Here is a 72,089-nt window from a genome sequence, read left to right as displayed (position 1 = left end):
TCCCATCCATTATATAATCTTGATTGTACAATCTTACCACATCTATGTTATATGAGGGACTTCTAAAATATCCATTCATAGTATAATCACTTAGTTTAAGGGAACCTTAACTCAAAAAAAAAAATGAGTTTCACTTACCTGGGGCATCTATCAGCCCCCCTGCAGCCATTCTGTGCCCTCGCAGTCACTCATGGCTCCTCCAGTCCCCGCTGCCAGCTAGTTTCGTTTTGCCGACTCGGAGTCGGTGGGCCGCCATGCGTACCTTTGCACGCATTCCCGCTGGTGCAGGAAGCTATCGCGGACATTAACACTGACATTTTTACGCGTTACAGGGGCAATGCGTACAAATGTACGTGTTAATGTCCGCGATATCTTCCTGCACCAGTGGGAATGCGTGCAAAGGTACGCATAGCGGCCCGCTGTCTCAGAGTCAGCGAAAATGAAACTAACTGGTGGCAGGGGACTAGAGGAGCCATGAGTGATTGCGAGGGCACAGGTTGGCTGCAGGGGGCTGGTAGATACCCCAGCAGGTAAGTGAAACTCACTTTTTTTTTCTTTTAGAGTTAAGATTCCCTTTAAACCTTCTACTATGATTTGGCTAAAGAAACAAAATTGTGGGCATCTTATACTGGGAGTACACAATGGGCCTGATTCACAAAGCGGTGATAACTCAGTTATCACGCCTAAAAGACTTTAGGCATGATAAGCTTTCCACCGCTGAGTTAGCACCGATTTGTGCTCTTTATGGCGCGCAAAGTCCCGCGCGCAAAGTTTTGCGCGCACAATCGCGCAACTCCACGCGCAGCGCCCATAGGGTTTAATGGGCGCATCGCGCACGCTGCACCGTACGCCGCACGATTGCGCGCGGAAAACTTTGCGCGCGGAAAATTCGTGCGAGTTTCTTCTTATCATGTCTAAACTGAGTTTAGGCGTGATAAAGGGCTTTTCACTAGCGTGCAAACACTTTGCACCGCTTTGTGAATCAGGCCCAATGAGTTTTTTTCAGCAGATTTACTGGCCAATTGTTCTTCCAATTGGTTTCCTAATCGTTTTTCTGATCAATTTCCATTCTCTTCTATGAGAAAATCTATCAGAAAAATGATCATAATCAAATCGGACTTTTTGAAAATTATCTATTGAGCCATCAATCACGGCAAGCGATGTACCTTACTGGCGATTGGCTGGTTGTTATATACAAAGTCAAAGCTTGGATTGGTCAGCTATCCCTGTCTCCAAGACTACTTGTACAGCACCGCCCTTGCTGCTTTCATACGGTCACTCCCCCCCACCATATGCGGTAACCGCAGATTCTCCAGTCCGGCTCGGAAGTTTCAGCACCTGCCCTATAAGACGACACCCGGCGTATAAGACGACCCCTGACTTTTGACAAGATTTTCTTGGGTTAAAAAGTAGTCTTATACGCCAGAATATACAGTATTTAAAATGTTATGATTTTCGCAATAGTGGTCCTTTCAAAAGCATTTATGCATGATTATGGAGTATACCTAACCAATATATATGCGTCAAAGGGTACTTATGACACCCACATGAAACAGGGTTCCCGGATCAGTCTTACCTACTACTATACAGGGTACTTGGCCAACACAGAAAGCAACAGAGGGGTACATGTTACAACAATGATTTTAAATTGGGATAAAACTCTGACATAACATCCTGGGTAGGAACACACTAGGCAGAAGTGATAGCGTCCTGGAAAATGCTAGCGTTTAACGCACATAATGCAAGTCAATGGGCCGCATAAAAAATTTCATGTGTTTGCGTTCTGCAATGTGCGTTTTTAAAAACGCTGAACTTGCTTCATATTTTCCCAAACCCATAATATGCACCTAATCTACGTCAATGGTGACGCAGAAGTATAGCGTTTCTGTGCATTTTGTATGCCTGTTTTATGTGTTTCTTTTTAAAAAAAAAAACATTTTTATGATGTATTTCCACTTCCTTTTGACTTCCTAGTGATTTGCATAAAGCGCATATAAAAAAACGCACACAAAATGCATACAAAACGCACAAAAACGTATATACGAATTTTATGTGTGAAACGCATTAAAATGCAAGCAAAACGCAAGAGAAACGCATGTGTGAAATGCATAAGCAAAATGTAAATGCACTAAAAATGCACTCAAAACGCACTTAAAACGCACAAATGCATATGCAGCAAAATGCAACCTTTCACGCAACGCCTAATGTGTTACCAGCCTCTATAAAAATGTGTTTTCCTACTTCTTTTTACCCATACAGTTACCATATTTGCTTTTGTGAACAAGTAATGTCTGTTTACAAATTACAAATTCACAGAGTATAGTTTATCTGCTCTGAAAGCTGCCATTGCATTTTCTTGCACAGCTGCTGTATTTATATATTCAAATCTATCTAGTGATCACTTCTCAGCTCTTTCTACTTCTCAGCTCAGTACAGCTCAGTTTTGGCAGTATGTGACTGCTTACTAAATGTATCTTACAAAGGAATGTAAACAAAAGATGTTATCAACTCTTCGGATGCAGCCAGAAGCAGCCCACTGAAGCAAGGAGCTTTCCACTGAAGAACAAAGTGCTGTGTTTAACTGTTTGAATGCTGTTCTGCTACAAACATTTTTTTTTTTTTTTTTTTGTGGTAGTAGATTGTATGCTGTAAATAATCCCTTAGAACAAATAGGAAATACTGAGTTTCATACCACTTTAAAGCTAATGGGAATAAAAAAAAAATCAACCAGATACTTACCTAAGGAGAGGAAAGGCTTTTGGTCCTGTAGAGCCTTCCTGCTCCTCTCACGGTCTCCTCGTTTAAGTGCCGGCTCCCCATTTAAATCCCCCACCGTGGGAGGCTTTGGAAGTCTTTGGGAGCACTCAAAAACTGGCTCCATACTGCACATGCATGAGTGTGGGAGACAGCGCGTGAGCGCAGGGCCAGTACGGAGCTGCCGTCTTCAGAGGAGCCTCAGGCAGGGCCAGCCCGAGGCAGAGGCGAGAGAGTCTCCATCCTCAGTGCCCAGTGGAGGAGGAACGCACAACTCACTCTGCTATCATTCCCCTATTGTGTTTGTAGCAGACAGAAATAAGAAAAGGGGATAAGCCAGATAACTAGAGATTAAGGTGTTGGGGGCCCTGGAAGCCTCTTAGTCTAATAGCAATCAGTGTGTGACTGCTGGGGTGGGAGGGATAGGGGGCGCACTTTGGTGTCTCAACCTTGGGTGCTGGAGGACCTTGTCTTGGCTCTGTCGGCGAGAGAAAGTAGTATTTGACCATTTGGTTGAGTATTGCTACGGGGAAGCCAGCGTTGGAATGGGGACCGAGAGAGGAGCGTGAAGGCTTTATAGGACCCAGAGCCTTCCCTCTCCATAGGCAGGGGCGTAGCAATAGGTGGTGCAGAGGCCCTCCCTCAACTGTAGTTTTAGCTCTCTATTGGTCCTGTGCTCATAATATTCACTTCTATAGATACTTTGAATAGTGGTAATCAGTAATAAACTGTTCCCCATCCTCTTCTTGCACCTCTAACACTGTAGTTGCTATTGGCAGGTTTTGTGGCGCCGTATCAATTCTTATGTATAGAGTGCTTGGGGGGCCCCAATGTAAAACTTGCATCAGGGCCCACAGCTCCTTAGCTACGCCACTGTCCATAGGTAAGTATCTGGTTGATTTTTTTTTCGTTTCCCATTTACTTTACACCTTTGGCTTTTTGAATGCTTGTTTTGCTGACTACCTAGTAAATTCAGTATCTACTGAACTTTACCACTGTGTGCACAGGAAGCTATATAGAAGCTAATAGAAATGAGAGGAACCAATGTATCCTGAACTCTATTGTAAATGTATCAAAAAATAAATATATCACACTATTCATCATCCCTTTAAATTCTCTCTCTCCCCCCATGCTGCCGTGTCTTTGGCACCCCCCCCCCCTCCTCCCCTTTGCTGTTTAGAATGCGTGTAGGCTTTGCAGAAGGAGAAATTATATCCAGGAAGGATGTGAAAGTAACTTCTCTGAGCAATGCTGGAGTCTGTTTGACAGAGCACGTTTAATAATCCAAAGGGCACAGGGAAAAACTCCTTTGCTTTATAAACCGGGTCTAATTACCTGCCAGAGCAATTAGCTGACTATCAGGAAGAAATTAGATCGCTCAATGTAGCATAAATAATGCGAATAATTTCGTAAGGAGGCCAGAACGTGCGGTTGCAGCGGGCTCCAGGCGCACACAATGATGTCTCGGCGTGAATAGACGAGAGCGGAGCGGCTGTTAGGAAGCCTCTGGCTGGGGTTCAGCAGCACAAGCAGCGCAGCGATCAGCAGCAGCACCTCCATATGTGGAGAGAGCGAGCCCCACACACCCGGCTCTTCCACAGAACAGTAATTAACACAGAGACACTTCAATGGCGAAACCTGCTTTCCAGATGATTTTTACAATGCAGCTTTCTGTCGCATTTGGCAGTTTTGATAGCTGGATGCTTTTTCTGGCGGCATCTTGGCTTTCATTTGTTGAGCATATTTTGTGATGATGCAAACGGCCTAGTCCAGTTCCATGGAAGAAAAAAATTGTTTTTGGGGAGTGTAGATAGCAGCCAAAGCCTCTCGTGGGGGCTTTGTGCCGTGTCTATCAAAAAAGGGGAAATTTGGGTCCTGGGTGGACCCGCAAGTAGCATGTCAGCAATGCTGCTGGTATTCTAGCATTGGGAGCTGACTAAATAAGATAACAAAATATTGGTAATTTCAATTATATTCTTATTATCGTCTTACCTAACCTTCCTCTCACACTAACCCTTCTTCTACTCCTAACACTAACCTAGTGCTATCAAGGCCTAACACTATCCCCCCTTTCCTACTCCTAACACTAACCTATCGCTATGCAGCCTAACACTAACCCCCTTTTCTTCTTCTAATGCTAACCTGTTGTTATCTCAGTCTAACACTAACCCCTCTTTCCTACTCTTAATGCTAACTTATTGCTATGAAGCCTAACACTTGGCCCCCTTTCCTACACTTAATGCTAACCTATCGCTATCTAAGCCTAACAGTACCCCCCTTTCCTACTCCTAATGCTAACCTATAGTTATCTAAGCCTAACACTAACCTCCTATTCCTACTTCTAATGCTAACCTAATGCTCTCTAAGCTTACCACCATCCCCCCTTTCCTACTCCTAATGCTAACCTATTGCTATCTAAGCCTAACACTAACCTCTTTTTCCTACTGCTAATGCTAACCTATCGCTTTCTATGCTTAATTAACACTATCGCCCCTTTCATGCTAACCTATTGCTATCTATTCTAAACCTAACAGTACCCCCCTTTCCTACTCCTAATGCTAACCTATCGTTATCTAAGCCTAACACTAACCTCCTTTTCCTACTCCTAATGCTAACCTGACGCTCTCTAAGCTTAACACTATCCACCCTTTTCTACTCCTAATGCTAACCTATTGCTATCTAAAGGTGGCCACACACCATACAATTTTTTAAATATCTGTTCAGTTTAAGAATTGCAATACATTTTTCTGACTGATTGTAACATTTCCAAAATATGACCAATGTACCACACACATATGTTCAATTTTTCCCCAATTATGATAAAAAATGATTGGAAACTCTGAGAAAATTGCTAGGGTGTGTATATCAATAAATTGACAATCTAACACACCGTACAATCTTTAGAAAAACTGAAGAAAAATTTCCAGCATTCCGGATCGATAAAAATGTATTCTACTAGTTTACAGTGCTACTTTTCGTCAGTATAATATCTGTAAAATGTATCAACATTTTACTATTTTTACACATGATCTGATTAGGTCTCCAATATACTGGTTAGCAGCGGGTGAGAGTAATTTATTGCAATCCTCCAAGCGCCCTCCACCTTTGTCTCAATTTTACTACACATAAACTATTTTCACACAGAACTCTCCTTCTACTATACCTAACCTTAACCCCACCCTCGATGCCTAACATTAACCCTCCATTGTTAACCTTACCCACCCCCTACCCACGCCTAATGCACGCCTAACATTAACCACGCCTAACATTAGCTGGCTTCTCATGGCTAACCTTAACCTTCCAGCCCAATGCCTAACCTTAACCGTTCCCCCCTACGGCTGACCTTAACCTTCCCCCCCATGCCTAACCATAACCACCCTCCGTGTACCCCTAAGCTGAACTGACCCCCCACAGGAAACATGAAAGCCAAAAAAATGAAACATTTTCTGGTGTAGCCATAGTCACCCAAATTTCACAGTATAGCCGCTATTATAATGGCGCCTATGCCGGTGCCCAAGTTTCTGCTGCAAGCAGGTGCCCAAATTTCTAGTAATCAAACCTTCATGTTTGATTACTATTCCGAGTAGGATCACCCGTCACAGGGATGTTGCCATGACCTCTGTACAGATATCACTGCCCAACTGACAGATCTGACCTCGAATGACTGGCAAAGAGAACCTGGTGTTTGGAAAAGAAGCCACAGAACTGTTTCCTGGACCTAAAATGGATTTTATATTGACAACATTAAAGGCTGTGATATAATTTAGCGTCATTTTCACATACATGACTTTACATTTCGGTAGGATAAGCCTTAAAGCTTCTTAATCCCGCTGGTTTTACTATTTCAGGCACCCGTGCTCAGATCGGGGGGCTCCACAGAGCAGTGAGTGTGGAGGAGATGATCTCAAAGCTGGGCTCTATTTTCCAATGCTGAATGTAGGAACTCTAATATCCTTTTTTTTCTCTGGAATGATCTGAATAGACCTCCCCAGGTATAAGCCATAAATTTCCTTCTAAGCAGATTGCAGATCTTGTATGCCTAACTACAGGATTTACCCATATCTAATCATTTTCACTGAACTGTATAAATGACAGTCCTTTTGCAGACTCGTCACACTGGAATAGTGGACTGGGCTCACAATTCCACAGTAGTATCTCCCTTTTAACAGACAGAAAGGCATTTCCGTTTAACTTAAAGAGAAACCGTGACCAAGAATTGAACTTCATCCCAGTCAGTAGCTGATACCCCCTTTTACATGAGAAATCTATTTTCTTTCACAAACAGATCATCAGAGGGCTCTGTATGGCTGATATTGTGGTGAAACCCCTACCACAGGCAACCATGGTCCTGGCAGTTTCCTGTCTGTGAACCTCATTACATTGTGGGAAATAACAGCTGTTTCCAACTGCCAAAAAAGCAAGCAGCATCTCCTGTCACTGACATCACCTGCCAGCAGTAAAAATTTCACCATGTGATAAATGTCAGAATGTAAATCAGGGAGAGGAAAGGTTTTACAATAGGCAAAAACTGACTAAATCATTTATACTTAATTATTGTAAAATTGAAGCACTTTTTTATTACATTATTTTTACTGGAGTTCCTCTTTAAGGAGAGCCCAAGGAAGTTCCTTGCGGGCAGATCGGACACACAGGCATGTTCTCTGCCTCATAACATGCCTCTGTGTCCCCACACTTCCTCTCTCTGACCACCCACCGCCGCGCTATAGCCCCCCAAAATTAAGGATATTTGTCGCTATCGCAAAGGGCAATAGGAGAGGAGGCATTCCCTCCACAAAACGCCCACTAGGGGCGTTCCTGCAGGCTTTCCAGAGCTGCCATTGGGCAGCGCTTTCTCCCTGGCCGCGCCCCCTGCTGCTCCCCCGCCTCCCTGCACGCTGCTGTTAGAGAGATCTCTCTCCTTCCAGTGTCGTGACCCAGAGGTCACAAAAATGAAAGTGGGGCAGTGCGGGCCTCAGGAGCTGGGGAGAGCGGTGGTTTTGGGTGGCTACCTAATTTGTCCAACCCCCTGGATCAGGTAGCATCATTTTTAATTTTACGAGCCCACGTTGGATACTTCAGTCCTTGTTAAAATCTAAAAATTATGCCCTGTGTGTGTGTGTGTGTGTGTGTGTGTGGAGAGGTGCACATAGGCTTACCGCATCTCCCGTGGCCCGGCGTCTGCCTCCGTTTGCCCGCTAGGCCTCCGGTTGTCTTCGTCCTGGTCGGATTGGTCAGTGACCTTTGCCCTGGACATAAATTGTTGCGCATGCACAGTATGTCTTCTTGGGGTGGCTTGTGTCTGCACTCGCCGTGGACCCAGTGTGCTGTACATGCACATGCCCGCGTGATGACGTACCTGGCATGGACAAGCCGCCCCAAGAGGACATACTGCGAATACGCAGCACAGTATGTCCAGGGCAAAGGTCTCCAACCAGGAAGAGGACAACAGGAGGCATAGCGGGCAGGCCACAAACGACAGGCCACAGGAGACAGATGACAAGCCACGGGAGGTGCGGTAAGCCTATGGGCACACTCCCCACTCACAGGGAGTCATTTTTAGATTTGAATAAGGCCTAAGGTATTCTTTAATGGGTTCTTTCTCAACCCTGTATTTAGGCCCCTTTCCCACCAAAAATCGTGATTGGCATTGCAAACAATCTGATTGCAATGTTTTCTTTTTGACCCTCAGTAATTGATCTTGATGGAAAGTCTTGAGGTGCCCACTAACGGCCCAAATTTCAGTGAAAGAATTGCCATAGCAGTCAGAAATAAAAAGTTGTAATACAATCGATAAGTGGCTTCCCAGAGTGCATATAAATAGAATCTCCCTTTTGCCAATATGATTTATGGAAGGGCTGCAGAGCTCACAATAAGCACAAAATCTCTCTCACGATAGCCCACTGGGTAATGGTGATTGATCAGTCAGTGTCTTTTTATGCTTTGAACCAGCCAGTGAAAAGCAAACAAAGCCTCTAAATGGCCAAAACCAATGCCATCAAAGACACTAATTGGCCAGCGGTGTTAGCCAGTCACAGTGTGGTCTTGGGTACAACAGACCAGTTAATAGCTTGCGTTATGTACCACACAGGAATTTATTGATCCCATTAGTGATACATTTTTATGAAAATCTGAACTCCTTTTAAAGCAGCAGCATACTATCCCAGGAAAAAAACCCACATATATAAGTAGATAAATACTGTACTTGTTCTTCTCACATAGCAAATGTATTGTACTGTCCACATTTTGATTTCAGTGAATCTAATATCCTACTAATATTATAAGTGGGAATGTTTGGATGTTTGGATGTTTGTTACTTGATCACGCTTAATTGGCTGAACGGATTTGCATGATATTTGGCACACACAAAGTACATTACCTGGAATAACATATAGGATACTTTGTATTTCCATAACTAAAAAGTGGGTGGAGACAAATACAAATTTCACTGGGAAAATGTAAACGGAAGCCATTCTTACATTGTTAATGGCAGGGTTCTCAAACTTTGCACAGTGGGTCACTGGGTGACTGGGATTAATATTCAGAAAAGTGGGTGGAGCATACACAATCCAATCAAAATCCACCCATTGATTTTCAAGGGGAATATTTAATTGCTGCCATTCTTGCACTGGTAATGGCACAAGCCTCACACCTTGTACAGTTGGTCATTGGGTGACTGGGGTTCAAATTCAGAAAAGGGGTGGAGCCACAGTCAATGCAATTTCAATGCAAATTATTGAGGCCAAAGCTCACAAACCAGGTCACTGAGTAATTGAGTAACTGTGTGTTAGGGTTAGAAAAAGTGGGCAGAGCCAACACCAGTCAAATACATACCCGGGTAATGCCGGGCCATCAGCTAGGAATAAATAAGGAGAAACTGTTTCAGGCATTTTCATTGCTGCCTCTGACTGAAGGCAATCCTGATGCCATAACCTCCTCCTAGAAACTGCACTGTCATATCTAGCTTGCTTTGCAAACACATGTGAACACAGCACAAATAGTATTTCAGCAGCTTTTGCAGAGGGATGAGGTGTATTTACCTTCTCAGCCTCAGCCTGTCACACTGAACTGCCCTCAGCCAATGTGCAGGAATGTGGGAGGTGAGATAACAAGCTTCCCTCTCCTCTCCAATGTACCAGAATAGAGCCAGGCTGACTGAGATAAGATTCATTACAGCAGAAACATTTAAGATTATATTGGAATGCTTGCAATGCAGACTGCATGTAGACTACATAATAAACACAGAGCAGTGGGTAAATGGAATTTGATTTTGTGGCTGACAATCATGCTTCAAAGGCTTGTTAGAAATGAATGATAAATGATTCATCTTTCAGATGTCATTCGAAAATCCTTAGCACAAGCAACGGCTTAAGGGAACGTTAAACAAACGATCCATGATGGTGCTCGGGCACTTTGAACAACTGACATGATGGATCACTGCAGCAGATAAGTGTTCATCGTCAGCAGTGTGTACAGGGCTACAAACAATTTTCAAAAGATGTGTCCGTGAAGTCTACAGCACTTTCCCCTACATCATGCATCATTTAATGATCCTGTTGGTTAACAGTCGTTTAACATTTTGGTTGCAGTTTAGCATCTTCTGTACTTGACCGTGGAACAGTTGTTTATTGGTAGGGATCGTCGGAAATGCCGATTCCCGATTCCACAGGTTTCTGATTTCTGTTTTTCGATTTCCAAGGAATTTTTTGCTTTCTCTGATTGCCCAAATACTTCTCAGATAACTTGGTAGTATTGGACCAATCAGAGAATATAAAATTTTACTGCAGTAACAGGAATACCACGGAAATTTTAGGCCAGTCACAAGACTCAGAAATACTTGGTAGTTGTAAAGGATCGCTGAGATGCCGCCGCGCGGTCTGGCGGCGGGGCGGCTGTCTCCGCGTTCAGACCGGCGGTTTTCGCACAGCAGCATGCGTCTGGTTTGTCTGAGCCTTATGGTGCACACAGATGGAGAGCTACGCGCGCGCGCGCGGGGAGGCAGGACCTTTATGCTAGGAGGAGAGGGATCAGCTGATCAGGTTGGTCAGCTGATCCCAGCGCAGACTGTCATTGGCTGAGTAGCGCTGGGTGGCGCTGAGGAGCGCTGCACTATATATAGATCTCACTGGTCAGTCTCAGGTTGTCTGCCGTTGCGAATACATACGTGTGAGCACTCAGACCATAGTCAGATCCCACAGTGTGTTAGAACCAGGTGGACCTGGGAATTCACACTTAGCCAGATTACGCTTGTGACCAGTTCCAGGGTGTTGTGACCAAGGACCTCACACCCAAGCTTAGGAATACTGTGTCATTGCTGTGTTATACTTTAGACCAGTTCCAGGGTGTTGTGACCAAGGACCTCACACCCAAGCTTAGGAATACTGTGTCATTGCTGTGTTATACTTTAGACCAGTTCCAGGGTGTTGTGACCAAGGACCTCACACCCAAGCTTAGGAATACTGTGTCAGAGCTGTGTTATACTTTAGACCAGTTCCTGGGTGTTGAGACCACGGACCTCACACTCTAGACTAGGCCTCTGCTTTATCTGTTATGACCAATTGCTCTCTAAACCTCTCTCCTGCTTTCTGATTTGGTACCTATGCATATCTGCCTACCTGATGCCAAACCCTGCCTGTACCTGGTTACCGAATCAGCCTTCTGTCTCTGTACCTTATCTGCTCGTGTGTTGCCGACCTGGCCTGGCCGAGCCTTCTGGCTGTCACTCATACCTTGAGTGTTCAGTCTGTCTGTACTACCTGTGACACTACCCAGCCAAGTGTCAGGTAGCTGCAGAGACCTCCTGTTCCTCAGAGAGGCCTCTCGGCAGTCCAGTCAGGGGCTCTCTCCCTTAGGAGTCCTTTGGCTGCAGTATAGTCTGATTCCCAGTATTGCAGGGAATCACTGGCTCGCAGGTTATCTCTATCCCCTTTCCTAGGAAATAGTTCACACCCTGCCAAGGGCCATCTGCTCCTCAGGTGGTCCATGCTCATTGTTATCTGCGTCTCCCGCCCCACGGGAGACAGCCTACTGTTGCACCAAAACACTTACACTTTATCAGGTGTCCAGAGGTTAGTCATACTTGTATTATTGGTGATTCTGCAGATCATCAATAATAGGGTATAGATCTGTATTGTTGGTGATACTGCAGATCACCAATAATCAGATTCTCTCTGTGTGCTGACACCAATCGTTACAGTAGTATCTGAGTCTTTTGATTGGTCTAAAATTACCAGGGAAAATTTCTGCATTCTCTGATTGGCCCAATGTGTATGTAGCTTTAAATAAGCAGTCGTCTTTCAATTGATAGAATAAATACTGGTGCGCTAGAGTTCCACCAGATGACCATACACTAATGCTGGGAGATCCCTTCTCCTCTAAACACTGAAGTTATGATCCAGCTCGCTTCCTAACATACAGGGAGATATAAACAGATAAACAGGGACTCCCTCAGTGTAAAATATAACAATCCAGCTTTATTGTATAAAATCTAAGTAGCAAGATAAAAATGCCACTCATTTCTGCGGGTCCTAACTCCCTTAGGACCCATTGGCTATCTTCGGTTTCCTCTACAGTGGTACTAGTGTACTTCATCAATTCGACTTGCACAGATCCTGCCCGCTCTCAACCCGACCGGTTTCGGCGTCCTGTCATCATCAGGATCATCGGGATCTTTATCTATTTGACATTCCTGGACGTGAAACTCACGTCCAGGAAGCCATGTGCGTTCCTGCGCGTCCACGCGGCCGATCGCGCGCGTGCACGCGCGCTCCCGGCTGGCGGTTTGTTAGCCAGTGAATCAGTGAATCGGGCAATGGTGCCCGATCACTGATTCCTCTCCCCCGCAGAAAAAGCGACAGCTTCTCTCGGAAGCTACGCTTTTTCTGCTTCCTATGTCGCTCTAAGCGTACGTGGTACGCTTAGAGTGACGTCACAGTAAACAACTCATGGCTGCCATCTTGTGGCCAAAAAGTAAACTACATCTAAATGTTAAATAAAAATAAAAATACACATATATTTCCAAAAAATAATACAATTTCAATCCCACCCTCCCAAAAATGCCCACATAAAATGTTTAATTAAAAAAAACAAAAAAACATTACAATAAAAAAATAAAATAAAACACAAATATTTACCTAAGGGTCTAAACTTTTTAAATATCTATGTAAAGATGAAATATTTCTTTTTTTTTTTTTATTATAAGCTTGTAAATAGTGATGAATGCAAAACGGAAAAAATGCACTTTTATTTCCAAATAAAATATTGTCGCCATACATTGTGATAGGGACATAATTTAAATGGTGTAATAACCGGGACAAATAGGCATATACAATACGTGGGTTTTAATTATGGAGGCATGTATTATTTTAAAACTATAATTGCCGAAAAGTGAGAAATAATGATTTGTTTCCGTTTTTTTCTTATTCTTCCTTTTAAAATGCATTTACAGTAAAGTGGCTCTTAGTAAAATGTACCCCCCAAAGAAAGCCTAATTGGTGGCGGAAAAAACAAGATATAGATCAGTTCATTGTGATAAGTAGTAATAAAGTTATAGGCTAATGAATGGGAGGTGAACATTGTTCGGATGCATGAAGCGAAAAACGACTGAATGCGAACTGGTTAAATTGATTTTTCACCTTCTGTAGAAAAAATTACTATGCACCAGAATCCCCATATTGTATTGGTACTTTCCAACAATGGCAGTTGCTTTCCTTGCCTTTACTTTGAGCATGTCTGTGTATGCACATCTCTTCCAGGAGCCCAGTCCATATAGCAAGTGCAGCATGATCACACTATGCCAAGTGCCCAGAGGTGCCCAGTCGTGGGGTAGGCTAAGAAATGCACAATGCTGGGTGGGGGTGGGGGTAGGGATGTACACTATGCTATATGAATCTATTATGGGGGAGTTTGGTGTTTAGTGATTGTTCCACTTAAAGTGGAACATCACTTCAAAGTGATGCAGGACCTGGAAGTCCTCATGCATGGTGTCACTTTCCAGGCCTACAGGAAAAGGTTCTGAGGGTCCAGCGCTGAAATGGCAAGCTCAAGGGGGATGGAGAAGCCTCTGTATTATCCAGAGGATAGCCTCTACTGAGCTGTGTGCCCAAGTGCAAGTTTCCAATTGTGGTCCTTCAAGCACTTTATACATAGCAATTAATATGGAGCACCAAAACCTGCCAAGGACAGCTACAGTATCAGAGAAGCATAAGCAGAGCAGGGAACAGTTTGTTAATGTTTACCACTATTCAAAGCAGGGGTGTTTCTAGCCACTTTGTCACTCCAGGCAAGAAAACCTGTGGCGCCCCCCTCCCCGCCACATAGCGCCAACCCTTATTCCACCCCCGCCCCGTGCCCCCACCTCAAGCAAGCACACACACAAAAAAATGCTATATACTGTAATTATAAAGTTCCACAATTTATGTGTTTGATGGCCCGAACCGTTCGCCGGGTGAATCTCCCTGGGCCCTGTACTACTTCCGGGTCGCTATGACCTGGAGTAGTACCCCTGCGTGGCCCGGCGGTGCGCGTCCTAGTATCGCTCTCCTGTTGCCGGGCACTCTCTGCTCATGAGCGTGATGTCACTCATGACGTCACGCACATGCACAGAAAGTGCCCAGCAACAGGAGCGCGATACTAGGACGCGCACCTCTGGACCACACAGGTGTACTACTCCGGGTCACAGCGACCCGGAAGTAGTACAGGGCCCAGATGTTCGCCAATCGCCAGCATCTCTGCTCAGCCCCCCCCCCCCCCACTCAAATCTCAGGGCCAGCCAGGGGAGAGTGTGGCATATAATATCAAGAGGGGGCCCGCCACTCACTATGAGGGTCTCCACTCTGCTGCTCACTGTGCAGCATGTGTGTCTCCCTTCCTCCGAAGGGAATCAGGGCCAGCCAGGATGTGTATAAAAAAATTATCAAGAGCAGCAGATCTGCAGATGGCACTCACTGTGAGGTGTGTCGTCTCTGCTGCTCTGCAGAATGCAGATAGTTTGTGCGCACACTGCGCAGTCAGGTGTCAGCTGGCGGTTATAACTGGTCCCTGCATCACACACCATGCCTTCAAGCACGTGTGACAGGCGGGGGGCGGAGTTAGGGGCGGCACCGGTGTGTAAACAAACTAGCGTGCGGCGGCAGCCGCACGCTCTACACAGAGAGAAAGAGGGGGCGGGGAGAGGGGGCGGACCACTACTTGGCACACCCAGGAAGTGGTGTAGTAGGCTGGAACTGAGGCAAGTAGTCATTATATTAAGAAAGTGACAACAACGGCAGCTAGGAACCTTGTGGCACCAGTTGCCTATCCTAGTGATGAATACATCCTTTTTGTTAGAACAGAACCACTTAAATACAACTGCCCCTTAGTTTTCTATAGATTCATTAATTAACTTTAAATGAGGATTTTTTTTTGCATGTTAGAGAGGAACTTAAGTACGATTCTGTGTATTCCTTATTGGTAAGCTACTTATATCACATTGAATAAAGTCCTTGTCATCTGTGAGCTCAGTTTCCAGCTTCCCAGTGGAGTGGTTTTGATTCGTAGTATTTATAATGCATGTGATCTTGAAACACAACCCGTCCGTTGTTCTGTTAAATTACACGTTCCTCTGTGACTCCATGTATTTGGAACTCACATTTCGGTCCATAATTCTTTGGCTGCCAAAGCCAAGACTTCAGCATCGTTCAAGAGTACTTAAGGTTAAAATGCAAGGCTCTGTCTAAATGATGGAAGGGGAGGGGGGGGGGGGCGGGTTTAAATGCTTAACTGTCCTGGTGTAATCCCTATAGGCAAGTGATTGCTACTGCTCCCCTCCAAGTTGGGTCCTGGCATTTTTTTTCCAAACTAGGTATCGAGACTCTGGCCCTCCCCACCTGCCCCAGGTAGCAGCTGGAGGTTTCCTGACGAGCTGTGGCAGTCTCCTGAAACATGGCCCACTGCGGATGTGTGTGTGTGTGTGTGGGGGGGGGGGGCAGTGTCATCAGTGCAATGAAGACGTCAGGACAGGTATGTATTTCACCCCATGACACCCCCCATCCGTCTGTATTAAGACAGAGCCTGTCTGTCATTGTGAGGCTCTATAATTTTCATCTCAAGTACTCCTTCAGTAGTTTTTCCGTGAAATTAAAATATTTATGAGTTAAAAATATCACTTTGTTTACTGTGATGTGAGCATTTAACTTTAAAATTAACTTTAAATCAGAAATTATTAGGCAGGATTAACTTTTTTTTCCTGACCTAACAATTAACACTGATATTAAACTTAAATTGCAGCTGCCTTAAGCCTTTTCAACGCCTCAATTTTGATTTACCAATCACTGACCAATTTTACCACCTCCATATAGTATGAGATTTTACCAACACAATCTGGTCATAGTATTCAAAATCTATTGATCTTCATACTACATGGAGGTGGTAAAATTGACCAATCATTTGCCAATCAAAATTGAAGGTGTGGTAAAGGCTTTAGATCTTTAAATTAGGTGTAACATTTGATTCTTTAAAGCAGGATTGTCAGCCATAAAATCAAATTCCAGTTACCCACTGCTCTGTGTTTATTATGTAGTCTACATCCGTACCTTGCATTGCAAGCATTCCAATATAATCATAAATGTTTATGCTGTAATGAATCTTATCTCAGTCAGCCTGGCTCTATTTTGGTACATTGCCTGGGAGAGGGAAGCTTGTTATCTCCCCTCCCACATTCCTGCTCCTCCCTGATTGGCTGAGGGAAGTTCAGCGTGACACGAGGTTGAGAAGGGAAATACACCTCAGCCCTCTGCAGAAGCTGCTGAAATATGATCTTTGCTAAGCTCACATGTGTTTACAAAGCAATATGTTGACGTTTCATAAATACAACCAATAAATAAAATAAATAAAGCAAGCTAGATATGACAGGCAGTGAGGAGGTTCATGACGCTCTACCCCCAACCATCATACCAGTCGGTGCAGGATCAGGCAAGCCAGGCCATAGTAGTAGAGAAGTACAAAAAAGGATCCGCAAGCCAGAACAGGATGAGGTAAAAAAAAGGCTGAAATGTTTATTTGGAAAATCCACAGACAAGGCAATAAAATCACAGGATGAACTAACGCGTATCGGGCCTACCATCTGCCCTTAGTCGTAGTTCAGTTCTACAGAGCTGCTCACACAGACTCAGCAAGAGGCAGCAGCAGGTTCCTGGAGTCTTCACCCCATCACCCCCAGCGGCACCCAGAGCTACCACTTGCAGCAGCCACAGAAGGACCGGGAGCCCGCAGCCAGCAGGAAGAAATGCAGCCAGGGCCAGTTGAATGCACATCACGTGCGCCCCCTGGAAGCCGGCGCCCTGAGCGACCGCTCCGGTAGCTCAGGTCAAAGGCTGGCCATGCCTGTCTCCATGCTGTCCAGCATGGAATCCCTCCATCTCTGATCTGCTATGCTCTCCTCTCCCCCATTAAAGAGACTCTGTAAGGAAAAAAGTTGCCCTGGGGGGTACTCACCTTGGTAGGGGGAAGCCTCTGAACCCTATGGAGGTATCCCCTGTCCTCCTGTGTCCCATGCGATCTCGCTGCAGCCCATGGAATGCACAGCTGACAATTTGTCAGGCTGTGCATTATTTACCTTTTCTGGCTCCAGCGGGGGCGCTGTTGCGGCTCTCTGCTCGGAAACAGGCGGAAATAGCCGATCTCTGTCGGGTCCGCTGTACTATGCAGGTGCAGGAGACTTGCACCTGCGCAGTAGAGCAAACCGACAGAGATCGGCTATTTCCGCCTATTTCTGAGCCGAGAGTCACTACTGTGCCTGTACTGGGGCCGGGAAGGTAAATATTTACATCCCGCTGTTCGGTGGGGCACAGCGAGACTGCCGTGGGACACAGGAGGACGGGGGAAGTCTCGATAGGATCCGGAGGCTTCCCCCACCCGAGGTAAGTACCCCCCAGGGGAACTTTTTTCATTACAGATTTTCTTTAAGATGTAATGGGGCCCTAGGCAAGGTAGTAGATTTGGGGCTCCCTTGTGGTCTTTTTGGTAAGCTGAAGTGGAGAGAGGTCAGAGAAGGTGGCTGGCGGGCCCCTTGACACTCACTATGCCCCAAGCACCTGCCTAGGCTGCCTGGTGGATAATCCTGCTCTGGGGGAGAGGGATGCTCAGGCTTGACACGTGGTAAGCTTCTGAGGGAACTTTTTCCAAACTCTCGTGAGCTAATATATACTGGTTGCCATCACCAGATATGCTGCATAACAGCAACCCCAGTTTTATGGAGCCTGTGACACATGCCTTACATGCAGCACCCCTGTGTAGAAGCGGATCAGTGAATAATGGCGCACTGCGCCTATGCATAAAAATGGCGCCGCATTTAAAAGATACGCTTATCGCTATTTATCGTGAGTACTGCATAATAATGGCGCACAGGGAAAAAAGAAGAAAAACGGCACACACTAACGTTATTTATCAATAGTGCCGTTCATATGCCAAACAGCAGACGTTATTGTGCACAGTAACGTTATTTATCAATAGCGCCCTACATAAGCCAAACTGCAGATGTTATTTAACTGCAAAACGGTAAATGGATTTAATATACCACTGTCAAGGTTAGGGTTAGGCACCACTGGGGGGGTCTTAGGGTTAGGCACCATCAGGGGGGTCTTAGGGTTAGGCACCACCAGGGGGGTCTTAGGGTTAGGCACCACCAGGGGGGTGGTTAGGATTAGGCACCACTAGGGGGTCTTAGGGTTAGGCACCACCAGGGGGGTGGTTAGGGTTAGGCACCACCAGGGGGGTCTTAGGGTTAGGCACCAACCGGGTGGGGGGGGGGGGGTGTTAGGGTTAGGCACCACCAGGGGGTCTTAGGGTTAGGCACCACCAGGGGGGTGGTTAGGGTTAGGCACCACCAGGGAGGTGGTTAGGGTTAGGCACCACCAGGAGTGGTTTAGGGGTTAGGGATAGGTACAGAGAGGGTTCTGTGTGTTAACACTAAATAACGATAAGGCTTTAACGCTAAATAACAATAAGGCTTTAACCAGGGGGGTGGTTAGGGTTAGGCACCACCAGGGGGGTCTTAGGGCTAGGCACCAACCGGGGGGGGGGGTGTTAGGGTTAGGCACCACCAGGGGGTCTTAGTGTTAGGCACCACCAGGGGGGTCTTAGGGTTAGGCACCACCAGGGGGGTGGTTAGAATTAGGCACCACCAGGGGGTCTTAGGGTTAGGCACCACCAGGGGGCTGGTTAGGGTTAGGCACCACCAGGGGGGTCTTAGGGATAGGCACCAACCGGGGGGGGTGTTAGGGTTAGGCACCACCAGGGGGTCTTAGGGTTAGGCACCACCAGGGCGGTGGTTAGGGTTAGGCACCACCAGGGAGGTGGTTAGTGTTAGGCACCACCAGGAGGGGTTTAGGGATAGGTACAGAGAGGGTTCTGTGTGTTAACACTAAATAACGATAAGGCTTTAACGCTAAATAACAATAAGGCTTTAACGTTAAATAACAATAAGGCTTTAACGTTAAATAGCGATAAGCGGCAAACGGATTAGCGGCAACACCGTGCGCCATTATTCTCAGGCGCCATTTTCAGATGGATCCATGTAGGAGACCACTTATACACCTAAGATGTGTTTTCTTTTTGCATTCACTATGACTCAGGCCTGTGTTCAGGGGCGTAACTAGGCCCCACCGGGCCCCCCTGCAGATTTTCTGAGCGGGCCCCTCCCCCCCCCCCCCGGGGCCTGCTCGCGGCCGTTTTGTGGGTGCTGGAGGGGTGGCAGCATGAGGGGAAAGCCTTGCCCACAGTCGGCGGGGAGAGGGGTAGTTCCCCCCTCTCCCTCACCTCGGGGCTCTCCCCTCTGTGCTCCCCTCCAGCTCTTTAGTGTGTGGGGCTGTGGGCAGCGGGCAGCGAGCGGCGGGCAGATACATACCTGCTTCCGTGCGTTCCATCGGAGACTTCTCCCTCTAGCGGCTGACGTCACTTCCGGAAGTGACGTCAGCCGCTAGAGGGAGAAGTCGTCGATGGAACGCACGGAAGCAGGTATGTATCTGCCCGCCGCTCGCTGCCCACCACAGCCCCACACACTAAAGAGCTGGAGGGGAGCACAGAGGGGAGAGCCCCGAGGTGAGGGAGAGGGGGGAACTACCCCTCTCCCCGCCGACTGTGGGCAAGGCTTTCCCCTCATGCTGCCACCCCTCCAGCACCCACAAAACGGCCCCAAGCGGGCCCCAGGGGGGGGCCGGGCCCCCCCGCGGGCGCAGGGGCTGCAGGGCCTATTCCTACGCCCCTGCCTGTGTTTCTCTGTGAATGTAGGTGGGATTGGAACTTACACTATATAGGTGGAATTGGCCATCTCTAGTCAGCTTCATGCTATCAGCAGGGAAGTAAAGGGGTGGAGAGGTCTTTGCTTGCATCATTTCTCAGGTGGGTTAAATAAAGTCTGCTGAGAATATAAAAAGATTTCTATAACATCCATAAGAACATAATAACAGCTTTATCTCCAATCATTTTCTTATCGCATAAGTCCCTAAGTTTTAAATGCCTGTAAAGATCACTATGTGCATTTCTCTAAAGGCCAACTTGTATTCAGATTTCAGTACATTAGTGTTTAAAGGGCACCTGAAGTGAGAGGGATATGGAGGCGGCCATATTAATTTCCTTTTACACAATTCTAGTTGCCTGGCACTCCTGCTGTCTCCATACTCAGGCAGGAAGTGACTACAGTGTGCCCCTTACTGATAAGAAATTCCAACTATAAAACACTTTCCTAGCAGAAAATGGCTTCTGAGAGCAAGAAAGAGGTAAAAAGGGGAATATCTTATCAGTGAGGGTCACACGAGTCAGGACTGAGTCAGCCACTTATATATCTGATATTTTAAGCTACATACACACGGGGGACAAATGTCCCCCGTTGCATGTTTACAAGCGAAAAGGGAGCGACAGCTCCCTGCCGGCGACAGCTGTCCACATGTCTCGCCAGAAAGGCAGAGACGTGCTGGAAGCTGTCTGTGAATGGAGCATCCCCCGGCCGGATGCTCCATTCACTTGCATTGTGTTTCCTGTCGCTAGTCCGCATACACACGCGGACTAGCGACAGTTGCTGCGAAGTTGCGGCGACAGCTGTAGCCGGCAATTGAACATGTCAATCGCCTGGCAACAGCTCCGACGGGCGACGGTTTGGGGCGCGCGCGTCATACACACGGGCGACCTGTCGCCGCAACACGCGCGTGCCACGTGGTGGTAACAGTAAATTCGGGCGCCTGAGGCTAGTGGACAAATCGGGCGCCGCCATTCACTCCTATAATAAATATCGTTTAATGGGCGCCCGATAGGAAAAAAGGGCGCCGGAGAAAAATAACGTTTTAAAAGCGGCGCCCGGAGACTTAATGTTTTATTACTGCTTCTCATGATTACACATTATTTAATGATTTATACATTTTTAAATATTATTTTTAAACGAAAAACAGTACAATATTTTTTTTTAAACATTATTTTTAAACGAAAAACAGTACATTTGTTTTACATTATTTTTAAACGAAAAAACCAACAGGGGGGTCTTAGGTTTAGGCACCAACAGGGGGGTCTTAGGTTTAGGCACCAACAGGGGGTCTTAGGTTTAGGCACCAAAAGGGGGGTCTTAGGTTTAGGCACCAACAGGGGGGTCTTAGGTTTAGGCACCAAAAGGGGGGTCTTAGGTTTAGGCACCAACAGGGGGGTCTTAGGTTTAGGCACCAACAGGGGGTCTTAGGTTTAGGCACCAACAGGGGGGTCTTAGGTTTAGGCACCAACAGGGGGGTCTTAGGTTTAGGCACCAACAGGGGGGTCTTAGGTTTAGGCACTAACAGGGGGGTCTTAGGTTTAGGCACCAACAGGGGGGTCTTAGGTTTAGGCACTAACAGGGGGGGTTAGGGGTAGGTACAGGGAGGGTTACTTAGGCACCAACAGGGGGGGTCTTAGGTTTAGGCATCAACAGGGGGGTCTAGGGGTTAGGGGTAGGTACAGGGAGGGTTACTTAGTAATTTTTTTTTTAAACGTTATTATACGTTTCACTATTTAAACGAAAGATTAACGTTTTTACAATTGCCGATTTAATGCACATTATTTAATGATTTATAACTTTATAAAAACATTAATTTTAAACGAAATACAGTACAATACATTTTTAAACGTTATCCATGCTTATCGTTAAAAACCCGGCGCCCTTTTTTCCCAGCGCCCCTTTTTAACGTACGCCCACGTGGTTGCGGCGACAGCCGTACCCCATGTGTATGAGCCATTACTCTTTCTGGCAGAGAAAGAAAAAAGGAACACAGCATAGTTATATGTGTGCTAGGCACTGTACATACACATGTCTATCTCATCATGTCACATGTCAGTTCGGGTATCCTTTAAAAAGCCATTTTTAGGAGAAGGAAGATAGATACAATCATTTATTTCATTAGTTTATTTTTGCTTCGGGTGTCCTTTAAGGTTTGCTGCGGGAAGGGGGGGGGGGGGTTAAGGTTAGTTGGCCACCAGAGTGGTTAGGATTAGACGTCCACTGGTAGGGATAAGGTTAAGCACCACCAAGGGAGGGTTCTGTGGGGGAGTAGGGAGAGGTTAGGTCATAGTAAAATATCAGTAAATACGGTATTACCAATATTTTACTGTATGAATGAAATAGTAGAATATCTGTACGTTTACCGATATTCTACTGTTCCCTTTTAAATGGGCACCTTTATCAAACGTACATGTCCCGGGAGTTGTTGGTACACCCGAGTCTAAGATGTAATGGTGCACTGTGGTAAGGTAGTAACAGATCAATGTCAGGTACATATTATCCCTATACAACATCTAGTATATATACAACCAGCTTGGAAAATGCTTAGGCTACATACACCACCATTTACAATACAGGCTGGCGGAGCTCTGCTGCTTGAAGCAGTGGAGGCCTATCACTGCTATTACTAATCAGAGTTCTGACACCAGCGGTATTCCTGGTCCCCTCAAGAGATTCCACCATTATCACCTCATAGAGGACAGAGTGTAATGCACACAGATTTCCAGCACACAATACGCTGATTGATTCAACAACTGCAATTGATATAGCAAGTCTGTCACCTCTGTCACTTGTCAAAACAACTATTTATGTTGATTATTAGGTGCATAGACTGTCCATCAGGAGGAAAACAAATCATCTGCTTGTGTAGCACTATATAGTTGCAGCCTATCAAAGGTGCAATTGTGAATGTGACTTGATCAGAGATGGAATTGGAAACATCTGGTGCGCTTAGATTCGTAGCCTTGCCACATGTTGTTGCAGACAGAACAAAAGCACCAGTGCCACACCATTTGTTTTGCTTTTATCAGACATATAAGAAAGCAGGAGATCAGATATTGAAGCCTCTTGTGTTACATCAATATAATCTAGCATGTATATGAGCTATTATTACTAACCAGAGCCACCACTGCCATTGTAATACAACACTGAGGCCGAGGGCCAGGGAGACCATGTGCACAGGTTGACTTCATCCACATACTCATACTGCATTCTTATATAGAATGGACCATGGCCCAATGTTAAAAAGGACAACCGTGGTGACATGTGACGACATGTGATGATGAGATAGTACAGTGCCAATAACACAAATAACTATGCTGTGTTCCTTTTTTTCTTTCTCTGCCTGAAAAAGTTAAACATCAGGTATGCAAGTAGTGACAGTTTCTGCCCGGGTCGGGAGCGGGTCAGACTGGGTCAGACTATAGCATAACCTTCACTGATAAGTAATTACAGCCATAAAACACTTTTCTGTCAGTAAATGGCTTCTGAGAGGAAGAAAAAGATAAAAAGGGTCAATAATTCATAGATTTGAGCTCTGACATACTTCTATGAAGGTGTCATTGAGTAGAGACAATGGAATAGTAAAAACATAAAAACTAGATTTAAACATAAAATAAAACTGTGGAATATCTACTACCCACCGCAATGGTCTGCCCTGCTGTCTCTAGGACGGCAGAGCACTGTGAGCCGGGCAGGAGCAGTTTTCATTGGCTCCTGGCCCTGTCATTACTGTAAGCCAAACCCATTGGGTCAAGAGACAATGAAAGCGGCTCCTGACCGGCGTACAGCGCTCTGCCGACAGAGAGAGAAGCCTGCGGCGGGGACAGAGCGGCGTGACCAGCGGGAGCGATGGATTTTTGCGGCGATTCGTCTGTATGCAGCGTTTTAGTGTACCCGCAGCCTCTGGTCCTTAAGGGGGCAGAGGCTGCTGGTACCGAAGTGGTTAAGTTTGGCGCTGCTGTATTGGGAGGTGGTGCTATATTTTGGCTATGAGGTTTAGTGTTATTTCATTGTTCAGTAGCTTGAGCACTCCTAAATGCTAACCCTACCAGGGCTTACTTAGATGGGGGCAATTGCCCCAGACTCTTAACTATGTAGGAGCCTTCATGTCAGGGATTGCTGAGGTCACAACAGCTTTACTGTCAGTGCAATATTAGGATGTGAGGGGCTCCGTGTTCATTTGTACTTGCCAATACTCTCCTTTATTGTTCTCAGTTTAGTTCCAGTGCCAGGGCCCACACCTCCATCAATAATCTTCTCAAATGCCCAATCCACCACTGCACTGGCAATGTCAGGTACCTGAGTGCAGGGCTGGGCCGAGGCATAGGCTGGAGAGGCTCCAGCCTCAGGGCGCAGTGTAGGAGGGGGCGCAGAATTCATTCAGCTGTCATTCCTAATTGTGTTTGAAGCAGAAAGAAATAAGAAAAGGGGATACATGGCAGTGATTGCAAGCCAGATATCTAGAGATTAAGGTGTTGGGGAGGTTGTGGGCCCTGTGGCGCCTCTTAGTCTAATAGCAATCAGTGTTTGATGGCTCGGGTGGCAGGGATGGAGGGGCGCACTTTGGTGTCTCAGCCTTGGATGCTGGAGGACCTTGTCCCGGCTCTGCCTGAGTGCCTGTTCCAAAGACCATTCAGCTGAATCCTGGAATTTTGGGATATACACACTTGTTGCCCTCCTTTATGGTCAATTCATTGGCCATTTTTAATCGATATGCAGGAAAGGCTGGTACCACAAAAGTAAAAAATATTCTTTATTGAATAGTCATTAAAATGACATACAGGTCATCAAAAAGATTAAAAGTGGCAATGGTAGCGACAGCCCGCTGTTTCGAGCTGATAAGCTCTTTCTCAAGCTACTAAGCCATATAAACTGCATTAACAACATTTCCATTTATACCCATATGTCAAATGATCAGCCAATCAGTTTGAAATACTATCAGCCAATAGTAAAGTACGCCAGGTGAGGCGGACTTGATGGGGAACTTAAGAAGAAACGTCATAGCTTACCTATCGCATGGTGCGCAGGACAGCCCCCAGCAGCGCGACTCAGAGTCTTCCTGTAACACAGCGTTGCATACCTCCAATCCTAAGGGTACTGGGATCTAAGGCTTGGGCACACGAACATTCCTCTTTTTTATGGGTGCTCCTCCACCCTGCGTCTAAAGATTGTCCATTTTTAAAGAAAGAACTTGTGCTTAACTTGTGAACGGGCTGAGAAGTAAAGCAACAACAATGGGGAGTAGGTTGAGAGAATCTTGGTTTGTTGGAGAGGACTTAGGATAACCCTGCTGAGAATATGATTTTGGACTACAGAAAACAGCATTTGCATCTTTTTTTTCAATCAAAGATATGCTCTATTTAAATTTACCCTGTATATGTGAGGGGAGAACAGAGCTCACCATTGTCAATATAGTCATGCTACTTGGCTTTGGCTTAAAAGTATGAAAAATATCACACCTCCCCTTTCCCTTCACAGTAGGTAGAATGGAAGAAGCCATCTTCAATAATAGTAGTAGCTTTACAGTCACAAAATACAATTGTAGTTAGTTTACATAGCACTTGTATAGATCATTTTCCTGCTATAAATAGCTTTAGCTGTCATACATAAAACAACATCTCTGGCAGCCTGGGGAGCTTACTGTGGCTCAGTGCAGCATACCGACGATAACACTCAATGAGAAAATGAAACTAAACCTATTAACCCTTTTTAGCAGTTTTTTTTAATATAAAAAGTTTGTTCTTAGAGCTTACACTTTGAATAGTGGGGCTAATTTGTTGGCGTAGAGGGGAGTGTTGACTGTAAACCAACTTTCACAAAAATTGAAAAAGACCACAGCAGTATGATCTGAGTAATGCTTAATTCTCGTAGTAGAAAACATCTGTGTGGTCTCTTTATAACCTTAAAAAATAGTCTATATTGTTGCTCACCCGCGAGTTCAGGCCTAATACAGTTACATGCAGAGAAACACACGGATAATAAGTCGATTGTTGTATTTAGGTGACAGTTATCGCCCCATATATCCATGTGATTGCATCTGAAGAATCGTGGAATAGGACTCCAAGCTCTGATACAGACGCTTCTCCAGAAGCAGCTGGCTGGTTTATAGAAACAAATGAATCTCCTCAACTGTCAAGATGCATTGTTTAGTGGGGGCAGTTCATGACTGCTCTGAGGGGGTGGCTTTACATCTGTCATTCTGCTCCTAAGTGTGGTCCAAATTCAGGGAAAATACAGCTGCCCCCTCTAGACACTTAGAAGTGTCGGCTTGTTATAACTGTCACAAGCAAAGGAGACCCGTTCAAGTCAATTTCAAGTAAAGTAATTTATCACTACATTACTTCTTCCTTAGTCTATTTCTTGTGACTTTTTTTTTAAACTGTCCTCACTGTTGTTTTTGAAATGATGCATCATAACCGATCCTCCCCATCCCTTCTTTATATTGCTATCTTGCTTAACTATTACATGCCCTTGGATAGATTCAGCCTAAAATAATACAACAATATTAATAATACCATCTATAACATATACAATAATATTTAATTTAAAGGGAACCTGAAGTGAGAGTGATATGATGATGACTGACATATTTATTTCTCATATGTTGGCACTTTATAAATACAATAAAAAATTAAATAAGTAAATTAGGCTGGTTTTACACCTAGCCAAAGTATTGCAACGCAACATAGGCAAACGCGGGGGGGGGGGGGGGTTACAGCTGCCCAGAATCCCCCCTCAGACCAGCAGCATGTGTACAGAGCATGGAGCAACATTCCGGCGCAACACGACAGCGTAAGTGTACTGAGCCCCATAGGACTTTCATTGCTGATGCGTTACCCTGCGTGCCGAAAGGGTAACACAATGCAAAGAAAGAGCCCTAGTGTAAAAGGGGCCTTAAACATTAATAAACAATACCAATTGCCTGGCAGTCCTACTAATCCACTACTTCTGAATTTGAACCCCAGTGATCCAATGACCAACAGTACCAGGTTTAAAGCTTGTGCCATTAACAGTGCAAGAATGGCAGAAATTACATATTGCCCTGGAAAGTCAATAGGTGAATTTCGATTGGCTTTTGTAGGCTCCACCCACTTTTCTGAATATTAATCCCAGTCACCCAATGACCAACTGTGCAAAGTTTGAGAACCCTGCCATTAAGGAGTAACTGTTATGCTGGGCATACACGGCATAGATTATGGCTGGCTCGAACCCGCCGCATCCCTGCTCGTCCCCGCCGGCACCTGGATCGATTCCCGCTAGTCCCGGATTGAGCGGGGTATGAATCCGGCGGGTCATCGGACCTGTCGGAAATAATCAATCGAGCCATCAGCGGCTCGATTGATAAGGAGCAAACGAGCCGTTTATGCCCAGCATTAGGCATGAAAAACAAAATCAATTCTCTATTTCTAGCTGTTGATCATATAAAAGAAATGCTAAAAAGGCAATGCATAACTTCAAAATCAATCTTACTTTTTTATTGCAGAGATTAATCCTCATGTCCCCAGCTCCTTAGTACGCAGTAATCAGCCGCAAAAGAGAAGTTGCAGTGCAGGCTGCGGCTGGGGGGGGGGGGGGGGGGAGTTTCTGCACAGACACAACTAGTTCAGCCTGATTGGCTGCAGCCTGTGTCACTCTCACTCCTTTTCCTCTCATTGGCTGCCTCCCATGACTGTCTGTGTCTGCCCCCTCCCCATACTCTAGCCCCACAGGCATCTCCTCCGATTCATGAGGGCACTGGCTGCCACCACCACATCGCATCGCATCCATGGGGACTCTCGGCCCTGCTACCATTTCCTTAGGGATTCCCTGCATTTCCTTAGGGGTTCCCATGGATGCAGAGGTGCCCTGATATAACACTCGCTATTGGTGTGGGGAGGAGGGGGGAGTAAGGGAGCAAAATGACCTCACCATTGGCTTCAGCTGGAGGGAGTAAAGATGGCCCCTGACAGCAAACATAATTCTCTCCATTTACCTTTTTTTATTTTATAAAGTTCACTGAAATCAACACTTGGACCATGCAATGCACATGTTATGTAAGTAGAGCTAGTATTTATCTACTTATATATGTCATTGTTTTTATCTAGCATAGTATGGCTGACAGCTCCTCTTTAACAGTGTAAGAATGGCGGCAGTTTACATTTTTCCAGTAAAATATGAATTTGTATCCGCCCACTTTTTAGTTATGGGGATAAAATGTATACTATACGTTATTCCAGGTAATGCACTATGTGTGTGCCAAATTTCATTCAAATCCGTTCAGCCATTTTTGCATGATCAAGTGACAAACATCCAAACATCCAAACTTTCACATGTATTATATTAGTGAGATTTATATAGCCCTGATGTTTTTCTTTCAGAACTTTAGAGAGTACACAGATTGCTATATATTACGGCCATAACCCGAAGTCTGGCCACTTCAGGTCCTGGCTGGTCAAAACGCGAAGTGGCCGGGCCCCTGCGGCCAGTGTTAGAAATGAAATACTCCGGCCGCATAAATGTCTTGCTGCGGCCAAAATGTTGCAGGGGTCACACTTGTCTTTCAGTTTCTACACTTTTCAGAAAACTGAAAGACAAGTGTGACCTCTACCTTACAACAGCTAATGTAATTTATAGAGAAAACTGACAAATTGCGCAAGATGTCAGTTTTTTTTCTGCCCGCGAAATCTGCATTCAAGTGTGACCTAGCTCATTGATTAACATGAGTTCTCAGTTGAAAACTGTTTTTCTGTGCAGAAAACGCGCACGAAAGCCGACAAGTGTGACCCCTGCCTTAAAATCCCGGCGTGAATGTGTCAGATGAAGCCGCCTCTTTGGCTTTGCCTCCTCCCACTGCCCCTCTACTATGCAGCTGTGGCAGCCGGGGACACACCGTCCTGTCCCCCAGAGTCGTTCATAGCGGCAGGGAATCCTGTTGTTCATTTCTGCAGATCGGGTCCTGGCAGAAGCAATGTCTGCAGCCTTCCTGCTCTGCTTCCCTGCCGCTATAAACGATTGGGGACACGTGTGGTTCCCGGCTGCTGCAGCTGCATATGAGAGGGGCAGGGAGAGGAGAAGAGGCAGAGCCAAAGAGGCGGCTTCATTTGACACATTGCCGTGCCGCCAGGGGAGTTAATTCACGCTGGGATTTTAAAACATTTGGCCGCAGCAAGACATTTATGCGGCCGGGAATATTTCATTTCTAACACTGGCCGCGGGGGCCCGGCCACTTCGCGTTTTCACCGGCCAGAACCCGAAGTGGCCAGACATATATAACATATGTACTGCTGTTTTATTGATGTTAAATTGTTCCTCCAAGTGAAAAAAAAATCCCCCAGTAGACAGTATTATTATTTGTAATCCAAAAGATACATGTGCTATGATTTTGTAGAAGTTTGCATCATATCTGAATGGCTGCTGTAATTAACAAGTCCCAGCTAACAATAAATGGGAACTTTTATGTTTATTAGACTTCCTGGTCGCAACCCATGCCATCCCTCCCATGCCACACCTACTCCTGCCTGTGCCACACATATTGTGGGCTGGGCTGGGCCATGCCCTCTTTCCAATTTGGCCAATTATAGAATAGTTTCTGTAACAATGTTGAAGATAGGGAGCTCTCATGTAGGGAGGGTATTAATAGTCAAGCCCATAGTCAAATCTTCTCTCAAATGTAGAAATCCACTACGGTTACGTAGAACCCTTTTACTGACATTAGTCATGCTGAGTGGAGAGGCAGGGTAAGACGTAGGTGCCCTGCTGTAGGGTCTACAATAACACAACAACAGTGATTGGTTGTGAACATAAACAACCATCCTAATAGTAAAAATCTAGTATGTGTACAGAGCTTTATCCTGCTGTATAGAATGAGGACAGTGGAGGCTTTATGCAGTATAGAATAGAGAATGTACAGGTGTCATAAGTAAACACACAAGGGTATCCCCTATTCTGCAGGGCCTTGTAGCAGTTGCTATAGCTACAGCTATGCATTCGACACAGCATAATTTTTATGACAATAGCACTGAACTTTCATTATTAAAATGAATAGTAATGTGATAATGATAACATGCTCTATTGATTCATTTGATGAGCTGATCACAATCCTATTACTGCTTGAAACCAAACGGTGTCATTTTCTGCTAGAACATGCGCTTGACAAGCTGATCAAAATGGAGTCTTTTTGCACTACCCAGAATCCCTTGCTCCCAAAACACCGCCCGGAACTGTATTCTGCAAGTTCCGAAGTAATGAGAATTCAATCCTACGTCACTCCCCGGCTTATTTTTCATGCAATTCATGCTGCTTTCTTGTAAGAAATCTGGAAACATCCTTCTAGATGATATTCCACCATAAATATAAATCTTCATGGCTTTAATGTTTTTAGCATATTTTATGCAAATCATCAAAAATAAAATTTCTAATTTCAAATGAGGAAAATTCATGGCAAGGCATCCTGTGTTGCAGTTTAATCACTGTATATTCACTCAGGGAAGTATTGACAGTTGTCCCGTGGAAGCTATTAAAGTGGCTGTCCAAGGTTAAATGAAATTGCAGTTTATCAGAGGAGCATTGAGAAAATAAGAGAATCTGTTCATGCCTCTTGATTAATGCCAAGCGTGATCAACACAAGGGGGTTCATTAAGTCATACATCATGCAGGTAATTTAACATGTCATTGTGCCTTCTGTCTGCCTTAACTCTCTATACAACAACATGCAGGCAACTTGTACCAGCTCTGCCCCCCCCCCACACACACCCACCCCTCCCAGCTCCACATTAATACCTTCATTAAACTGATTTGCATTGCCTTACAGTGAAGTAAGGAGTTTAATCAGAGCAGTTACTTCATGTTACTTAATTTGCCATAAGCTTGTTTTGATTATTGACGTAAACAGTAATTACCAGTGTGCCTTGTGTCTAATGCTTCAGCAAGTCCTGCACCAAATGGGTAAGCCTAGCACTGAAATGTATACTTACATTTTTTAACAAATTCCAACAAAATTAATATTTTCTGTGGTGATCTAATGTTTAAACTGTACCTGAGATGGGGGGATATAAAAAATGTATACATACCTGGGGCTTCCATCAGCACCCCTCCGCCCCCTCCCCCACCGCCCCAGGCCAGATCGCTCCCACGCTGCCGTCCTCCTCTGCCTGCAGCCTCTGCAATTGGCCCCGGTAAGTTGTCAAGCCGGGGCTAGTCAGCGCAGGCACAGTGGGGCTATGCATGATGCTCCCTTGTCTCAGTTCAGGTGTACTTTAATGTGTCCATGGGTGCAAAACTAGTGGTGCTGAGCTTCTTTTAGAAACGGATTTCTGTGGAAGCCTTACCAATATTGAGTGGTGCAAAGTGGTGTCTCTAGCAAATGATGGGTATCAGAGAGATACTGATAATCTGATGGGTAAAGTTAAAGAGGAGGAACTCCAGTGAAAATAATGTATTAAAAATGTCCTTCATTTTTACAATAATTATGTATAAATGATTTAGTCAGTGTTTTCCCATTGTAAACTCTTTCCTCTCCCTGATTTACATTCTGACATTTATCATATGGTGACATTTTTACAGCTGGCAGGTGATGGCAGTGGAAGGAGATGGTGCTTGCTTTTTGGCAGTTGGAAGCAGCTGTAAAAGGCTATTTTCCACAATGCAATGAGGTTCACAGACGGGAAACTGTCAGGCAGGAGGGTGGACATAGGGGGGTGGGGGTGGGGATGGGCGATCAGGAAGAAGTTTCCACTTACCTGCCTCGATCCTCGACACAGCTTCTATCTACTTCCTGTCTCGCCATCTGTCGTTATGGTAACAGCGCCCCCTGTGATGACATTCCTGCATGTCATCACAGTGGGAGCTCTTACCAATGCGACGTGTGCCGGGACAGGCTGACGATAGAAGCTGTGTGCAGGATCGAGGCAGGTAAGCGGAAACTTCTCTCTGCCCGCTCCCTCGTCACTATGTTCACCCTCCTGCCTATACTGGGGGCATTTACCTATCTAACCTATACTGAGGCCATATACCTATCTAACCTATACTGGGGGCATATACCTATCTAACCTATACTGGGGGCATCTACCTATCTAATCTATACTGGGGGCATCTACCTATCTAATCCATACTGGGGGCATATACCTATCTAATCTATACTGAGGGGTACCTACCTATCTGACCTATACTGGGGGCACCTACCTATCTATTCTATACTGGGGGCATATACCTATCTAATCTATACTGGGGCAAATACCTATCTAACCTATACTGAAGGGTACCTACCTATCTGACCTATACTGGGGGCACCTACCTATCTAATATATACTGGGAGCATATACCTATCTAATCTATACTGGGGGCATATACCTATCTAACCTATACTGAGGGGTACCAACCTATCTGACCTATACTGGGGGCACCTACCTATCTAACCTATACTTAAGGCATCTACTGATCTAATCTATACAGGGGGCATCTACCTATCTAACCTATACTGAGGGGTACCTACCTATCTAACCTACATTGCGTGCAGTATACTAACCTATACGGGGAAACCTATCTATCTAACCTATATGGGGGCACCTACCTATCTAACCTATACTGGGGACAACTATATGGGCTACCTATACTGGGGGGAGGGACCTATAGCTGGCTACCTATACTGCAGGCACCTATACCTGTCTCCACATTGGGGGTGCCTTTTACGCTCTTGCCCTGGTTGCAATTTAGCCTAGAAACTGCTAGTATTTGGCCCCACCCACATCATGTTTTGGCCACGCCCATTCGGCGCCACGGTGCGCTTTGCGCTCCGCTTTGTTTAGAGGTATGGCTCTGCATCTTTCCCCGTGGCAAGCTTTGTGCGCCGCTTCTTTCATCGATTTGGGGGCCTCAACGTATGGACTGCTTGGGGCCACCAAAACCTTAGCTGCACCCCTGACGTTTGAGAAAAGAAAGCGATCTCTCATGGGAAAGGGGGTATCAGCTACTGATTGGGATGAAGTTCAATTCTTGGTTACGGTTTCTCTTTAAAATCTTATAGCATAAGCGTGCCTACCTATGCATGATGAACACAGTGTTTGCAGTTTTCAGCTTGTTGGTTTAAAATGTGATGGAAGGTGTGAATGGCTCACCTACTGTTACATATTTCTGAATACATCTAGAAGATAGCAGAAGACTCTGACAGGGTGCCTAGCGCCTTAGAGATTTATAGACTCAACAACATGTGCCTAATATCCCAAAGCTGTGAGGCAGCAGATCAGACCATAAATCACTGGCAACCAAACAATAAATGCTAATACAAACATCAAAACATCATTACACTGCTCCGTTATGCTATATATATATATATATATATATATATATATATATATATATATATATATATATATTTGATTTATAAAGTGCCAACATATTCCGCGGCGCTGTACAAAGTAAGAAACAAACATGTGGTACGTAATAATACAGACCATAGTGTACACCAATAAACAAAATACATAATTGGTGACAAAATACACACTCAATACAAAATACAGAATTGGTAATGACAGTGATAAAAGTAACATGATGAATACAATGTATAATGAATTACAAGAAACAAAAGGGGGAGAGAGCCCTGCCCTTGTGAGCTTACAATCTAAGGGAAATATACAGGTTAAAAATTTGAAAAATTTGAATATGGTGCAGAAGTTCATTTATTTCTGTAATTGAACTTAAAAGGTGAAACTAATATATGAAATAGGAGTCCTTTGCAGGTGTTTTGGATGAATTGGCAGATTAGAGTCTAACACTCTGAGCCTAGAATATTCAACATATTCACAATATTCTAATGGGCTGAGATTTTGGTTTTGGGGTTCTCATAAACTGTAAGCCATAATCATCAAAATGATAACAAATAAAGGCTTGAAATAACTTGTGTTGCATATAATGAGTTTATTTCATATATTAGTTTCATATTTTAAGTTGAATTACTGACATAAATTAACTCCTGCACAATATTCTTATTTTTCGAGTTAAGTTTTACATATACTGTATAGATAGATAGATGGATAGATAGATATACATTCATAATAGCAGTGCACATGTTATCACATGATTAATAACACTTTATTCCAGCAGGTATTCTGTAATCATTGGTGCCTTAACCCTTCACCTTCACCTAATCATTTACTGTCAGCACACATTGGAGTACATCCATCTTTATGTCTGGGAATAGGACTCATTCATGCTCATTTGTACCCAGTATCATATTTCCTGGCGGTCAGGGATGCCCAGTGCCATGGCACTATGGCAGACCCACAGTGCCCTCCAAATACTCTGTTGTAACATTATTATCTGACATTTGTACTTTCGGGAAAGCTTCCACAGAGATGATTTATAAAGGCATACAGAATCAGATAAGTATTTGTACAGATTTGTTAACGCAATCCTATAATGAGTGGTTATGAAAGCTTCCTCTGTTGTTGACCTCACTCTGGGACATGCTAATTGCCTTGCTGCCTGTCACACTGATTTTTAGGATTTAGCAGTGTCTGAGTCTCATACCTGCAACAAGCAGCATCCAGTAGAAAACTTACAGGAACTGTAGATACAGAGTAACTGTAGCGAGCAGGAGAATAAAATGAGTAGTTAAAAAATGGAAGGGAGATCAAGAAATGATTGATCATCGGCAATCGCCATGTAATTGGTTCATGTAGTTTGATCCACAATCAGCCTGCACGCAATCATCTTTACTACTGGCAGACATGAAAAAGCTAGACTGCACCAATTGCTGTTATTTATAACCAAACCCCCTAACAATGCGATAGGCCAAAATATGTTTTTTCTACAGATATAGATATGGACTGAGCTGGAAACAGACGTTATTTCCCAAAATGCAACAAAGCTCCCACAGTGTGATGTCAGTAACTAGGTTCTGACATCACACTGTAGGAGGGGTTTCACCACAATATAAGCCATACAGACCCCCTGATGAGCCGTTTGAGGAAAGATAAAGATTTCTCATGGGAAAGGGGGTATCGGCTACTGATTGGGTTACAGTGATTGGGTTCCTTGGTTACAGTTCCTCTTTAAGATGGAATTTTAATTCTTACTATAGGGGCTACACTGGGGAATATTCTATGGCACCGTTTTGGTAACATATTTATTTTTTCCTTAAAGGGAACCTGAAGTGAGGAACATTATTTAAAAAAAAGACATGACGTAGCTGCAAATGAATATTTCATACTTACCTCACCGTCAGTTCCTCTCAGAAGCTCACCATTTTCTTCTTACAGTGATCCCCTCCAGTTCTGACAATATGTTGTCAGAACTGAAATATAACAGTTGCTGTCAGTTATATATCAGCAGCTGTCAGTTACAACTGAATGTGCAAGGTAATGTCCATGTTTCCCTATGGCTCAAGTGGGTGATATTACAGTTTAACAGTGTGCTGACCAGGAAGCTGTTATGGGGTAATGGACATTTTGAAAATGGAGGACGGAGAAATCCATTGATCACAGTGGACAAACAGGACGCGGGAGAGGAGAAAGAGATTGATGAGTAGACTACACGGGTGGTATGTATGACCTGTGTATGGTTATTTTTACTTTTTATTTTCAGTTCAGGTTCTCTTTAAGGTTTTCTTTTTTTTAAGTGCATAAAAACATTGTAAGTGATTTATCACAATAATTATCATTAGGGAGGAACAACTGAAGTTAGGCCATCTTTTTAAGATTAAGATATGTTTAAGATTAGGAAGTGATAAAGAGGGTTAGATGCAGTCAGATAACAATGGTTAAAGGTAGCCACACACCATTCAATTTTCCCTGGTAGATTCGATCCTAGTGATCGAATCTCCCAGAGATTGATGCTGCAACATGGCTGCCTGATCATAATTCATCTAATCAAAACTATCGATTACACAGGCCAGAAAGATCTCGTTTAAAACAGGATGGACAGGTGTGTGGCGGTAGCAGTGTTCGATTTTAGGATGACTGATGGGTCCCTGGCCAGTCTCCTCCCAACTAAAATCTGCTCCTCTTGGGCTGCGCAGTGTTGGCAGTGAAGCATACGCTGCCCTGATCACCTGCACGGTCCACACTCTGTTTTCTCACCATCACTGCTAGAACCCTGTGATCCAATGGCATGTATGTGGTCACGTAACATACCTGCCACTGAGTCATGATGTACAGGCCCCATGGCTACGATGGAGAGCGGACACGGGAGAAGTGCACCGGTGGACAGGGGAGCATAAGCTATGCTGCTGTCACTCTGCATGGACAAGGGTGGGAAATTTAGATGGGGTACCCCAGGCCGAAGCAGGTCATTTTGGCACGGGATCTTACTCACGCTGCGCCTGACCTGTGCGCCGCCATAGACATAACAATGTCCCACAATGTGAGTATACTGTATGTTTTTATCTGTTTTTTTGCTATGAGTATTTGGTGTCTGCAGGAAGATACTTTAGATGATCTGCTTTGCCAACACTGAGGTTTTTGTGACTATTGAGTGTGTAAGGCAGCTATGGATGGACCCATCAGCCACTCAGCCAGCAGGCAGCATTGTTCTACCCACTCACCCAAAACATACCATAGTTTGATAACAAAGGCAGAAGCAATTATGTAGATCAGATTTTATTTCATGGTGGCAGTGGCTAGATTTCTTCTCTTGAAACTGATTGTATTTGGTATACTTGGGATTACATTCAAGTTTCATTTAGAGCTTGTTCACACCTAGGGCGTTTTCGCATTTTATTAAGCGCCAGTGATCTTGAAAATCGCCCTAAAAGCGCTTGTGCAATGATTCCTTATGGGAGTGTTCATATCAGCACGTTGAGTCAGCTTTCCGCTGACCAAAGAGCTGCATGTCAAAGGGTCAAAGAGTTCACTTCCTGACTTGCATCAGAAAGTGAAAAAATGAATCGCTCTGCAAAAGTGCTTAGAAAAGTGCTTTACAAAAAATCGCAACGCACAGGTAAGCGCCGAGAGGCACTAAAAATAATCGCACACAAAATCAGAAAATGCTGGCATCAGCGATTTCGATTTTAGATGTGAACAAGGCAGCACGTAACTTTTAAAGCATGCTTGACCCGAGGCAAAGCTGTCTAAGGGCCCGTTCACACTTGCGTTTCTGTGCCAAACGGCCCGGATGACCGGACCAAATCCGATCCGGATCCGGTCTGGTTGCATCAGGTATGTATACGGCTGCGATCCGGATCCGTTTGGTAAAAGTTATAAATAAAACTATATAATTGTTGGGGTCTGGGAGGTCAGCAGAAGGTGCACCTGTAGAATCAGGTCCTCCGCTGTTTAGGCCTCACCTCCACCTCCGACATACTGCCAAACAGCTCCAGAACGTTAGTCACTGCTGCTCCACTCCAGAAATGCTTGGCCCATGTGTCCCCATCCAAAATGGGCGCTAGAATACGCATAGGAAGTGGGGTAGAACCTCAGGTGTTTTTAGCCAGTGTGTTCTGTGCTTTCCGTTTCCCATTGGTTTCTATTTCCAGATGGTGCAGTCAGACTCCGGTCCGTGTGCGTGGGCCGGATGACCCGGACCCGAAAAATAGCGCATGTTGGAAAAGTGCCCGGAGCCCGGATCCGATCCGGCTCCGTTCTGTACGGAACGAACGCATGTGAACGTCCGCATAGACTTTGCATTCCTATGCGGCACATACGTTCCGTTTGTACAGTATACGGTCCGGATCCGATCAGGCGAATCCGGACAGCGAACGCTAATGTGAACCAGGCCTAAGTTATGCACAGCGGTAGGTTCTTGCTGGGTCCGCATTGTCCTTTCCTCTCGTTGTTCCGCCTGGTTCCCATAATCACTCCTTGAAAAATCTGCCTTTTGGCTAAAGTCGAATTTTCAGACAGGAAGAGGAGGGCTTGCTGCAATGTTCCCTCCTATCAACCTCCCATTTCCTCCTTTTCCCCACCCCATTCATACCAGTTAAAGCGGACCTGAACTCAGAACTGCTTCTCTGCTCTAAAAGATACGCAACAATATAATAACCTTTAAAGAAAAAGATTTCTTTGTTACAGCTGATAAAAATCCTGCAATAAATTTGCAGTTTACTACCGGTACCTGTTTACTACCTGCTTTCACGGAAGCAGACATATTGTTAACATCCTGTGCTTTCAAATGAGCTTATCTGCCCAGGCAGTCAGCTGACACAGCTGAGGGATCAAATTACAACTTGTGAATAGACACAGATGAGGGGTAATCGGACAGGCTAGACTCTCTAAATACACACAGGGTGCATTTCTTTGTTTCCTTCTGTCCTGTGTAGGTCAGGAGTGAATGGGAGGGCCATAGGAGAGAACATCACTGCAGGCCTACTTACTATCTGAAAATTTGACTTTAGCCAAAAGGCACATTTTTCAAGGAGTGATTATGGGGACCAGGAGGAAAGGAGGAGAGAAAGAACAACACACATAGGTAGGTGAATCCAGCAAGAACATACCTCTGCGCTTACCATAGGTAGCTTTGATTCGAGTCAGGTTCACCTTAACGTTGCTGGAAAATGTGTTGTGCTCTAAAATACTTTAAAGAGGAACTTGAAAGTAAAAGGAGAAAAAAGTAAATCAATACATTGCAAAGTTAAAAGTTAAAAAAGAAGAGAGATCAAGAAATGATTAATTTTCACTATGTAATTTTTTCATACCATTTGATCCACAGTCAGCTTGCACGTGATCATATTTACTACTGGCAGACAAGAAAAAAACTAGACAGCACCAACTGCCATTATCTACAACCAGGGCAGCCATCGGGGTGGGGGGGTGGGGGGGGGACAACTGACACGGCAGTGAGGGGCCCAGGGCTTGTGGGGGCCCTGGGCCCCCCCAAAGCACTGGAAGGGCCACACGTGCTGGCTGCAGGCCTGTGGCTCACTAACCAGCACCCCGTGTTCCAGCACTAAGAGAAGAGTGACATCAGCACTTAAACGTGGGGAGCAGATGAGTGAGCCCGCTACAGCGAACTTTCTATACTGGGGCTGGAACCACCTATACCTAGCTACCTATACTGGGGAACTACCTATACCTGGCTACCTATACTGGGGCACCACCTATACTTGGCTACTTATACTGGGGTGCCTATAGCTTGCTACCTATACTGGGGGCACCTGTACCTGGATAACCTATACTGTGTCCGCAGCACACTTCGCGCATGGACATGGGGGTGGGGTGGCTAGTGGGCGGGCACAGCAACCAGTGGGTGGGCCCAGTGGGGGGCCCAGGCCTGATGATGTGTGAGGGCCACAAAATGTCTGATGGCGGCCCTGTCTACAACCATACCCTCTAATTATGCTAAAAGTTATTTTTTTATAGTTATACACATGCACAGAGGGAAATACTGGTTGCTTGGCAGTTGGAAACAGCTGTTATTTCCCACAAGGCATCAAGGTTCGCAGACAGGAAACTGTCAGGACCTAGGTCCTGACATCACACAGTGAGTGGGGTTTCACCCCAATATCAGCCATACAGACCCCCCCCCCCCCCCCTGATGATCTATTCAAGAAATGGTAAAGATTTGTCATGGAGAAGGGGGTATCAGCTTCTGATTGGGATGAAGTTCAATCCTTGGTTATGGCTCCCCTTTTAGGACATTTAATGACCAATATAACTTGGTATCTTGCTGGCTGTAACATTGCAAGCCGTCTGTACTCCTTTACATGTTTACAATTGTAAAATGTATAAAATAGCACAAGGGCACTGAACCCAATTGTCTGGTAAACTGGGAGACTTATGTCAAAGTAAATAGGAACCTCTATACTCAACCTTACTTATTCCCAACATTTCCATAAATAATGCATTCATTACCCGATGTACACATGACCATTACCTTTTAATTGCCAGGAAGCAGTGGGCTGGCTATGTGTTTATGGCCTGCCTGTTGTAATCTATTATACAATGTCTTTATTAACCTGTCTGAATGTCTTAGATGGCAGCGCTGTTCACTAAACTATCAAGGCAAACATAATTCCGCCTGTATAATGCAGCTCAACGATGTCAAGTGTTACGTTATAGCTCAATACTTATGGTAAATGATCTAAAGACTACATGAATGCATGCAGCGCCACTCAGAAGTATTCTATTTTTTTTTTACATAAGATACTGTACTCTTTCAGCAGCAATTAATTACAGGAGGTTTATTTGCAAGACAATAATTAATTGCACCTCTGGGAGCCTCAAGAGTCAAACATGAATCAAAGCAGACTTGATAAGACGCGATGAAAGTCTCACGTAATTAAGCAGGGCACTTGAGACCAATTGTTTGGAGAATGATTTTACTGGAGCTAATTGACACTAATTATTTAATCTGATTTTCCTCTTCCCAGCTATTCCACCACCATTGACTTACTTTGTAGAAACGAAGCAGACAGGGCTTGCTGGGGGTGGGACGGTTGGGGGCGCTCCTGTGCTAAGTGACCTTTCACCTCCCCCTAATTCTGACTTCCTGTTTTAATGACAGTAGGTGACACAAGGATGGCCTTTTTGTCTGAGACAATAGTGTCATTAAACCTGTTGGAATAGAGAGCTTGATGCTGTTGGATTAAAACATTTTCCTTTGTAAAAAGGAATGCATTAAAGTCTTACTGTAATTGTTACTTTTAATTAAATATAGCAGCAAAATTATTCCATAGTACATAATGATGTAGTAAAAGTCACAAAATTTAAAGGAGAACTCTAATCTTCATTGGATTTAGCAGTGAAATAAAAGTAACACTTCGTGATTTTTTCCCCTTATTTCCATCGCTTTTATATAACACAATGAAGGGTTCATTATGCCAGATAATAAGAATGGGCCACCACATAATTTGTCTAGGTACCCCCATTGAAAGCGGATGCAAAATGAAAAACTAACTATAGCAAGTAACTTGTCTGTCTATATATCTTATCTAAAGTTTAGATAGGTTACGCAGCAAATCTAGCACAGCTTCAGTAGTTTATGATGATTTATTCCCAGGGCCGGATTTATACTTTTTACCGCCCAAGGCCACTGTCGCCAGCCGCCCCCCTTCAGTATAGATAACGAGATGACCCCTCCCCCCTGCGCTCCAGTATAGGTAGCCAGATGACCCCTCCCCCCTTTCCCTCCAGTATAGGTAGCCAGATGACTCCCTTAATCCCTCCTTTTCCCACCCCCCCTTTCAGTATAGGTAGCCAGTTTGCCTTTACACTACAGCAGCCATCTGTGTCACTTATTTCTCCACTTGTCTCCAGTGCAGAAACTTTCTCTTCCTTTCCATCTTTAATGCTGCCCAAGTCCATAGCTGCTCGCCACAATGCAAACATGCACAGAGAGCAAGGTGGCTGCTGCACAGGCAGCTAGCAGCAGAGTACCACAGTCAGGCACTCATCTAATTTCCCTGCATTGCAGCATTTGCAAGCTTGCAAATGCACCAGGTTAGCCTGCTGCTTTGGTGCCCTTGCTCCTGTGGTGCCCTAGGCCATGGCCTAGGTGGCCTTGGCTTAAATCCGGCCCTGTTTATTCCTGTGATACAATGAAGGCAGCCATGTTCTGTTTGTCACGGGCTGAGGGCTGGAGATGCTATCAGCTTGCCTGTGTGTAATGTGACAAACTCAGTCCCCTCTCCTCCTCCCTCCTCCCCTCTGCCTCTGAAATCTCTGGCTAGTAACCTCTTCCTCCTGTCCAGACTGAGCTCCCATAAGCCCTTGCTACAGTACCAAGGCAGTCTTAAAAGCTGTGGGCGAGGCTTGTTTAGTTTATAGGGAATTCGAATATTAAAACAAAACAAAAAAGTATTTGGCTTGAGGAATGCCCTATAAACAATATGAAAGGAACACAATTATGCAATGAGTAAAAGTTTATCTTAAGTCCACTTTAAAACTGACTAAAGTCAATCAGGGTGCAGGTGTATCAAAAAGCTGTATAAGTCAAAAAGTAAGAAATAAAACCACACAATCCATATGCCCTAAACTTCAGGGGTTATGAGATCATCTCATTCAAAAGAGCCACCCTGCTCCTCCTCATAACAACCTGGTTTTTGGGCTCATCTTCCTGTCTATGCCACCCAACCCTGCCATAGGCAAAAGTGTCATGCAACTAAAAGCAAAAACATGTGTCAATACTTGTATTGGTGCTAGTGAAGTTGTTACAAGTGCAATATTTTAGAGACTGGGGCTTATATGTTATTAACAAGTGGTGTAGGGGCCGTGGTTGCAGAGGTCATCGCTGTGACCAGGCATGGGCCCTCAGGGCTTGTCCTCCCCTCATGTTGGGTGGGAGCGGCGCAACGGCGGGCGCATAGAGTGGCTGAGCATGTAATCCGTTACTCACATTGCTGGGATCCAGCGCTGTATGTACTACTTACTTCCTGCATTCCATCTCATAGTATCACCGCCCCCTAGGGGTGCTTTTACTGTGAGATGGAACGCAGGACCAGGAAGAAGTCAGTACATGGGGCGCTGTATCACGGCAATGTGAGTATCTGCTTACCCACTCAGCCGATGTTCGTGCACCCACCGCTGCACCCCCCTCCACCTGGCTACCTATACTGGGGGCACATATACTTGGCTAGCTATACTGGGGGCACCTATACCTGGCTTCCTATACTGGGGCACTAATACCTGTCTAACCTATACTGGGGGCACCTTTACCTGGCTAACCTATAATGGGGGCACCTATATTTGGCCAGCTATACTAGGGGCACCTATACTTGGATAGCTACTGGGGGCACCTATATTTGGCTCTCCATGCTGGGGACACCTATACCTGGCTACGTATACTGGGGCACCAATACCTGGCTACGTATACTGGGGGAACCTATAGCTGGCTACCTATACTGGGGGCATCTATACCTGGCTACCTATACTGGGGGCACTCATAGCTGGCTACCTATACAGGGGGCACCTATACCTGGCTACCTATACTGGGGCACCAATATCTGGCTACCTATATTGGGCCACCTATACCAGGCTATCTATACTGGGGGCACCTATATCAGGCTACCTATAATGGGGCACCTGTACCAGGCTACCTATACTGGGGCCACCTATATTTGGCTACCTATAGTGGGGCACTTATACCTGGATAGCTATACTGGAGGTACCTATACCTGGCTACCTATATGGAGGGCACCTATACCTGGCTACCTATACTGAGGGAACCCATACCTGGCTAGCTATACTGGAGGCACCTATACCTGGCTAGCTATACTGGAGGCACCTATACCTGACTAGCCATACTGGAGGCACCTATACCTAGCTACTATACTGGGGAGGGAGGGAGAGCCTATCTGGCTACCATACTGGGTGTAAAGGGGCACATCTGGCTACTATACTGGTGTGGGAGGGAGCACATTATTTAACGTGGGGGGGGGGGTCAAATTCCACATCATAACTTTTTCTCCTTTGAATTTTCTATCTTCTCTTTAAAAAAAATTATTTGGAAATTAAAAGTAATTGAAAAAGTAACAAAAAGTTGGTGAATAAGTACTGTCAATATTATTTTGAGCATTTTCGTGCTTGCTACTGGTTTAAATAGCATTATGTTGCCAAGATGTGAAAATAACACCTAGGAGAAAACTCAGGAGAAAAAAAATAATTGCATATGGACCCCCTTGTAAAGCTTAGTCACTAAATTGCATATTTTAGTATATAGATCTACTTACAAAATCTAAAATATTAGTGCCCACAGAGTGGAAAAGGGAGACAGGGGAATCTGGTTTGAAAAGAGGGATTTTCCTTCCTAAAAAGGTGACAGTTGGGATGCATGGATAAAGTATAGGATCAGACGTGAACGTCAATGAAAGATGCTTGGAAAAATAATTTACGTGTTCCAGACGTAAACCATAGAGTATGACATGACTATCAGGAGCTCTCTAAGAGGGTCAGGAAGTCCCGCAGTGTGAACAGGAAGTCTCTTTTTTTTGTATTTTTTTTTTGTATAAGTTACAGCCCCACCCCCAGCCCCAGACTTTTAACATGGTAAGTAGTGTTGCTGTTTGAATTTGGCATATCGAATTCTAAACACCCTAATATTCCCAAACACCACACTTCAGCATCATTTCAGTACCAAGCAACTGGACAGGGTCAGGGAGAGTTTCACTTGACTCCGATATTCCTTTCCCTGTCCACTTGTTCGGTACTGAAATGTTACTGAAGTGTGGTGTTCTGCAGTATTCGGGGTGTTCTTAATTCACTAATCATGAGAACTGCAATTCAAGCTACAGATAGTTTTGGCAAAAGGTTTACACTGAAGTTGGTAAACTCTTATTTCATATTTTTCCTCCCATACTCACTTTATATTGCCCAGATGTCTGACAAGTGTGCTTTAATAATTCTTCACTGCAAAACTGCCTTTTAATGAATAGAATTTCACAATTTTCTAATGAATAACTCAGATTTTCTGTTAATTTAAAACCAGACCTGGTGACTTGTAGACGATCTATCAGACTTACCAATTTCATAAATGTGTTGATATGATGAATATATTATTTATGTAATGGACACGGGCTATTTATCAGTACTGCTCGCAGTGCATATGCAAAACAGTAAATGTAATAACACTATTGTGCCTATATGCTGTCATTTGTGCATTGCAAAATGTAATGTAATACATGCTGATTTATGACAAGAAATCCCACTACAGTAAACTGATAATTGGATGCGCCTGGAAAGAATGATCTCATTGATCGAGTCCACCAGAGACTTAAGTAAAAACCTTTATGGTGCCAGGATGTATTTTGGGCTTGATGTATGTCAGCAAATCTCTCTCCTGTTTCTTTCCTTTAGGTTCATTTAATTATTTTTATTTTTGTTTTCCTAGCCTGAATTGATTTTAGCTGGAAGAAACTGAATGTGCTTCTTTTATGCTGATTTGAGTTTCCTTATACAAACCATACTAGGCAGCTGCTATTGTATCAGGCGCCACAAAGGTAGCAGTTTGGGGATCGATAGTAGACAAGATTTGTGCTGCAATCTTATCTAGTACTTGAAAGTATCAAGTACCGCAAGGTAGTAGTACAGGTAAAGAATTGATAGCTAGAAGATAGCACAATCTTACCTGATCTACCAAAAATAGGGATGACAATGCTTGGGAGAACTCATGGAGAAGCACGGTGGCCAAGGGCGGGGGGGGGGGGGGGGGGGGCAGGGGGTTTACAGCTGCCCAGAATTCCCCCTCAGACCAGGGCCGGTGCAGTGTCTGGGGACAGGCACAAGTTGAGACACCAGAATATTTGCAGGTATCCTTATCCTACAGTTCACAGCACTGCCCCCTTTCTTTCCCTGCTACAGTTGAATTTCGATGCAGCAGCAGTGTGTGTACAGAGCACGGAGCAGCAGCGTGACTACAGAGCATGGAGCAGCTCTGGGGAACTTAACAGAGTCAGGTATGAGCACAGCCCTGTGCCCTGCTATGTCACTTTCCCCTTCATTACCAATGTCAGCTGTCCTCATTATTATCTGTATCCAAACTGCTCCTGATCAATCGGTCGGAGAGGAAATTGCATTATGTGTACCTAGCATGATGTTGTACCATATTATTATACTGTATTGTGCGTGGCTGAGGGAGACCTTTCAGGAATCCCCCCAAGTAAATCCTGGGTTTGCCCCTGATTAGCATGTGATCGGTTTGATCAGCTGATAGATTTGTAAGGTTCTGAACTGTTGGTCATTAGCATGTGCTAAATAAACCGTAAAGTCATCACAGCAAATCAGAACCTTACAAGCTGCTCACATGCTTCTCCATGAATTCTCCTAAGCGAGTAATTAAGCAATTGACTTTATTGGGCGTACAACAATAGTGTGGTTGATCGAAAGTTGATTAACTAGTGGTCCACATACTGCCTACGAGTTCCTATGCCATTCTCCTTCACCAGTTGAGCTATATGATGTTGTGCCTCCATGCTCTGAAAACAAAGATCAATTCTGTGTCGTTCTAAATCTGGGGACAGAAGTCAATTTTTTTTACGATAGACCGATATTTTACATCCATCCTGAATGAGTAAATTGGTTGATTCGACCAGATATCAACCAAATTCTATTGATTGAGTAGAATGGAACATAACTGGTTCTCCCACGGACCAATAAAATGATTAAATTCATAGTGTTGGCTTCCAAGTATCAGTAAGAAACCAGAGGTATAAGCTCTGTATAGCTGCTGATATTTAGGAAGTCTGTGAGTTTAGGGAGACTGATAATGCTGTCTATGTTAGTGATAATCATAGTCAGCTAATTACGATTATGCAAAATTTCATGTACATTTTTCCAATTATGCCTATATGTACTGGTAATTGCAAATTGTTAATTCAATTGATTTTGTATAAGCATTCATAATTACACATGAATTTACCCGTAATTTCGTGCCGAATTTGGTGATGAATAGCAAAGCCCTCGTACATGCTATTGCTGCAAACATTGCTAAAAGTTTTAAGGAGAATTGTGGGTACAAGTCAAAAAAATAAATTTTCAAATAGGCCTTGCAGTTTTAGAGAAAATCGATTTTAACCACTTAAGGACCACAGGCTTACACCCCCCTAGTGACCAGGCTATTTTTTTTTACCATTCAGCACTCTGCAGCTTTAACAGCTCTCTGCAGAGTCATACAGCTTAGCACACAAATGGATCTCACCTCCTTTTCTGCCCACCAACAGAGATTTCTGTTGGTGGGCACTGATTGCTGCTGCGAGTAGTAATTTTTTTAAAATCAATTTTATTCATTTTTGTTTATTTTTCTTTTATTTTTTACCCTCCCCCGATATGCAATCAGTGATCACCTCTCATAGGCATCAGCCTATGAGAGGGGATCACATTGTGGGCCACTCAAGGAGACAGCTTTGTCACGGTAAAAAAAAGCCTTTTTTTCTTCTATCAGCCTGCTAGCTGCGGGTTAGCAGGCTGTTTACGTAACTAAAGCAGGGATGCATGCGCATCAGTGAGCATAATCTCCTCTAATCTCTGCTCAACGCTCTTGACGCCTTTCGGCATTAGGCAGTCCAGGGGCTGCGTCCTTCACAATGCCTATCAGAGTTAGGGAGTCGGGAAGGGGTTAAAAATGTAAAGAAAAATGTTTTTAAAACTCAGAAAAATTACAGTTTAAAAACCATTTTTCTTTATATTTTTATAGTGTACCAGAGATGAAGACTCTTCAAAGTTTTATACATATCTGGGGCTTCCTCCAACCCCATCCGCACAGATCGCTCCCATTCTCAGTCTTCTCCGTCTTCTGTACCGGGTCCGGTAAGTTCGGCCAGCCACGGCCAGTCTGAGCAAGCGCAGTGCACTCCCTCTGTCTCCCTCTGGTGGAGAATAGAACTGCTCCTGCTCAATACTATTCTCTGCCAGAGAGAGATGGAGAACTCTGGTTTCTGTCTCTGGTTTCCTTTAAAATCGATTTTCTCAAAAACTATAAGGTCCTTTAGAAATATTCGGTTTTTTTCTACTTTTACCCTCTAATTTCCTTAACATATGTAGCATATGGTAACAATAACATGTATGTCGGCTTTGCTATTCACCTCCAAAGTCAGTACAAAATTATGCATAAATTCATGCCTAATTATGAATGCCAACAATTACATACAAAATGAATTACGCATTACGATTACGATGCGTAAATGCGAATTACGATGCGTAATTACGCATGAGTGTAATTTCTGCTCATCACTAGTCTCTGTTGCCTCTTGTTCATATTGTAAACAATGACATTTATTAGCATCTGGACCTTTATAGCTATAGATAATCATGAGTTCCAATTTACATGGGAGTTGTTAGACGCCTCGCATGGGTAATGTGCACAAGCACACACTAATCATGCAATTGACCACTGTAGTGTCCAAGTGTCCTCCTGTCACGCCTTCCTATTTTGCATAAAGAAAATGTTGGTCTTTTCAGTTAGACATCCCAAAAACTAACAAACACAAATCTGCTAAGCTGGACCTAACCCTCTGCACACTCTACTATACTGGACTTAATAAGGCCTTGGAAGAAGCAGGCCAGGTATTGAATGATGACTGTTGACATCACTGATTCTTTGACTGTTGGCATGAATGTGTATGTCTAATGACTGATGATGAGCACCCTTACCCATTGTCCTTCATTGGTAGAGATGGCCCGAACCTCCGATTTTAGGTTCGCGAACGTGCAAACTTTTGCGAACTGCAATAGACTTTAATAGGGAGACGAACTTTGAAAACTAGAAACATTTATGCTGGCCACAAAAGTGATGGAAAAGATGTTTCAAGGGGTCTAACATCTGACTTTTTGCATGGATGAGTGTGATAGACGCCAAAAGTCCCGGGGAAAAATCTGGATTTAATGCAAAGCAGTGTTTTAAGGGCAGAAATCACATTGCATGCTAAATTGGAGGCCTAAAGTGCTTTAAAACATCTTGGGCTTGATTCACAAAGAGGTGCCAGTTAGAGACTTTAGACATGATAACCATTGCACCACGCTGGTGAAAAGCCAGTTTAGGCGTGGTAAGTTTAGGCGTGATAAGTTTAGGCGTGATAAGTTTAGATAAGTTTAGATCACGCGCAAAGTCCCGCACACAAAGCACCGCCATTAAACTCTATGCGAAGTGCACCAGACTTTGCTAGCGCAAAACTTTTGATCAGCTGTGCACTGCGGTGCTAACCCAATTGGTGCTTAACCCTCCTGGCGGTTAATTTTTTTTGCCAAAATGGCAAAAATCCTTTTTTTTTTTATTTTTTTTTTTGTGTTTCATGTAAAGCTACCAGAGTGGTAGCTACATGAAACACCACTAGAGGGCGCATGTGTCCCTCTAGTGCGATCGTCGCCGGCATCAATAGCAAACAGGGGAACGCGTATATAACGCGCTCCCCTGTTTGGCTTCTCCTGTCGCCATGGCGACGATCGGAATGACGTCATGGACGTCAGCCGACGTCCTGACGTCAGACACCTCCGATCCAGCCCATAGCGCTGCCCGGAACTCATTGGTCCGGGCAGCGCAGGGCTCTGGCGGGGGGGGGGGCCCTCTTGCGCCGCTGCGTACGGGCGATCGCCGCAGAGCGGCGGCGATCAAGCTGTACGCGCGGCTAGCAAAGTGCTAGCTGCGCGTACAGCATTTTAAATGGAGCAAATCGCTCCATCAGGGGCTGAGATATCTTCCTGCGCGGCATAGCCCGAGCTCAGCTCGGGCTTACCGCCAGGAAGGTTAAACTTATCACGCCTAAATTTATCACGCCTAAACTTATCACGCCTAAACTGAGTTTAGGCATGATAAGGGGCTTTTCACCAGCGTGCTAACTGTTAGCACCGCTTTGTGAATCAAGCCTCTTGCATGTGTATACATCAATCAGGGAGTGTAATTAGAGTTCTGCTTCACACTGACAGACCAAACTCACTGTGTAACCTTGAAAGAAAGGGGGAGAACCAAGAGTCCATATGGTGTAGTATGTTAATAAGGTGATGTCTGATGCAAACATACATAATGATTATACTCACAAGGACGGGTCGCCTCCAAGGCAACCACTGGATAAGCAGGCGGGGAGAATTGTAACCTGACCCCGCTCAGAGTTAAGAAGTCGCTCTCTGTAGATAGAAGGAAATGGGGAACCACCCCTCCACCAAGGGTGGACTAAACAATTATGTGGTGTAACAACAGAGGTGCCAAGTAGAGTAAAATTTGTTAAAATTGTTAAAAAGGGCGAAGTGAGTGGACTCACCTCCCTTCTGAAAAAATGGCCGGACAACGGGCAGGTTACTTCAAGTTTAAAGTAACATTTATTATGAGCTCCAAAAGTACAACGCGTTTCACGGGTAACAGTCCCGCTTCTTCAGGCAAACAATTTTTGGAGGGAGCAAAGTCGAGTCAAGAGCCAGAAATAGCGCCTCTGTCTCAGAGTCAGTCAGTCACACAGGTGCAGTTAGCAGGTATGCGCGGAGTGGTATATCACACTGAGTGCACTCACGTAGGTAGGTGGGTGCACTGGAGTGAACAACAGGTAGTAGGCATATGCAGTGATGGGTATTACATATGCACCTGTCACACACAGACAGGTACCGGACAGGCACAGTGACACTGGCTGACAGGGCTGTATATAATGCAAGTGGGCCACACACAAAAAAAAATACATCACAAGAACAAGATTGGCTCCAAAGGGCTGTTGAGGGGTGTTGTTTTAGCAATAACAATCAGCCAGGAGCAATCTAACAAGCCTACAAGAGCCTAACTAAGCTTTCCCTATGAGAGTCTGCAGCAGTTATCCCTTCCCTAATTACTGAAGGCACACGAGTGAGTCCAATGCCTGACGCTGCCTGCCTTTTATAAGGAGGGGGGGGGGCTCCAGGAGGGAGTGTAGCCTAATTGGCTACAATGTGCCTGCTGACTGCGATGTAGTTGACCCTCATGAAGCACTATGGGGCGAACCGAACTTCCGGAAAAGTTCCCGGTTCGCTGCGATCGAGAACCACGGAAGTTGGCCACAGGGATTTTAAGCAGAGTTTTTGAATTATAATTTCTCATTAGAATTGACAGTGATGGGCAATTTCACTTTTGTGACATTTTCACAATTACAATTTTGATGGTAATAATGATTTTGTTGGTAACCTTGATTTTGTGTAATTTTCACAAGTTACATAAAATTACACAGAATCCACCTATGTATTTCTGCCTAACTTGCGAAAGTGAGGTACATGTGCCACATGCAGGGTTGCTGAATAATCTCTTTAAATACTGGCAGTCTGGCACAGCTAAGTTATGCTGGTTGTGGCGCTATGTACACAAAATGATTTGCATCTTACTAGCAAATAGACCAGTATAATTTACACATGTCTGTAATTTAAAGGGAAGGTCCGAGGTAAAGAAACAAAAAAACAAAAACAGATCTACTTACCTGGGGCTTCCTCCACACCCTGGAAGGCTATGTGTCCCTCATCGCATTTCCGGTGTCCAGACCAGGATCCTCTCCATTGCAGATGCCGACCTCGCCAGAATGGCATCGATTGCGCCTGCGCAAGCAGCCACTCACGTGGCCTGGAGAGTTGTGCGCAGAAGCACAAGATGCCGACATGGCGAGTCGGCATCTCCAACGGAGGGAATTCCGGGACATTGGAGCTGCGGCACAGGACATATCGGCGGCCAGGGGCTGGATGAAGCCCTGGGTAAGTAGATCTTTTTTTTTAATTCCTCGGATGTGTCCTCTAAGGCATTAGTTTGCCACTTCAGCGTGAATATGGCCATGTTTATTTTGCCACAATTTTCACACAGATGAGTTTTGTAAGAAAGTACTGTATGAGCACGAGAAGATACATTTTCACCAAATGTATTGAATTCCTTACGCAACAGAAAACACATTTCGCCAAACGCATTGAAGCCTATGCAGGTGAGAAAACACATTTTTGAAACCTTTTCACCAAATGCATTTTATGAAGTCTATGGGCAATTGGGCATAAGAAAACACATTTTCAAGAAAGCTCTAATTTTCACAAAAATGTGTATCTAGCTAAAAACAGAAATCCGATGGTATATACAAAATTAATTTCATAGTAGTTTAGAATAATATTTTTTTATTGTATTTATAATGCGCCAACATATTACACAGCGCTGGTATATTTTAAAAAGTGGCTACATACTATTATACAATGGGTTTGTTACGTGTCTGGATTCAGTGAGCTCGAGCTAGTTACAGTAGGTGTATCTGGCTTGTTAATAATTTGTGTATTTATTATAGACTAATTTTGACATACAATTTCAGAATATTATCTACCAATTTGTTATTGGTGCATGCATAACTAATGCTATGATTATCCTATTTATAAGATTTGTGGTCGGAGAAGAACCAAACTTAGCTAGTTGGGGCAAAAGAAATATCAGAAGCTTCCCTGTCCCCATCTCATTCTAGGACCAGTCTTGGGTAAGAGAGGGGCAGCCAACTAACCTACCAGTATGTGTTTTGTTGGTGGGAGGAAACCCAGAGCATCCAGAGAAAAAAAACAAAACCCAAATATGAGAACTTTCAAACTTGATACAGAAAGTGCCATGGCTATGATTATTGATTAGGACTTGACACATTAGTACCACTAGGTGAGAATCCTCGCTATTTAACTAAATAATGAACTAATCACACACACTCATACTTAATGAGGAACTGTGACCAAGGATTGAACTTCATCCCAATCAGTAGCTGATACCCCCTTTCCCATGAGAAATCTTTACCTTTTCTCGAATAGATCATCAAAGGGGTCTGTATGGCTGATACTGTGAGGCAACCCCTCCCACGGTGGGATGTCAGCACCTAGGTCCTTGTGGTTTCCTGTCTGTGAACCTTGTTGCATTGTGGGAAATAACAGCTGTTTCCAACTGCCAAGGAACCAGTATTTCCCTCTGTGCATATGTTTATAGAAAAACAACCTTTTAGCCTATAGCAATGTTAGTGGGTGTGGTTATATAGAATGGCAGTTGGTGCTGTCTCGTGGATCAAATGACATAAACAAATTACACGGCAAATACCAATCATTTCTTAATCTGGCTTCTATTTTATATCTTCTCACTTTGCAATCTATTGATTTATTTTGAAATGCTTAGTGTGGCGTGTAAAACAGAAGATATTTGCCATAATTCAGATTTAAAGATGCAAATTATCTCTTTATGCCCCTGAAGCAGGCTTACATCCAGAACCATAGGTGTCTAGCAAGCTTATAACTTTATATTTTGGGTCACCCCGAGCTGCTTGGGTATTCTGTTGTTCTGGTCTAAGCCCTATCCCACAGAGCCATATCAATCCCTGCCAGGCACTGAGGAGGACCAACAGTCCGAAACAGGCTGTCAACATGTTGGGTTGATGTGGCTCTGTAAATTGTATAAGCTATAGGCTTGCTATACACCCGCGGTTCTGGGTGTAAGCCTGATTTCAGGGGCATAAAGAGATCATTTGCATATACAGCAGTGGTGCATTGTGGGTAACCACAGTTAACACTTAAATCTGAATTACCCCAAATACCTTCTGTTTTAAGAAGGCAAACCCCACTAAGCATTGCTTTTTCAGTAGGAGGGCGTTTTGGTCTCTTTTGGTCCCCTATACTTTCCTAGTAGTTGTGGGTCACCCTGAGCTGCTTGGGTATTCTGTTTATCTTAAAAGCGAGCAATGTGTTTTGTTCCTATAAAGGAGGAGAGCGGCGTGGGAGTGACATTACTCAGTGAACGGGGTAAGTGGGGAGAACATTTCTCTCGCCCATTGGTCGACTGAAGTGATTTATCAGGTCGGATCGCTGACTCATCAGTAGAGGGTCTCGTGATGGAGCTACTGTACACACCCTGGGTTCTTGGCAGAGGCTTCATTTTTGAAGGCCTCGGCCGAGTTCTTCTAGCGTGTGTATGGAGATTTATATGGCTTCCATTCTTAACTAATTTTTCTTGCTAAATTCTTATTTCACTCATCAAAGGACAAGTGAAAGTTACTGAAACAAAATGACATTCCCTATCTGTAGTTACTTCTAAAGAGGCAATAATGAGAAGCTGCCCTGACTGCTCCAGTGGGGTTTAACATAAAGAATGTAATGAAAACAAGAACATTCTCTCTTTCATGGGATGTAGATTGTTTAACAGATTTGATAGCAGAGGAGTTGATTTCCCAGGTGGCTGTACAAGAGACTGTATTTTTTATATTCTCCAGAAAATTAAGAGCAAATTGTCTAGTTCAATAGACTTTCCTCCCTTTACGCAGATAAGCGCTCCGTCTGTTTATTAAGCTGTTGATTTTTTAAATAGTTCCTGAGCTAGATAAGAAGCTGCTAATGAAAAACCACTCTAGTCGCTCATGCAGACAAGAGCCATTAGAAGAGATAACTCTTGTTACTGGATGAAAGATAGGCCAACACTGCACAGGCCTGACGCTGTTCACGGTCCATCATAGGAACACGGGACTGGCTGGGCTGTTTTTATTATTTCTGCCTGTATTTTATCCAGTCCTGGTGTTCTTCAGCAGTTTAAATACTGTACACAAATACCAGGGCCGGTTGTAGAGGTTCTAACTGTCACCAGGGCCGGTTCTACACTTTTTGCTGCCTGATGAAAACTTGTGAGGATGCTCCCCCCCCGCCCCCCCGCCCCAAACCGATTTGGAATGATGGCACAGCACCCAACAGTGACATGATGCAGCTTAACACAATAGCACACTGCTGGCTATGAGTCTGTGACAAACAAGCTGCTCACCCTCAGCAACTCCATTCCTCCTCAATCAGGACAGAAATGCCACCTCCTCCTTTCTGCTGTGCAAGTCACATGAAACTCTGCTGCTCTCCTGCCTCCCTCTCCTCACTCACTGTCAGATTCCTCACACAGCACAACGAGCTGCTTTTCCCCAATGCTCTTTTAACGCTTTCCCTCCTACCCTGACTGCATGCTGTAGTGTAAACACAGTACAAACATGCTGCCCCTATAATCTTTGCGCCTGATGTAAATGTTTCACCTTGCTTCATGAGAGAACCGGCCCTGACTGTCATTGCATTAGGCACCACTACACAGCCCAAGAAAGGGGTGCAGGGAAAGAAAGGTAAAGCCCTCAAAACTCACCTTTTCACTCTGGCCTACCACCCCTCACAAGTGCTCTTAACCCGCAGCTGAACTCTGGTCCCCTACCGTTCGTGTCCTTACCTCTCCCTCTAGATTGTAAGCCTTTGGACAGGGTCCTTCTCCTTTTGTGTCCTACCTGATCATGCACCTCCATTACTGTGTACCCATGCTATGCATCTGAGTGAACCTAACTTGCCTAATCTCCATGCTCCCATCCAGTGACTGACTAAGCATTACCTTGTACTCATACTGTGCTGCGTGATCTGTTTTTTCTTGAATTCCTGTATTGTCATATTGCTGTATGTCACCCCTACATATTGTCTGTAACCAAAACTAATGTCCAGCGCTGCGTAATCCCCTTTACTGTAATCCCCTTTACTGTTCACCATATACATGCTGCCACTTGGAGAAATCATACAAAAACATGGCCTGACATATCATTGCTATGCTGATGACACCCAGCTATATTTGTCATTCAAACCTGATGTCACAGACCCTACTCCACAAATAAACGCATGCTTAGCTGAGCTTCAGGAGTGGATGAATAATAATTGGCTAAAACTTAATGCTGACAAAACTGAGGTTCTTGTTATCGAGGGCCAGGGCTCAACAGCAAAGCAGCTCCAGTCTCAACCAACACCGCTAAGGATAGGGAGCTCAGACCTGAACAACTCAGACTGTGTGCGCAGCCTGGGAGTACTGATTGATGGGAAATTAAGCTTCAGGAATCAAATCTCAGCTGTTGTGAAACATTCCTTCTTTCACCTAAGGAATATTGCAAGGATTAAACACCTAATTCCTTCAGAGGATCTTCCAACCCTAGTTCATGCCTTCGTCACATCAAGGTTAGACTACTGCAACGTCCTCTACACAGGCCTGCATAAGAAAGACTTACGCCGCCTGCAATTAGTACAGAATACCGCCGCAAGGCTGTTAACGAGTCAACCCCGCCATTGCCACATAACACCAACCCTGAGCTCACTCCACTGGCTACCGATAAAATGGAGAATTCTGTTTAAGATTGGCTTACTGACATTTAAATCCTTGCACAATCTGGGCCCTGGATACCTGAAGGACTTGTTGCAACTACATCACACCCCCCACAATCTTAGATCAAAAGGACGTAACACCTTGGTCACCCCCAGAGTCCACCTCAAAACCTTTGGAGACAGAGCCTTTTATCATGCTGCCCCTACACTTTGGAACTCCCTGCCACACCCAATCAGGACAGCCCCATCCCTGGAAGCATTTAAGTCTAAACTGAAAACCTACCTTTTCAGTCTGGCATTCATGAACATCTGACTATCTCCTCTGTAACACAACCCAGCCTGAAACCCTGTATTAATCTGAGACACAGCTATGCGCTTTGAGTCCTATGGGAGAAAAGCGCTTTACAAATGTTATTGTATTGTATTGTATTGTATTGTAATATGTTGGCGCTTTATAAATACAATAAATAAATAAAAGGTCCAGAGATGATGTGACATGGGGGCTTCTAACCAGGATACAAGTGGGGTTTTAAAATTAATGAAGCACCATTTTTAGCACCCAGGGCATCTCAATAGCACATCTAATATGCATGCCAACAATGTGGCTCATTAATAAAAAAATAACTCTTCTTTTTACATTTAAAAGTTTAGAAGAGGGTTTTATTAGCCTACTTCCTCAAACTAAAAGCTTTTGAGGAGGGGGGGGGGTAGTTTACAGAAGTCACAGGTGCTATCTTCACACCTTCTCCTGTAGCACTAGCTATTAGATACCAAGAAACAAAAAGTGGTGCTTGGTTCTCTTTAATATGGAACATATTTGACAAGTATTCCAGCAAGAAAGTATGCTGTTATATTTGTATGTATCTTTCTATGTACATTAACCAATACTTGTCTGGATATCTTAAAGGACTACTGTAGGGGGGGGGGGGGGGGGTAGGGGGGAAAAAGAGTTGAACTTACCTGGGGCTTCTAATAATCCCCCGCAGACGTCCTGTGCCCGTGCAGCCACTCACCGATGCTCCGGTCCCCGCCTCCGGTTCACTTCTGGAATTTCCGACTTTAAAGTCGGAAAACCACTGCACCTGCACATCCGTGTCCTCGCTCCCGCCACCAGGAGCGTACTGCACAGGTGCAGACCGTAATGGGCCTGTGCCGTACACTCCTGGTGACATCAGCGGGAGTGAGGGCGTGGCCATGTAGGCGCAGTGGTTTTCCGACTTTAAAGTTGGAAATCTCAGAAATCAACCAGTGGCGGGGACCGGAGCATCGGTGAGTGGGTGCGCTGGCACAGGAAGTCTGCGGAGGGGGGAACCATTAGAAGACCCAGGTAAGTTTAACTCTCTATCCCCCTACAGTACTTCTTTAAGGCTTGGATTTCTTAACCTTCCTGATTTACAGCAGGGATATCCACTTCCTACAATAATTTTCTACCTCCAGAATATTAGGCCAGTGGGGGACAATATAGGTCTAAAATGAAGTTAGGAGCTGGACCTTAGAAGCATTTTAAAATTCTGTAATTTACAATGAGATATGTGAACCAGTTAGTGTAAGTCCATATTATGCATGTGTCAGTGCATTATAGCATAAGTGATATCACAAAGCAACATGAGGTAATGGTCCCACAATATTCCAACCGATGGGTCTCTTACATTTATTGAAATAATGTGAGCTGACTAGTGCACGACCGGACAATGCACAAGTTACATCCGCATTACAAATGAATAATGAAGAGGTAATTTGCATTGTGATGCAAGCATTGCTGAAATATGCCAATGTTGCAGTTTGTTGCAGTGTGCATTGCCATGGATGCAGTGTGAACTTACCTTTACACATATCGCCACGGATGCAGTGTGAACTTACCTTTACACATATCAAAATGGATGCAGTGTGAACTTACCTTTACACATATCGCCACGGATGCAGTGTGAACTTACCTTTACACATATCGCCACGCATGCAGTGTGAACTTACCTTTACACATATCGCCACGGATGCAGTGTGAACTGACTTTTACACATATCAAAATGGATGCAGTGTGAACTTACCTTTACACATACTAAGTAATGAGCATTCTGGAAAGTCCTGTGTATCAAACTAAGAACCATTGCCATGACTAGGGATGGTTAAAAATGCCCATTTCCGTTTCCGTGGCAATTCCTATTTCCAATTTTCATTTTTTTCGATTTCAAATTATCTGTTTATCCGATTTTCGTTTTATGATTTCTGATTTTCGAGGAATATTTTAAAAGTCATTTTTTTTTTTTACATCAGAGAATGCAAACGATGAAAAAAAAAAAAAAAACAACTGGAAAAACAGAAATCGGAAAAATGGAAACCAGAAGACAGAAATGGAAAATTGGTCTAGTGATTGGTCGGAAATTGTAATTGTGCAAAAATTCTGCCTTCTCTGATTGGTCCAATGCTTCTGAGTTCTGCAATTGGGCTACAATTACTGAGTTGTGGTAAATTGGGTTTCTGCAGAACTCCAATTTGCATTTTCCATTTTCCGTTTTCCAAATTCCACTCGGTAATGCGGATCTCTGATCGGAAATGCGGAAATTTCAATTCAGCGAAATCCAAATGAGCAGCCCTAGCCATGACTTCCTGTAATTTTAATACGTATACAGCAGATATTTATTAATTTTACCAGAATTATAAAATTACAGCAGCTGCAAGCTAAAATTGAAAGAGAACGTTTAACAACAGTAGTGGTGACATATGTCATGTACAGGTTTTAGATCTATATATATATAGATTTGGCTGGGATTTTACCGTGATTGGGCCACATTAGCTTGCACAGTCCAGCAAGAACTCATTTTAGAATACTAGTGTCCTGTTTATAGGCTATTGAGTGCTCTTATTATAAGTTGATCTCAGAAGAGCACACCATCAATAAATAGCACTGTAAATTCCCTTTTTCTATTCTAGCCGATCATTCTTCAGTAAGTTTAGTTTATTGTAACCCTTTTCCTGTGAGAACTGTCTACAATGGAGCCAGCGTGACTCCACCCCTCCCACACACCGCTTCAGCCATCACTGCCACAATGTCAGCGCTATATGTTAAAACACTCTCCTCGGCAGGTGCTTTTAAGCAGACATAAAGAAATTAATTGCAGGTATTATTGTCTTTTTATACATGCCTTTACTATTAAAATCTATGGCAGTCCCACTTTTAATGCTGCTTTAAAGTCTGCGCTGTGCACAAAATTGATGGTGGATTCTTGCTAAGACAGAAGCATAGGTTTATGGTTTTGTTTCACTGAGATAATTCTTTGTCTTGCTAGACTATTTTGGCGGTTTTTCGACAAAGATAATCAACAAGGTGTAATGTAGCTTTATTAAGCTATTGTTTCAAATATTCAAAAATAAATGAACAAATACAATCAAAAACAGCGGCTTCTGATTGGCAGACAGCATTGCCAGTCAGTAAGTTGTTAGTTTTAGGCTAAGTTCATGGCAGGGTGTTGCTTTCCTTGCAAAATCAGAAACGTAGCAGAATGAAAAAGTCGCACTGCATGTTATACTACTGTTGCATTACATACAGCGAAGCATACAGTCAAGGAATAGTAGGCTTCACTGTTAACGCTTGCGTTATGCGGTAACGCACTACTTGCGAGAGCAGCCTGTAGGGCCACTGGGAGTTTGATGGCATAAAGAAATAAGCCGGTGTGCATAACTTTTATATTTCTACTCATCTTGGATTTACTTTAACCTCCTTGGCGGTAATCCCGAGCTGAGCTCGGGGTATGCCGCCGGAGGTCGCCGCTCAGGCCCTGCTGGGCGGATTTTCACTCTGAAAAAAGCAGCACACGCAGCCGGCACTTTGCCAGCCGCGTGTGCTGCCCGATCGCCGCCGCTCCGCGGCGATCCGCCACGTGCAGCGGCGAAAGAGGGTCCCCCCAGCCGCCCGAGCCCAGCGCAGCCGGAACAAACAGTTCAGGCCGGCGCTAGGGGCTGGATCGGGCGGCTCTGACGTCAGGACGTCGACTGACGTCCATGACGTCACTCCGCTCGTCGCCATGGCGACGAGGAAAGCGAAACAAGATAGGCCGCTCATTGCGGCCTATCTTGTTACTTTCGATTGCCGGAGGCGATCCAAAGTACGCTTCCGGAGCGCCCTCTAGTGGGCTTTCATGCAGCCAACTTTCAGTTGGCTGCATGAAATATTTTTTTTTTAATTTAAAAAAAACCCTCCCGCAGCCTCCCTGGCAAAATAAATAAACCGCCAGGGAGGTTAATGATCTAGCATGCTGGATCTTTAAAGATTCAAGATGACTCCTGGTGGTTGATCTTCCAACCGCCAAGATTCTGCAATGAGAGAGACCAGGAGCCCAATGGTGCAGTATCGTTAAGATGTATGGCCGAAGGTGATTTAGTGATATATACTCACAAGGGTAGCTTGCACACCACCGACAGAGCCTACGGGAAATAGACCGTTCCTGCTCGGTAGTTCAGGTCTGTTGTACAGGAACTGGCTGGTCGCTCTCCTTGGGTTATAGTGACATCAGGTGTCCAATATTCCCCCCCCCCCCCCCCGAAAGGTAAAACTAATATAAAACAAACTGTTGGAGGCGCCCAAAAATATATTCTAATCTCATAATGATACTGTAGGACTGGCCAGGGGGGAAAGGGGGAGATTTCCCCCCAGGCTGCCTCTCATTTAATGATTTAGGGCTGGTACAGTGCCTGTTGCTTTCATGTTTTTGTATAAGGCAATGTGAACCACTAGGCTGGCTGAGAGAAATAAACGCCCAATTTCAGAGCAATTAGAGGGCAGGCAAGCTGGTAAATATGTACAGCATTGTGCAGAGCAGAAGTTTGCCTGCAGGGTCCATGGGAAAAAAATCTGTCTAGTCTCTCATCATTGTTAAAATGACTGCATGTGCACAGCTACATAAGGTATTGTCTAGGTTGAAAAGTTTTTGACAGTCATTAGACTCCAGAAGGGCTGCTTGCAGACAGTCCCTAGACTCCAGAAGGGCTGCTTGCAGACAGTCCCTAGACTCCAGAAGTGCTGCTTGCAGACAGTCCTTAGACTCCAAAAGGGCTGCTTGCAGACAATCCTTAGACTCCAAAAGGGTTGCTTGCAGGTGAATTCTGATGATAAATTCTGAATGCGACGGAAACCCCAGCCATTGTCCCTCAAGTGTTCTTACTGTATTTCCCATGTGACTACTGGCATATAGCATGTGGGGCACGTGTGTGTGTGTTGTCATTTGGGCTTTGGCTGCAGTGAAAACGGGCCTCTAGGCCAAAAGGTCCCAGTCCTCCCCGACTGTATAGGAGTAGGTCATTCTTACCAAACCACAACACGCTTCATGGGCTAGCACCCGTGAAACGCATTGTCTTATTGTGCATCATCAAACCCTGATATTTACCCATGTGGTTTGTTCTTTATGGAGGTAATTACCTACTCTTATACAGTACCATTATAAGATTACAATATATTTTTGGGCGCCTCCAACAGTTTGTTTTACATTGGATCTTTAAAGGACTCACTAGGCCAAAAAATAAATGTAGTTTTACTTACCTGTGGCTTCTTCTAGCCCCTAGAAGTCATTTGGGTCCCTCGCTGCAGCTCCGGTCCTCTCCTGCTGGCAGCGTGTCAGGAATGTGCAGAAGACACTGACCTATTGGGGGTTGGCGGTCCTTACAGGCTGCCAGCGGGACCCGGAAGAGGACCGGAGCTGCAGCAAGGGACCTAATGACTTCTCGGGGCTGGAAGAAGCCCTAAGTAAGTAAATTGACATTTATTTTTTGGCCTTGTGAGTCCTTTAACTTCTTAGTGGTAATCCCGAGTCAGGCTCGGGACGGAAATTCGCAGCTCAGAGCGGAAATCCCGTGCCTGAGTGATTTATATGCAGGAGCTGCCGCAGGTCTCTCTGTGGTATGTTTTTTTTCTTGTTTTTAGGGTCTAAAAGCTTGTGAAAAAAATTGCAAGGCTTTTAGACTCTAAAACTGGAAATAATCATAACGCCAGGGAGGTTAAGTGACAATCAACAACTGATTCTGTGGTTCCCTCTCTTTACCACACACATGCAAGGCCAGATTTATGCATTTTGTGCCTCTCTAGGCAGGTATGTTGTTGCTCCCTTTTGATCTTTAACAGTGCTCCTCCCACTTCATGTGCAGCTTCCTTTTCTATGTGTATCGTTCATGTACTGTAGCCCCCCCTCTTTCATGAACAGTTTCCTTGGGCATCAGTTTCCCTTTTTCATGTGTTGCTCCCCATTTTAGCAATGGCTGGATAATGTACTGGATAATGTACTGGTGCCGCCTTTGACATGGGAGACCATGGTTTGGGTTCTGGCTATAGGGTCAGTACCTATTCAGTAAGGTGTTCAAGGCAAGACTCCCTAACACTGCGAGTTGGCCTCTTGAGCGCATCCCAGTGGCTGCAGCTCTTGAGCGCTTTAAGTCCGACAGGAGAAATATACAAATATTCGGATTATTATTATTTTCAACTTCCTCTTTCACATGTAGCAACCCCTCTTTCATGTTCAGGTGCCTCTTTGGGCTGCAGCCGCCCAAGGCCCTGGCTTTTTGGACTTCCAGAAATCTGACCCTGCAGACATGGAAGCCATTATGCTATCATTATCAATCCTCCACTATGCATAGAGACAGAATTCATTGATCGTTGTTGCCCAGTGATGTACCTGTACAGCACTAGAGCCCTTGCATTGTCATCAAGTTAGGTCCTGGTGGGTGACACAAATTGAGTCCAAACTATGCGTTTGTATCAGGGCAGTTTCTAGGCTAAATTGCACCCAGGGCGAGGGTGTAAAAATTGCACCCCCACCCCCTGGACTTGTGGACCCTTACACTTTACAGATAGTCACACAGCCACAGGTCACAAGTAGATCTGCCTACTTACTCACTGGTCACTACCAGCCACTCATCCAGGAGGGAGCAGGAACCAGGAAAACACAGGCGGAGAGAGCCCGGAAAGCCGACTCCTCCATGGGCGCCGTGCACTGACAGCCTGTAGTACCGCTACAGGACACCAGGTGTCATCACGCGGTGGTGACGTGGTGATGACTTGACATCTGACGCAGGCAGCACAGGAGGAGTCAAGGAAGGTGATCACGCTGGTAATCTTCTTTCTTCTTCCTTTTAGCTGCACCACGCGTCACCAGCTCCCTAACGTTTATGTCCTTCTGCCTGCGCCCCCCTTCTTCTACTTGACGGTCTGCGCCCAGGGCCGTCGCTCTGCCCGCACTGCCCAAGAAACGGCCCTGGTTTGTATGCACCTTGAGTTCTGGACAGTTACTGCATGTAAATATATGTGAGTAATCGTACACAAGAGGTAATGAACAGTATACATTTTCTCAGTCAATCCACACACAACATAAACGATTTTTACAGTGCTGGTGAATTGGTATCATTGACTCTTATAGACAACAGCTTTTCTGCAGCTTTGGCTGTATTGTGTCTTGTTGTGGTTTTAGTTGCCACAGGTACAATTTACACTAAAAACGTGAATGATCTCTTGGACTTCTATCTGTCACTGACTACATCCCCCCCCCCCCCCCTGCACATGTTTAATCTTCTCCACACTTCAGTTTTGCTGACCTCGGAGTGCACAGGTTAGTGTGATTGATGAGCAGGCTAGTAGGTAGCCCTTTACACACAGCATTGGGCTGTCAGGGTGGGTCACACACAGAAGAAAGCAGAACGCTAAGTGATGGTGGGGTTCCTGCCTTGCAAAGACATACTGTCCAATGTCCATGAAGATCTGAGGTTAGAGGTCAGCTGTCTTTTCAGCTAAAAGTGAACTCCTGTGTTACACTTGACTATGTTGTTACTTGGAAGGGTTTCTTCCTTAGCAAGCAACCCCATAAATAGCTTGCTGGAAGGAAACTCAAAAAGTTAATAATCACATGACTGTATGATTGTCCTGCTTCCTTCTGCCTGACCCATATTCTTCAGCCTCTTTTGCGGACTGAGTCACATAAATACATCCCTAGTGTGTTATCTTATATCTAAGCAATTCTCTCCGATCCTCATACCCTGAGTGACATCACCTGAATCTATATACCCATACACATGCTGGACTGATGTCACCCAACGAGGATCCCTCGAGTGACATCATTGTACCAAGGCTGTACAGATGCAGGGTCAGCATGCATTCTGTCACAATGCGGAGAGGCGGAGGTTCGACAGAGTGGCACAGAGGTGATGGGGCAAGCGGCATGAACAAAGGTATTGGCCATTGCTTGGAAATGATGATCCACCTGGAGGATCAGTGGCTGGGGGAAGGGGGGGGGGGTACTGCAGTACACACACCTGATTATTGGCTGAGACTGTCATTATCGGGCCTTAACAAAACCTCAGTATCTGTTTCAAAATAAACAAAGGTCATCTAAACTTTTATGACACATAAAATCTCCCAAGGACACCCCCCCCCACACACACACACTGTACACACACACACACACTGTACACACAGACACACACACTGTGCGCACACACACACACACACACACACACACACACACACACACACACACACACACACACACACACACACACACACACACTGTACACACACTGTACACACACACACTGTACACACACACACACACACTGTACACACACACACACACACTGTACACACACACTGTACACACACCGCACACACACACACACACACACACACACCACACACACACATACAACACACACACACATACACACACAAACACACACATACACACACACACACATACACACACACACACACACATACTGTATATGCTAACATTTCAATGTTTTGGGGTAATATAGGGGAATTGTGTTACCTTGGAGTATATTCAATAACTAGCGGTTAACTTGCCATGTGCAGGTAGCACGTGGCTATTTAACCAGTACTAATGCCACTAACATAACTAACATACAGCGATAAGCACACCCCATGTTACCTTGGTAACACCCGCATTGCTTCTGAAAACTGCTACACTAATATTTCAATATTTCAAGTAGTAAGTAGTATGTGTACTACATTAGCAGTGTGGGTGTTACCATAGGTAATTTTACTACTAGTTACTGAAAATGCCCTCTTTGCCTGTATTGGTGATACACTCTAAACTCTAGAGTCAGCTAGGGCTTGAAAAGCCGTAGCTGACTAAGCACCTTAACACAAAGCATATATATATATATATATATATATATATACACACATTTTTTCTCCAAAGCTTAGTTTTCCATTAGCAAAAGGCAGTTAAAGACATCTCGGGATACTTCCAGTTTCAGTCTAGTTGAATTGGTTTGATTTTTGTTGAGCTCATAACATGGTAATTTTGGTCGACAGAAAATGTTATAGCTCTCTTTTTTCCCGTTTAATCTCAAATATTCTGTATGATTTTTTTTATTCTAATTATTTATAAATCTCCAACATGTTAGACAGCTGAGCATGCACTGTTTTAGCCAACACAGGAAGAATTTTGACGTTCGCATGATGATTACACCCACCATCCAGACACTAATAAATTGGTCACCTAATCAGTTCCATCCTAGGCTTCCCCATGAGTCCTCCAGGAGAATTTATGTAGCAGGAATCTCTGTTTGCCTTGACACTGTTTTGAACAGCTGGTTTAATTCATATGCTGCTATAGGGCAAACTGCTGTTTACATGTTGCAATATTTCAGCTGCATGGCTGTAAAATAGGGCCTGGCAATTGTCGGACATCAATCCTGGGAACCTGTGTGCCTCATGCACACAATTTAACTCTAAATCACATGGTCTGGTGGCTCCAAACAAACATGTTCCTCTTTCTAGTATTACACAAAAGATAATCCTGCTACATACTTCGTCATGGTTATATTCATGTTTAAGATGTGAAAATTATTGATAATTCAGTGAAAGCGCACCGACTGCAAAAGGTAGGAATCAGTGTAGTGTTTCGAAGGTGAGGAATGACTAGAGAAAGGAATGCAGCATAACGTGAATATGTCTAATTCACCTGAGCAACACCAAAGGGAATCACGTTTGAAAAATGCCCCAGAAATCATTTCACCTTTTGGTTGTCATTTTCTTAAAGAGTAACTGTCGGGCATAAAATCAAAACTCAATTCTCTATTTTTATATGGTAAACAAATAATAAGGATGCTAACCAGGCAATCCAAAAGTTAAAAATCTCTCTTCTCAATAGAATATCATTTACCAGGTCCCCTGGCTCTTATATGGTACATCTGCCGCAAAATGGAAATTGCAGTGCATGCTGGTTGTTTTTTTTCCTCCCCTGTTCTCCTCATACATAACTAATGCAGCCTGATTGGCTGAAGTTTCTTTCACTCCCGGTTTCCCCTCCCACACCTCTGTTCCTCTCTGATTGGCCAATATTTCTTGTGCTGAGAAGCTGAGAAAGTGACTCAGCTGAAATCCGATCCATACAGATAAACCAGGTCTGCAAAGTCACACAATGATTTGTGAGGATGCACGCAGCTGCAAAGCTGTGTGGGGGTGCCTGAAGACTGAGGGGGGCATACATACTTACATACATACACACACAATCAGTTAGAGGGGAGGAAACAGAGTAAGGGAGGAAATGACATCAGGATTGGCTTCAGACACAGGGATTCTAAGATGGAAACTGACAGAAACAGGAGAATTCTCTTTATTTACTATATAAAACTCACCAAAATCAAAATGTGGACAGTGCAATACATAGCTTATGTGTCAGGCATAGACTCACCCCCACCGCCAGCAGCAAGACGAACGCCGCTCTCGCGGCTGACGTCATCGGGGCCCCGAACTTCCGGTCTGTCCCGGCGGCTCCAACCACCGCTCAGCGTCTCACTAGTAGCTTGTCCCAGCAGGGCAGGGCGACGCGCTCACGCACGGAGCGTCACGCCCTTTATGCCCTGAGAAGAAGGCTCTCATGAGCAGCTTGCTGGGACACTAGCCGCCCCTTTGCTGACGTCATCTGGGGAGGGTGGGGATTGCTGAAAGGACAGACTGCATTTAAGCAGCAGACTGTCAGTGCTCTGTGTCCGCTGTAGCGATCACACCTGTGTTAGCTCTCGGATCCACAGTATACATATATATTGGTTCCGCCAATATATAAGTACTGGAAGACCATACCATTGTGATTTATCTGTGCCTTTGACTTTTTGCCTGTTTTTGACCTTGCTCTTGCCTAATCCTCTTGTACTTCTGCCTATCTGATCTCCTGTTGCCAACCTTGCTATTTCTCTCGTCTCGTCTCTGAGCCTTGTGATACTGTACCTCGATATCTCTGATCATCTGTTGCCGAACCCCGGCTCGTTCCTAGACTCCGTCCTAGCTTCCTGATTCTGTACCTCGCTATATCTGATATTTTGTTGCTGAATTTTGCTTGTACCACTATTCTCCTCCAGCGGGCCCGTGCCGCTGGGCGGAAGTTGCTACTATCAGTGAGCCTCGCCACTGAATAGTGCATATTACTGTTGCACCAATCACTATACTCTTTGGGTGGACAGAGGTTAGTTAATATATCGGATTATCGGTGAGACTGCAGCTCACTTATAATCGGGTATATATCTGTGTTCCGGCGATACTGCAGATCACCGGTAATCAGATACTCTCTGTGTCCACCGATCGTCACAGAACGTGACAGTACAGCGGACCATACAAGATGGATGCTCTGGTCCAGCAGGTTAACACTCTGACGACAGTCGTCACTCAATTAAACCAGACCGTTAAAGATCAGCAGGTCCAGCTTAATCGACTAGCAGAGGTTGTGCAAAACCTGCAAGCACCAGTTAATCCCGCTCCCATATTGCCTGTTGAACCCAAAATGCTGTTGCCCAAATTGTTTTCAGGAGAACGCTCCGATTTCCGCAATTTCCGGGATCGGTGTCAATCATATTTTCAAATGCGTCCCACTTCCTCTGGTTCTGAGTTGCAAAGGGTCACGCTCATAAAGACCCTTTTACAAGGAGATTCACAGACCTGGGCCTACAGTCTACCCTTGGGTCATGAGGCTCTTACCTCTGTGGAAATTTTTTTCGAAGCCATGGCGGTCGTGTATGACGATCCAGATACTTCCGCCACAGCTGAGAGGAGACTAAAAAGACTCAAACAGGGGCAGAACTCAGTGGAAACCTATGCTGCGGAATTCCGCAAATGGTCATTTTCCACCAGGTGGGAGGCGCAGTCTCTTTTGGATAGGTTCCTAACGGGGTTGTCTGATTCCGTGTCGGAATTAATGTTAAGTCATCCTGAACCTAGAACCTTAGATGAGGCCATAGGTCTTGCTATCAAGATAGACCGCAGAGTACGTTTTCACAGGTCGACCAGGCAGCGACCCATCATGCGTTCACAGCCTTCCACGAGTTTCTCTACTTCCTCTTCTACTGATGAGCCCATGCAGCTGGGTCACTCTAAGTTATCCGAGACAGAAAAATTAAGAAGGAGAAAGGAGGGTTTGTACTTATATTGTGGGGACAAAGGTCATATCGCCGCTGTTTGTACCAAGAAGGCGGAAAACTTCTCCGCCTAGGGTTAGTCGGGGGTACTACCCTGGGCGAGAATTCTGTACCTCCAAAAGATAAAGTCTTATTCCCCATTTCCATTTCTTGGGACAAACAAGACATTGCACTGCAGGCTTTTGTTGATACGGGCGCTGCAGCCAATTTTATGGATTTTAACTTGGCACTTAAATTAGGTATACCAGTGGTTCCTCTTGAGAAACGTATTATAGTCACTGCTATTGACGATTCCCCATTACAGGATAGTCAACCTGTCTCTATCACCCCTGAATTAATCTGTACCGTTGGGGTTTTACATTGTGAAAAATTACGATTTTACCTTATCAGGATGCCATCTTGCTCGATTATATTGGGCCTTCCTTGGCTACGTCTACATTCTCCACAGATTGATTGGTCTTCTGGACAGTTGCTGTCTTGGTCATCCTACTGTCAGAAGCACTGTATATCTAAGTGTCCTCTTCGTTCTACTCACCTAACCCCTCAATGTTTACCTCAGCCTTATAGCTCATATGCCGATGTGTTTTACCCACGATCTGCTGATTCACTACCACCTTACAGACCTTATGACTGCCCGATCGAGCTCAGACCAGGAACCATGCCCCCTAGAGGTCATCTTTATAATCTCACGGGACCCGAAAAGGTGGCTATGAGGGAGTACATCCAGGAGAACTTAGATAAGGGGTTCATTCGACCCTCTAGATCACCTGCGGGGGCAGGATTCTTCTTTGTGAAGAAAAAAGATGGGGGGCTGCGTCCCTGCATCGACTATCGAGCTCTTAATGCCATAACGATCAAAAAACGTTACCCACTCCCCCTGATTGATGACCTTTTTTCTCAGATCACAGGTGCCCAGATATTTACTAAATTAGATCTCAGGGGAGCTTACAATCTGGTCAGAATTAGACAGGGTGACGAATGGAAGACGGCATTTAACACTCAGGATGGGCATTACGAATACCTGGTCATGCCCTTTGGTCTGTGTAATGCCCCCGCTGTTTTCCAAGAATTAGTTAATGACATTTTTCGGGAGGTGGTGGGGAAATTTGTGGTCGTCTATTTGGACGACATTCTGATCTTTTCTCACAATATCAGAGAACATAGGTCTCAGGTTCAGTATGTATTACAAAAGTTACGTGAGAATTCATTATATGCCAAGTTGGAGAAATGTTTGTTCGAAATCACTGAAGTTCCATTTCTTGGCTATATAATCTCCACATCTGGGTTATCAATGGATAGCAGTAAAGTTGCAGCAGTTTTGAACTGGCCCCAACCAGTTGGTCTGAAAGCCTTACAACGTTTTCTGGGTTTTTCTAACTATTACAGGAAATTTATAAAGGGGTATTCCGCGCTGGTAGCTCCCCTTACTGACATGACAAAAAAAGGGGCTAATGCTAGCAATTGGTCTCCCAAAGCCATTTCTGCTTTTTTGAGTCTAAAAACTGCCTTCTGTTCTGCTCCCATTTTGCACCATGTCGACTCTTCCAGGCCATTTATCGTGGAGGTAGACGCATCAGAGATTGGTGTTGGGGCAGTTTTGTCACAGTACTCCGGATCACAAGGAAGACTTCATCCTTGCGCATTTTTCTCGAAAAAATTTTCTGAGGCAGAAAGGAATTACGATATCGGGAACAGGGAATTATTGGCCATAAAATTGGCTTTTGAGGAGTGGCGACACTGGCTGGAGGGGGCGGAGCATGTTATTACGGTCTATACGGATCATAAGAACCTGGAATATCTGAAGGGGGCTAAGAGGTTAAGTCCCAGGCAGGCACGGTGGTCTTTATTCTTTTCTAGGTTTGACTTCATCATCACGTTTAAACCTGGAAGCAAAAATATCAAGGCAGACGCTCTTTCCCGATGCTTTGACATAGAATCAGTACTGCCCTCCGAACCAGATCCAATTTTATCTGAGAAGGTTGTGTTAGCCAGTATAGAGACTATGGGGGATATTGCTTCTGTCCTGCTTCCCTACCAACAGGATAGTCCGGCAGGGAAACCGTCTGATCTCATGTTTGTGCCGTTACAGTTCAGATTACAGATACTTCAACTCTTTCATGCTCATAAGCTAGCTGGTCACCCTGGAGTGGCTCGAACTAGAGAGTTGTTGTCCAGAAGCGTCTGGTGGCCTTCGTGGAGGAGTGATGTCGAGGATTTTGTTGTTTCTTGTTCAGTATGCTCACGGAGTAAACCCTCACGTGTATCTCCGGTGGGTACCCTCCAACCTCTGCCTATACCCTCCGAGCCCTGGACTCATGTATCCATGGATTTCGTGGGAGAATTGCCTCCCTCGGACGGTAATACGGTAATTTGGGTCATTGTTGATCGATTCTCTAAAATGGCTCATTTTGTACCTCTGACGAAATTTCCCTCCGCTAAAGAACTTGCAGATCTTTTCGTGATCCACGTTCTTCGCCTTCACGGGGTTCCTGAGAACATAGTATCTGACAGGGGGGTGCAGTTCGTTTCAGAATTCTGGAGAGAATTTTGCAAGGCACTAGGGATCACCCTCTCTTTTTCATCTGGTTTTCACCCCCAGACTAATGGGCAAACTGAGAGAATGAATCAGTCCTTAGAACAGTATCTTCGATGTTATGTGGCAGACAATCAAACAGAGTGGGTTCAGTACTTACCATATTCCGAATTTGCCCATAATAATCTTCGGAGTTCTTCCTCGGGGTTTTCACCCTTTCAGATCGTCAATGGAAGGTCACCAAGGTTTTCACCACTCCCTGTCAGGACCTCACCTTTCCCTGCCTTGGAAGTCTGGCAAGAGACGCTAAGATCTCTTTGGAGGGAAGTAAATACTAATTTAAAGAAGACAGTTTTGTTCCAGAAACAACAGGCCGACCGAAGGCGTTCACTCGAGTGGGAGTTCTCTCCCGGAGATCTTGTCTGGATCTCTACTCGGCATATCGCCTTACGACAGCCTTCAGCGAAACTTGGACCTAAATTTATAGGTCCATATCCTATAGCCAAAAGGATCAATAGGGTATCTTATCAAGTGACATTACCTCAGTCAATGCGTGGAGTGAGAACATTTCATGTGTCTTTGCTGAAACCCGCAGTACATGTGGACCATGGTCCTCCTCCCGTGCTTGTTGACGGTGAGCCTGAGTATGAGGTCGAGAGAATTCTAGATTCCCGGTTTGTTCGGAATTCTCTTCAGTATCTGGTTCATTGGAGAGGATATGGTCCTGAGGAGAGATCCTGGGTACCAGCACATCAATTTCATGCACAGGAACTCATACGGGAATTTCATGATGCACATCCTGATAGACCTTCATTGGCGCGTTCGGAGACCACGCCTCAGGGGAGGGGTAATGTCAGGCATAGACTCACCCCCACCGCCAGCAGCAAGACGAACGCCGCTCTCGCGGCTGACGTCATCGGGGCCCCGAACTTCCGGTCTGTCCCGGCGGCTCCAACCACCGCTCAGTGTCTCACTAGTAGCTTGTCCCAGCAGGGCAGGGCGACGCGCTCACGCACGGAGCGTCACGCCCTTTATGCCCTGAGAAGAAGGCTCTCATGAGCAGCTTGCTGGGACACTAGCCGCCCCTTTGCTGACGTCATCTGGGGAGGGTGGGGATTGCTGAAAGGACAGACTGCATTTAAGCAGCAGACTGTCAGTGCTCTGTGTCCGCTGTAGCGATCACACCTGTGTTAGCTCTCGGATCCACAGTATACATATATATTGGTTCCGCCAATATATAAGTACTGGAAGACCATACCATTGTGATTTATCTGTGCCTTTGACCTTTTGCCTGTTTTTGACCTTGCTCTTGCCTAATCCTCTTGTACTTCTGCCTATCTGATCTCCTGTTGCCAACCTTGCTATTTCTCTCGTCTCGTCTCTGAGCCTTGTGATACTGTACCTCGATATCTCTGATCATCTGTTGCCGAACCCCGGCTCGTTCCTAGACTCCGTCCTAGCTTCCTGATTCTGTACCTCGCTATATCTGATATTTTGTTGCTGAATTTTGCTTGTACCACTATTCTCCTCCAGCGGGCCCGTGCCGCTGGGCGGAAGTTGCTACTATCAGTGAGCCTCGCCACTGAATAGTGCATATTACTGTTGCACCAATCACTATACTCTTTGGGTGGACAGAGGTTAGTTAATATATCGGATTATCGGTGAGACTGCAGCTCACTTATAATCGGGTATATATCTG

Source organism: Hyperolius riggenbachi, chromosome 5, assembly GCF_040937935.1.
Source record: "Hyperolius riggenbachi isolate aHypRig1 chromosome 5, aHypRig1.pri, whole genome shotgun sequence".
In the NCBI taxonomy this organism is placed as follows: Eukaryota; Metazoa; Chordata; class Amphibia; order Anura; family Hyperoliidae; genus Hyperolius; species Hyperolius riggenbachi.
The sequence above is the reverse complement of the archived record's forward strand: the minus strand, read 5'-3'. Positions refer to the sequence as shown.